Raw genomic sequence first — 66,137 nt, 5'->3', positions numbered from 1 at the left:
CAGCTGGCGTGTCCCAGCTGGTGTCACCAGCCCAGTGCATCCCACTCTGGTGTGTCCTGTTCCAGTGTGTCCCTTCCCACTGTCGCATCCCAGTGTCCCATCCTGCTGTCCCCATCCTGCTGTCCCCATCCCTCTGTCTCATTTCAGTGTCCCCACCCCACTGTCCCCATCCCACTGTCCCATCCCCTGTCCCATCCCTTTGTCCCCATCCCTCTGTCCCCATCCCCTGTCCCATTTAAGTGTCCCCATCCCGCTGTCCCCATCCCTCTGTCCCATTTCAGTGTCCCCATCCCGCTGTCCTATCCCTCTGTCCCCATCCCTCTGTCCCCATCCCCTGTCCCATTTCAGTGTCCCCATCCCTCTGTCCCCTCCCGGTGCCGCCGGGGCCCAGCGCGGTCTGGGATCGCCCTCTGGCGGTCACTGCGGGAACGGCACCGCGGGGACCCACTGGGACCCACTGGGACCCCACTGGGACCTCACTGGGACCCTGCTTTGGGACCTGCCCTGCGGCCCCTCCCAGCCGGGATCCTCTGGGATCCCCTGCCCGGGATGTTTTACTGGGATCCCCATAACTGGGATCTCTGGATACACTCAGTACGATCGGCCCTGACTGGCATCCCCAGTAATTAGCAGCCTGTTAATTGGGGTGGTTGGTGATGGGAGCTGGAAGCTGACTGCAGTTGTGCCAGCTGGAACGTTCCCTAACTGGGATCCCTGCTAATCGGGAATGTTCCCTAACTGGGATCCCTGCTAACTGGGATTGTCACTAACTGGGATGTTCCCTAAGTGGATCCCTGCTAACCAGGTATGTCACTAACTGGGATCCCTGCTAACTGGGATTGTCACTAACTGGGACGTTCCCTAACTGGGATTGTCACTAACTGGGACGTTCCCTAACTGGGATCCCTGCTGACAGGGGTGCCCTGGATCCCTGTGGATCAGAGGTGCTCAGCACTCCAGGTGCCTTTGGGAATTGGACAGATGCTCCAAAAAGGGAATGTTTTGTGGAAGTGGCTCCTTTGGCACTCCAGCATCCAAAGGAGTTTGGGTACGGAGCAGGACCAAAGCAGAGCGGGAAGGGCAGGGCAGGGACCCCAGGGGAACCACAGGTCCAAAAGCCCCAGAACAGAAATAAGGAAGATTATGGAGAAAAAACAAAATCATCATTTTTTCTTCAGGTGTATGGAAAAAGCTTTGAACAATACCTACCCCTGCTGCCCCAATTCCTGAAGGATCCATCCCAGCCCTGGGAAACCCATCCCATTCCTGGGGTGATCAAACCCAGCCCTGGGAAACCCATCCCATTCCTGGGGCGATCAAACCCAGCCCTGGGGGCCCATCCCAGTCCCAAGGGTTCCCTTCCCAGCATCCTGGGACAGCAGGATCCTGTCCTGCTGCAGGACACCCCAGTTTGGGATTTGGGGCACATCCTCTCCCATATCATTCAGCTAGGGATGTCATTATCTGCAGAAATTCCTCTGTTGGAGCTGCCAACTTTAAAAAGCTCCTGTGCAAGGAGTTTCTCGGGTCAGGGAAATCTCACAGGGTTTAATAATTTTTTTTCTTTATTTTTCCTGCATTTTCACCCTCAAACAGCTGGGGTGACCTGTGCACGTCTGAGTCCTGCTTGGGAAAATCTCCCTGGAGCTGGGTCAGGTCTTTGGAGAGAAGAAGTGGAGCTGCATATCTTAGGATGCTTAAGGGAGGGCTTTGCTCTGCATCCCAAATGTGGGTGTGAGACCTTTAATAACTGGAAAGAAGAGAGGATTTTCTTGGGGGCGGATGTGGAATTCCAATAAAATGATCCCACAAAGGACCAGGGTCAGGTCTGGATCCTCCTCAGCCACTTGATGGCAGTGAGTATCCAAACACTTCCCTGTTTCCCAGTAATTTCGGCGGAATTGGTAGAAAATGTCCCTTTTCCCGGCAAACTGGGGGTGTCCCTGGCCACACACGCAGGGCTGGCAGTCGTGGATTTTGTGGGTGAAAGGCTCCAAGAGCCGGGATGGACACACGGACAGACGGACAATGGGCAGAGGGATGCTGCAGGACAGGGCAGGGACACAAAGCCCAGGGGGCTCCGGGGTCACCCTGAGCCTCTCCGGGGATCCTGGAGGCTCCATCCCCCTGCAATCCACACCCTGCCCAGACGGCCTGGCCCAGGCCTAATGAGCAGCTTTGTCATTAATTAGCTCAGGAGCTGGAGCCTTCGGCAATTAATCCTCGAAATTAGGCACGAGCCATCCCTGGATTCACATCCTGCTCCGGGATCCAGACCTGCTGAAAGGAGGCCGGGTCTGTGACCCCAGTTCCAGCTCTCCCTGCTCCTCGTCTGCACCTCCCCAAATTCCTGCCACCTCCCTGCCATCCCTGCAGGACAGGATTCTCCCAGCTGGAAAAGAAAAGGGTTCCAAACAACTACTGGGTACCCCTATCCCCATTTTGCCCCAAATCATTTGGATACCAAAGCACCTCTGGGTCCCAGTATCCCCATTTTGGCCCCGCATCCCCTGGATCCCACCCCCACGGGTGCCACGAGGATCCCACCCAGCTCAGGGATGCTGAGCAGCCCCATCCTGGGACCACCCGGCTGTGTGAGGGCTCCAGGGGTGTTTGCTGAGCTCCGTCAAACAGAGGAGAGGAAAAGGGGAATAAAAAAAGGGAAAGCACCTCCTTTCCAAACACAGCCGAGCCCACCAAGGGCCTCCCGCCTTTTCATCTTTCCAAGGCCGTAATTAAGACCCAATAACACCAAATCTGCCACCCTTTCATCTCTGCCCCCTCCCCAGGGCCTCTGTTTGCCCCCGCCGCAGTGGCAGTGGGAGGGGTCCCCGTGCTGCCCAGGGATGTGGCATCGCCCCTCACGTGCCCACCACGGGATTTTAGGGCTTTTTGGGGGTACAGACCCCCCTGGGGAGCTTTCCCCTGCCGGGGGGTGCCCCAGCACCGCGGATCTGGGGGTTCCCGTGTCCGTGTCCCCCCCGAGGTGCCGGGAGGCCGCAGAGCAGGGGATGCTCCTGCCCAGGCACAGCCCGTGATGACTTTCCCAGCCCGCAGCCCTGCTCGGGCCATTCCCAGCCCGGGGTTCGGGGTCTGTCCCTCGGGAAGCCGAACGAGGGGGCTGCTGCGGCGCAGGTGTGGCCCCGGCCCGGCTCCCCCGAGCCCCATTTCCTCCCCCGTAAAGCCCCGAGCCCCGGGGGAGCCGCTCGGCCGAGGTGTGACTTTTCCCAGCTCATTAGGAAAAGCTGCGGGATTTTTAAGACTCTCAGACCCTAATGACCATCTGAATCCCATCAGCCGAGCTGGGGCTGCAGGAGAGCCCCCCGCCTCTGCCGCTGCCACCAGGGCATCCCTGCGCCTCCCCTCGCTGGCCCGGGGTGTACTGACCCCCCAAAAGGGCCGGGGACAGAGCTCAGAGCGCCAAGGGGGACCCCAAGTCCCTCTCCTGGGAATTTGGTGGCCTTAGAGTGACACTGGGTTCCTGTGTGGTCCCCTGGGCATTCGGATCCTCCTGCCTGAGTAATTCAGGGCCAATGTCACCCTGTGAGACACGGGGGTCTCTGCCCCAGGGGCGGGGGGACATGAGGGGGACATCCAATGAGGGCAGGGGAACACAGACGGACACCCAGTCAAGGGCAGGGGGACATGGGACAACGTCTCAGGTGGGGGCAGGGGGTATGGGGGGTATCTTCCCATCGAGGGTAGGGTGACATGGAGGGGTAAGGTGACAGGGAGGGGTAAGGTGACAGGGAGGGACACCCAGTCAAGGGCAGGGGGGCATGGGGAGTTCCCCACTGAAGGCAGAGGGGCACGGATGGGACACCCAGTCGAGAGCAAGGGGACATGCGGGGGGGACATTGCCATCAAGAGCTGGCGGACATTGCGGTGGGACACCCCTGTTGAGGGCTGGGGGACAGGGAGGGGACACGCCATGGAGAGCAGGGGGCACGGCCAGGGGACATCCCAGGGCGGGCAGAGGCGCAAGGAGGGGACGCGGAGCGGGTGCCGGGCGGGGCAGGGGCGATGCCGCGGTCCCGCCCCGGTGCCCACGGGCCCTATAAAGGGCGGGCGGCGCTGCCCCTCGGCCCCGCGATGCCGCCCCCGGCCCCGGCCCCGGCGCCCCCCGGCCGCTCCTTCACCATCGCGGCGCTGCTGGGCCGCGCCTCGCCCCCGCCGCCGGCCCCGGCCCCGCTCTGGGGCTGCCCCCCGGGCCCGGGCCCGCCGCTGCCGCCGCTCTGCGCCCCCGCCTGCGGGGTCCCCCCCGCCTGGGCCGCCCGGCTCGGGGCTACAGGTACCGAAATCCCGACCCCGGGACCCTCCGCTGCTCCGGGGGCGCCCCGCACCCCCACGGGGGTCCCTTCTCCCTCGGGGACCCGCATCCGCCTCTGCCGGGGGACACCCCGCAATGGGGACCTTCCCCTCCACGGGGGCACTTGTCCATCTCCCAGGGAGACACCCCTAAACGGGGACCCCCTTCCACCACCACTCCAAGGGGGGACCCTCGGCCCCTCTCCAAACAGGGGATCCCATTCATGGGGATCTCTTCCAGAGGGGTCCACAGCCCCTCTCCAGCGGGAATATCCCCCCATGGGGACCCCCCTCCATCTCTTCAAGGGGGTCCCGTGACCGCCTCTCCCAGGGACCCCTCCCAAGGTGGGACGGCCCCCTTCTTCCAGGGACGGCCCTGCCCACTTCTCCCGCGGGAATGTCTCCAAATGGGGGCCTGAATCCGCCTCTCCCATGGGGACACCTGCAGATGGGGATCTCCTTCCACCTCTCCAAGGGGATCTCTTCCTGGCGAGTCCATGCCCATCTCTCTTGGGACACCCCCAAAAGGGACATCTCCAAACGTGGGAGAGCTCCTTCCACCTCTACATGGGAAATTCTCTCTGTGTCACCTCCAGGCTTCCTGATCTCCAAGTGCTGCTTCCCCCTGCTCAAGGCCAAGCCTGGCAAAGCCAAGCGTGTCCGGACCATCTTCAGCAGCGAGCAGCTGGCGCGGCTGGAGCAGGAGTTTGCTCGGCAGCAGTACCTGGTGGGGCAGGAGCGCTGCCTGCTCGCCTCCTCCCTGCGCCTCACCGAGGAGCAGGTGAGCCCCGCCTCCCCCGGCTCCTCCTGCCGCCACCGGCAGCTCCAGGAAGGCTCCCGGGGAGCTGGGAATTGTCCCTCAGCCTGGCACGGGAGCGCCGGGGGTGCTGATTGCAGGGACTCCATGAAAAGGGTGGTGGATCGCAGGTGGGGAAACTGAGGCACGGCGTGGTTATCCCAGAGCCAGGACCCTGTGTCCCCCTAAGGCTGGGCTCCTCCACCACGGGCAGGTCCAGCTCCTGGGAGCAGTTTTCCATCCTGTCAGGGATGGACTGGATGCTGCCTGAGCCCAGGGGCCAGGCTGGACAGCCAAGCTCTGCTCTTTCCCAAGTGGGAGTGCGGGAGGGAACTGGGGGAATCCATCCTTGGAAGTGTCCAAAACCCGTGGGTGTGGCACTTGGGGACAGGTTTAGTGGGGAGTGTGGTGGTGCCAGGTTAATGGCTGGGCTCAGTGACCTTTCCAAACTTGATCATTCCATGATTCCCTGATTCCAAGGTGAAGGTCTGGTTCCAGAACCGGAGGATCAAGTGGAGGAAACAAAGCCTGGAACAGCAGCAAGCCAAACTGGCCAAAATGGGTTTGGGCACCCCGCAGAGGAGCCCAGACTCGCAGAGCCACCACGAGGAGGACAAAGACTCCCCAGCAGAGCCAGGGGACAGCCAGGAGGACACGGCCTCATCCCCTGGCTCAGGGACAGCCCCTGCACAGACTGTGACAAAGAGCAGCTGAGCCTCCATGGGCCCTTTGTGTGTGTGTATTATAGGATGTATAATATGGCAATATCTAATATATACAGGATGTACAGGGCACCCCTGGGGTTTGGGGTGAAATAAATTATTTATGCAACTCTTGGGCTCATCTTTTGCAGGAATAACCCCCATTCCTGCAGGGCTTGCTCCTGGGAATTCACCTGGGGAAGTGGGAGCCACCTGCAGCCTCAGCTCATCCCAGAGGTGTTGGGAACTTTGAAATCTCCCAGCTCAGGACCTTCAGAGGTCCCAGAACCCTGGGGAGGGTTTGTTCACCACAACACCCTGCTCTGCCCACGGCTCATAAATCCCACCCAGTGCTGGCTTCCTCTCCAGGGATTTCAGAGCCAGGACAGGAGGGAAAATGCACCTGAAGGCAGAGCTGGAGGGAGCTCTGTGGCCTGAGCTCTGGGGTGACATCTCAGCCGGGCAAGGATGAGCCAGGCCTTGCTTTTCATTGCTTGGGGGAGGTTTCAAATCCAGCGGGTTTGGGATGGACACTGAGCAGGGGATGATCCAAAGGTGGGATCCACGGGAGGCTGGGGGGCTCCTGAAGGGTGCAGAGTCCCTGGGATGTCCCAGCCAAGAGCAGCAGTGGGGACATTGTGGGGCTCAGCTGGGCAGTGCCAGCCCTGGGACTGGGCTTAGCCCGTGCCTGTCTGGGTTCAGAGCTGGGGAAGGAGAGCCTCAGGCGGAGGATTTATTTGGGCTGATGTGAAACCTGGGCCAAGGACAGGGGGACAGTCCAGGAAAAGGGGGGACAGTGGAGGGGATGGTGCAAGGAGAGGATGCCAGGAGAGACAGGACAATATCAGGAGAAGAGGATGGTGCACGGAGAGGAGGAACAGTGCCCAGAACCGGGGATATGCTGCAGGAGAAGGGGACAATGTAAGAGGGGACAGTGCAAGGAGCAGGGGAGGGTGCGAGGGGTGATACAGGGCACAGGGGACAGTGCGACAGGAGCTGCCCTTTGTCCCGGCTAGTGCGGGGATTAGCCGGCACATCTCAAAGAGCCCAAACTGTGCTAATGTCTTCACATGTCTGCCGGGAGCGGGCTGGGCGCGGGTTTAGCGCGCTAATCTGGCATGCCGATGGCTCATTCCAATCAGCCCCGGGACAAGAGGGCCCGGGGGCCGTTCCGATCCCGCCCGGCCGGGGGCTGAGCTGATTGCGCCCTTTCCTTGTTCTCAGGACACCTTTAATCCCCCGGGAGCTGGCGGGGACCCGAGCCCGCTCCGGGGATGCTCCCGCAGGGTCTGCCCGGCCCGGCCCCCCGCGGGGAATGTCCAACCCGGGAATGGTTTAATTAAAACTGCTGGGCTTGATCAGGTTTGGAAAATGTACTGGTATTTGAGAGGGATGGAATCACATTCCCCTGGCCCTCGGGATTTGACCGGGGGTTTTGTGCCGGGGTGATAACCCGTGAGGGGTGCACGGATGGCTCTGCTCCCTTGGGACAGCCGAGTGTCAGGGAATGCCGGCCCGAGTGTCAGGGAATGCCGGCCCGAGTCTCCCAGGGAATCCCACCCGAGTGTCAGGGAATGCCGGCCCGAGTTTCCCAGGGAATCCCACCCGAGTGTCAGGGAATGCCAGCCCTCCTCTTCCTCCCAGCCAGCGCCTGAGCTGTTCGCAGGTCCCTGAGGGTGGGGAAGGGGCTTGGCAGGACAGAGCAGGGATCGATGCCCCAGGGGGGACAAGAGCCAACCCCCCCGGTCTGCCCGCGATTATGGGATGGAGTTGGTGGCTCCAGACAAGTTGGATTCACCCCGGTCATCTTCTGTCCTGCTGAGCCCCTGCCAGGCTGGCCGGGGTAGGAATGCAGTTCCCTCCCTCTCCAAACCTGCTGTCCGCAGCTCAGCCCAGCTCCTGGCAGCTCAGCTGGGGCACGTGGATTGGGATCAAACCTGGGCATGGTGGAAAATAAGGGAGACAGGGGCTTGTGCCCACTTGGGGCACAGCCCTGGTCTTCTCATCCCCCTGGAAATCTGTGTGCAAAAGAGCAAGAATAAAGAAAGACTAAAAGCTGTCTCCTTTCCCAAATCCCCCCCACATCCCGAAGACCCTGCCAGACTCTTCCTAACCCATGGCTCTCAGAAAGATGCTGGTTTTTCACCTGTCTGCAAAGCCCGAGGTGGCTTTCAGTGACAGATAATTAAAAGGAAGTGCGAATTAAGCAGCTTTATTAAGGGGATAAAGGTTATCTGCCGAAGATGCAGCCCTGAGCCCTTCCCTGCAAATCTCCTCTGGGCTCCAGAGATCAGGGGGAGGCCGGCGGGACGGGCAGGGGGGTGAGCGGCTGCTCGGGGAGGTTTTCCCCGGCGGGGCTGCACAGGGATGGGTGCACGATGGGGATGAACGGGGGCGCTGCTGGAGAGGTGAGAAAGGCGGGCTGGGATGGGGATGGGGAGATCGGAGAGAGGATAACCAGGAGGAGCTGCGCGCCCAGGCCCTGGAGTGCCCTCCCTGCTCTCCTTCCCACCGGGATGGATCCCGCTGCCTGTTCACAGGACCCCTGCACCCCACCCTGTGCCCCGGCTGCTCCCCAGGCACCGGGCCCGTCCCCTCCCCGGGCTGGGAGCCCCGTTCCGAGGGGTCCCTCGATGGGATCAGTGTGCCCCGAGCCGGGCCGGGGGCGGCCGTGCGTGCTGCGGGCTCCATCCCCTCGTGTAATCTTGTTAAATGGTCAGGGAGCGTTTCCCCTGCTTCTCCCTCCCCGCTAATTCCCGATTGAAACATCAAATAAGTTTCCCGAGGCTGCCGGGCGGCTCTGCCCGGTTTCAGTGAGCAGTGGGAGGAAATCCCACGACATCCTGTGTTTTCCACTCAGTCTGGGATGAATTTACCCCGAGCTGCCTTGCTCAAGGAGCAAAGGCGTCACATTTTTACATTAAACTCTCCTGCATACACGAAAATAAGGATGAAATGGAGCGACCTGCCTGGAAATGCAGCAGGGGAACCAGTAAAACTGATGATTCCCCTTCATGGACTGAGAAAAATCTTCGCGTTTAAAAATCCTGGGTTTAAACAAGTTCTGGTGAAATGAGCTGTTATGAAAATGAGGGGGAAAAACAAAAAGAGAAAATTGCACCATCTCCCTCTTTGCAGACGGTTTGTGACAAAAAACAACCCCCTTGTCCCTGTGGCACTGTCATCCCAGCATGGATGAGTCAGGAGCTCCCTGGGGATTTCCAGAGCCCTCAGCCTGGTGTGATCTTATCGTAAAAGCTGATTAAATCAAGTGATCTCTGCTGCTGTGGGATGAATGTGGGGGACCTGGGCATCATCCACCCTTCGCAACTTTGCACGGTGTGATTTTATTGTACAAAGTGATTTAATTATTAAATAAGTGAGTCCTGATGCTGTGGGTGAATACGGGGGGATCCCGAAGGAAGCCGTGGGACTGGCGGGAAGATAAAGCGCTTCCCAACTCTGCTAGAACCTCGTGCTGGGCTTTATTTCGGCGGGAAGCTGCCGTGCCTCAGTTTCCCCGCCGCAGAGCTGGGTGAGCCCGGGCACTCGGGGCTGAGCCCGCTCCCAGCCCGCGCCCCGCCGAGAGCAGAGCCGGGTCCGAGCCTCGGCTCTGCCCCATCCTCCCCCCGCTCCATCTCTATTGATTTAATAAGATGGAGGGGAATTAACGGGGCCCGAGCATTGGAATAATGAAAGATGAACAAAGGGGCAGCGCTAGCAAAGATGCTGCCAGCTTTTAATGATGAGGCCGGGCGGATCCCCCGCCAGTTGTCCCTTTGGAGTGGCGATTAAGAACATACTGTTATTGTTAAGGCCGAGAGATAAATCCCTGCACCGTTTCTGATGCGATCAGCCGGGGCTTCTCCCTACAATTTGTGATCCTATTGTGGACGGTGTTTGCCCTGGGCAAGGAGAGTCTGGGAACCACTTATGAACCATCCTTTGGTCATTAGTCTCCTCATTAGGGGACAACAATGTGGGGGAAAAAAAAGATAATTGAAGGGAGCAGCGGGCTGATGGTGCACTCGGGCCCGGCCCAGCGCTGCCTCAATGCTGAGTTTGTTTATAATTCCCAATTAATTTTAAATGCGCAGGTTTGGGATGCTCTCGACACCTGGAATTGCACCGGGGCTGTGCGTGGCGGGAGGAGCACGGAGCATCCTGAGCATTCATTGATTTGGGGGCTCTCCCGTCAGCTGGACGCAGCCCCATGGAACCATGGAATTCTGCGCTTGGAAAAGACTCCTAAAGGACACCCAGCCCAAACTGAGGCACTCCAGGCACGCGGCGTTCGCAGGGAGCCCGGGCCCGCTCCCGTTCCACATCTGGCTGAGATCCGGGGCCAGATGTGGCACCGAGGGGTGCCAAAGGCAGGAACGAGCCCGCTGGGATGGGGAATATCTCCCCAAGGAAAAGCTGGGGCACAATCCAGCCCTGCCCGCCTGGCTCCGGGGCTGCCCGCGCTCCTGCCTGGACATGCCCGGGGGATGAATCAGCCCCGCCGGGGAGGAGGAGGGGGAAAAGCCCTAATGCCTCAGGATGCTCGATATTATCAAGTGCTAATGAGGCCTGGATGGGGCTGAGGTGCTTTGCGGGCCATTATCCCAAATTAACCTGACAATGCGGCCGGGGCGCGGTGTCTGCAGGGCGGCTCGGGTGTGTATTGCCTGTCTGGGCTGGCACAGGGGCTGCTGCCCTCTGCCTCCCCCGAGCACAAACCGAGGGCCGCGGGGTCTGCAAGGGAATTTTCCATTGCGCGAACACAGAATCGTGGAATGGCTGGGGTGGAAGGGACCCTAAACGCCGCCTCGTTCCACCCTTGCCGACTGTCTGAGGTTCCTCCAAACCCCGTCCAGCCCGGCCTTGGACGTGCTGAGGCGGCTCCTGGGGAGGTTTGAGAGGCAGGAGACAAAATGAGGTGACAGGGATGGAGAGAACAGGCACAGACTCCTCTCCAGGCCAGCGTTTGGGATGTCGTCCTTCTGTGAAAGTGGCATGTCCCCAAATTGTCCTGTCCATCCCACGCTGGAGTGACACCGGGCTCTGGCAGGGTCCTTTGGGGGTGGCCTTGTCCTTGTCACCTGGAACCCGGGCTCCCCTGGCTCCTGCCCTCGCCCAGTTTGGGGCTGTTGGTGGGACCCTGCGAGGTGCTGAGGATCCAGAAGGAGACTTGGATCCTCCTGCAGGAGGAGAGACGGGATTACCAGGAGCAGTCAAGCCCAGCACGGTGCTCTGCAGCTCCCTGCAGCTCCCTGGGGCCTGCTGAGGGTGACAAAGCCGAGGCGGGGTGGCTCCTTGGCACCCAGGAGCTCCCGGTGCACAGAGCACCCACAGCCATTGTTAGCCAGAGGAATTCATGGTTTCTAGGCGTTGTGGTGGAGGAATAGGAACACATCCATTATTCTTTTCAGAGAAAACCTGTGCTGCTTCCCCCTGCAGAGAGGGATCCCCACTCCCCTCTCCCAGAGGATTCAGTGGGGTCCAGTTTGGAAAGGGGCAAATCACCAGCTCAAGGAGCCGTGGGGTTCCAGGACATTCCCAATTGCCCATTGCTGCCCCAGGGATGGTTATTTACTGTCACTTTGCATTAGCACAGGAGAAATGTGCAAAAATCTGTCATAAGGCCAAAACCTGGTGCTCAGAATCCCATTTTCCAGGCAATTTTCATTAAAAGACACGAGGTGAGGATTTCAGCCCCCTCAGGCTGGGCCAGTTATCCCAAGGAGCAGGAGCACCGGGAGCTGGGATCCATCCTCTCCCTGACGGCAGGGATGCTCCCGGTAAAGCGATGTTTCCCTGCTGGCAGGGGACTCACGCCTCGGATTACAGATGCCCCAAATCCCCGTCACGTTTTCGCGTGTGCTTGCTGTGGGTTTGGGGAAGTTCCGCCACCCCTTCGGCCCCGCTGGGATGGGCTTGCGGCCGGGAGAGGGATGGAAATGGAGCCGGGCTCTCCTCACCGAGAGGAGAGGTGTGAAATTTCTCATGGGCAAACAAGTGAGAGCTGCAGGGTGCCCAGGAGAAGGGGGTCAGAAAAGATGAAGCGGGGAGGGGGGGAATGAGGAGGAGGAGGATAGAAAGCAGCAGCCAGGGAGGAACAAAAATCCCTAAAGCTCCAACCTGGATTGAAGAGTGGGGCGTTTTCTATGGGGGGATTGTAAAATGCTCTCTCTCTTTCCCCTTGGCAGGGGGGAACACGGCCCTCCCTCTATCTGATAGTCATTAGCATCAATTAGCCCCGTTTGAAGTAGGCAACATCTTTGTCTCTTTGCAAAAAAAGAAATAAAAAAACCTTTCAGGGAGCCCATAATAACATCTGGAGCAGGAGAGGCTGAACTCGAGTTCCCCACTTTCATCTCTTGTCGAGGGACTTGGAATGTTAATGCAGCCTCATTCTTTAATGGAGTTATCAGGAAATGCTTTTCACCTCCTTCCCTTTGCTCAGGGGGGATGTTTACAAAGGGCTGGGGGCTTTTGGGGGGCTTTTCGGGTTGTTGTTTTGTTGTTGGGATTTTTTTTTTACTCCTTCCCTAAGAAACCCCCCCTAAGAGATTCTCCCCTTCCCCTTTTATTTTCTACACTCTCGAAAAACAAAACAGGAATAAAATATAATTAATAGGATACAGCGAATAAAATAAATAAAATAACCACCAGCAGAAAAGCAAAGAGGATCAGATCCCATCCATTCACGTCCCCTCTCTGCAGGGCCTGGGGTGGTTTTGGAGCTGGTGTGGGCAGGGGACGTGGGGGGTCCCTGCCGGAGCCCCCCGCCCTGCCCGGCGCTGGGTGCTGCATTTCCCGAGCCATTACCCGCGGGTGAAACCTTCCAGCTCTCCCCCAGAACGCGTTAGCTGAGCCCACAGCACCGATGGGAACGGGAGGAGCCGCCAGGCAGGGCCGCGGGCAGGCCGGAGGCCCAAGGGAAAGGTCAGCGGGTCTGGATGGTGGTGGTCCGTCTGTCCATCTCTGCGGCTCCCTGTCCATCCCTGTGGCTCCCTGTCCATCCATCTGTCCATCCCTGCAGCTCCCTGTCCATCCCTGCAGCTCCCTGTCCATCCATCTGTCCATCCCTGCAGCTCCCTGTCCATCCCAGCAGTTCCCTGTCCATCTGTCTGTCCATCCCTGTCCATCTCTGCAGCTCCCTGTCCATCCCTGCAGCTCCCTGTCCATCCCAGCAGTTCCCTGTCCATCCGTCTGTCCATCCCTGTGGCTCCCTGTCCATCCCAGCAGTTCCCTGTCCATCCGTCTGTCCATCCCAGCAGCTCCCTGTCCATCCCAGCAGTTCCCTGTCCATTCCAGAGGCTCCCCATCTGTCTGTCCATCAGTCTGTCCACCCCTCCTGCCAGGGGGATCCATCAGCAGCCCTGCCCTGCCTGCAGCTCACCCATCCCAAAGCCTCACCACAGATCCTTTAACAACTGCAGCAGCTCCAGCATCGCTTTCCCTGGGAATCACAGCACAGCCAGGACTTGCTCTAAAGAGCAAAAATCATTAATTGATTTAATCACCTTTTAATAACCCCAAAGCTGACGACCCCGACCCCATGTTCAATCCCACACACCCTCCGTGCCAGCAAAGCAGGAGCTGTGAATCTCCAAGGATGTTTTTTTTTCCCAAGGTGATTTTTTTTGGGGAGAGGCTTCAGCTTTGAACGTGTGATTCCAATTAAAGCCGTGGTTCCACGGCAGCGGGATCAGAGCTGCCTGTTTGGATAAGGAGCAATAAAGCAGCAGCTGTATTTATTCACTTATTTGGAAGCTGTTGGGGAAGACAGGATGCTAAAAGGAACGAAAAAACGTGTCTTAAAGGCAAACTTCAGGGACTCTTTTGTCTTCTGTGTGCATCCTCCTCCCTGAGGATCCTGGAGCCATCACCAGGGTGCTTCTTCGTGAGCAGGATAATCCTGCCTGTGCATTCCCATCTGCTTTGAAATGCCCCCAAATACAGAGATTTTTATAATTATTTCTATGGATTGTGCAGGGTAAAGAAACTTTAAATGGCATGAATCCCTGTTTAAGGCAGGATTTAGTGGATGTGGCCCGTGAGCCTGTGCCTGCAGGGATGGTTAATGCCGGGTTATTGAACCACAGGGGATTTTTGCTCTGTGTTTATTAACCTGGAGTCTCTGGGATTTCTCTGTGTTTGCACACACCAGAGTGAATTTCCAGTGAGAATTTGGTGGGATTTGAGCAGGAATCCCACCTGGGAGAGGTTTCCATGCCATCCACAGCTCCCCATCAGCCCATGTGGCCGTGCCGGGCTCCAAGGGTGCCACACGGGGATGGTACCAGTGACATTCCAGTGTCACCTCGGATCCCGTGCGGGCTCCTGAGGTGCTTGTCCCGTATCCCAGAGATTGTGACACACTCCGGCACACCCGGACAGGTACAGACACATTCCCCTGGGCACAGAGTGCTGGCACAGCCTGTCCTGGGGGGCTCCTGTGCGGCCTGGGGATGCCAGCAGGAGTTTGGGAATGGGACTCAGGGATACTGTTTGTGTCTGTGGGTGCCCGTGGGGCAGGGATTGGTGCTGGTGTGAGGAGTCCATTGGGAAGGGGCTTAGGTGTTGTTTTGGATGTCTGAAGAAGGAGCAGGTGTTGGTGTAGGGGTCCCTGAGGAAGGAACCATTATCCACGGGGCATCCCTGGGGAAGCAGACAGTGTTGGTGTGGGGGTCCAGGGGCAAAGAGTGCAGGGCATTGGAGGGGAGGATACAGGGCAGGTGACACTGGAGGTGACAGCAGGGAAAGAGGGGTGTCCATAGGGTGCCAGGGTGGAAGGAGCAGTGTCTGTGGGAGTGCTGACATGGAACAGGGGGTGACTGTGGGGCTGTCCACGTGGAACAGAGATCCATGGGGCTCAGTGTGGAACAGGGATCCGTGGGGCTCAGTGTGGAACAGGGGATCCGTGGGGCTCAGTGTGGAACAGGGGATCCGTGGGGCTCAGTGTGGAACAGGGATCTGTGGGGCTGTCAGTGTGGAACAGGGGATCCATGGGGCTGTCAGTGTGGAACAGGGATCCGTGGGGCTCAGTGTGGAACAGGGATCCGTGGGGCTCAGTGTGGAACAGGGGATCCATGGGGCTGTCAGTGTGGAACAGGGATCCGTGGGGCTCAGTGTGGAACAGGGATCCGTGGGGCTCAGTGTGGAACAGGGGATCCATGGGGCTGTCAGTGTGGAACAGGGATCCGTGGGGCTCAGTGTGGAACAGGGATCCGTGGGGCTCAGTGTGGAACAGGGATCCGTGGGGCTGTCAGTGTGGAACAGGGGATCCATGGGGCTGTCAGTGTGGAACAGGGATCCGTGGGGCTCAGTGTGCAAGCAGGGGTCTCCATGGGTGTGCTGGTGTGGAAGGAGGGGTGTCCATGGAGGTGTTTGAGTGTCCAAGGAGGGTTTCCACGGGAGTGTTGGTGGGGAGGAAAAGGTGTCTGTGTGGAAGCCGGGGTGCCCTTGGGGGAGTTGGCAGGGAAGCAGGGATGTCACTGGGGAAGCAGGGGTGTCGGTGGGGTGTCTGTAGGGAGGCAGGGATGTCACTGGGGGAGCAGGGGTGTCGGTGGGGTGTCTGTAGGGAGGCAGGGATGTCACTGGGGGAGCAGGGGTGTCGGTGGGGTGTCTGTAGGGAGGCAGGGATGTCACTGGGGGAGCAGGGGTGTCGGTGGGGTGTTGGAAGGGAAGCAGGGCTATCTGTAGGAAGGCAGGGGTATCACTGGGGGAGCAGGGGTGTCGGTGGGGTGTCTGTAGGGAGGCAGGGATGTCACTGGGGGAGCAGGGGTGTCGGTGGGGTGTTGGAAGGGAAGCAGGGCTATCTGTAGGAAGGCAGGGGTATCACTGGGGGAGCAGGGGTGTTGGTGGGGGTGCTGCTGGCGGCCACCGGGGTGTGCGCAGCCCCGGCCGCTCCCCCGCCGCCGCTTTGCATAGGAGCCGGCTGTCCCCGGCCCCCCGCCCTCCATATAAGCGGTCGGGGCGGCGTTGGCCGCACCGGCCCGGCCATGCTGCAGAGCCCGGCGCGCCCCCGGCCCGGGCCGCCGCCCCACAAGACCCCGTTCCACATCGAAGCGCTGCTGGCCCGGGAGCCGCCGCGCCGCGGCCCCGCCGGCCCCGGGAGCCGCGGGCCGCCCGCCCCGCGCTGGCCCCCGGCGGGAGCCGCGCCCGGCCCGGCCCCGGCGGCGCCGCCGGCAGCGGGGCTGGGGCCGCTGCCCGGGGCCTGGGGCTGGGGCTGGGGCTGGCCCGGTGCAGGTGAGCGGGGGAATGCCGGAGCCGAGCGGGGCCGGGCCGAGCGGGGATGCCGGGGCGGGATGCGGGAGCGGCCGCGGGGGAATGGCGGGGCCGGGGTCACCCCGAGCGCTCCCTCCCCGCTGCCGGGGCGGGTTCACCCCGCAGCCTCCGGAGCGAACCCGCGCTGAAGCGCTGGGCTGCGGGACAGGGACAGGGACAGGGACAGGGACAAGGAAAACTTTCCTTAGAGGGTTTGTTCCGCTCTGTGAGAGATCAATATAGCGAGACCAGAAATTAACGTTTTTGTGGGTTTGTGTTTTGGGTTGTTTTTTGGGTTTGTTTGTTTGTTTTTTAATACCGATAGAGAGTTTCTAACACACCTGATGCCTCCGAACACTTTATGATAAAGAGCCTGTGCTTGATTCCCAAAGATGCGACAGGATTTTACAAATCCATCATTCAGTCCCCAGTCCAGAATATCCCTGGCGCAGAATATCCAAACTCACTGTTTGCATTTGAGATGGAGCCAAAAAACTGGAATAGATTTAATAGTGAAGTGGCAGAGCTAAAAAGAGTATTCCAGTGCCTGGGATAGCGGAAGGTGTCGGACTGGATGATCTTTGAGAAGCTTTCCAACCCAAAGCAGTCTGATTCTGTGAGATTTTACAGGTGACTTTACACACACCGGCATTTATTTCTCCTTTCATATAACAGGAAATCACTGTCAGAGTTTTAATCAAAAACCTGCTGTAATTTCCCAAAGCCTCGCTCCCAAAATTAAATTCTTCACCTCTGCTGCTGTGTGGGTCCCTCTTCTCCTAAATTTGTCCTCATCCCTCTAATTTTGCTCCCCTGTAATTTTTCACTCACAGAAGTGAAACTTTCAAGTGTTTTGCGGCACCTGGCCCTTAAAACTTCATATTTTTCGTGCATTTTTCTAAAGAAAAATGTTTTTGTTGATCTGGGTAAAATTTACACCGTGGTGATGGATGATACTGCCTGATCTGTCAGGCTCTATTTTCACTGGAACTTTATAAGGACAAAGTGATTTTAACAAAATATCTCAATTCAGAGTATTTTTCTTGAAATTAAGTATTCTTTATTAGCATTCAGAGCGTTATCTTGCTGTTGTCCAGGCAAAACCTGCAGCCAGGCCCATATTCCATGTGTATAAGGAGCTCCAGATTTGATCCTGATGCTACAATATCCAGCCACCGAAAGTATTTGCTGATCTTTTATTAAGTACTTAGCACAACTGTTTCATATATTATTTCTTTCACGAGACAGCATCTGCAGAATTGTGTTAATCTTTATATTATATCAAACATCCAGGTATGAAAACACAGTTAAACAATTTGCACAGCGATTTCCACTCAGCATTTCACATTGGAAATTACACTTGCTATTATTCCAGCGTTAAAATAGAAACAAAAAGTGACGGGTGAAAAGAATTTAATGATGAAAATAGTTTTAAGTGCAATTACAGCTGTTAAGCTGTCAGGTCTCCGTCCCACAAATCCTTAAACACACGCAGAACTTACACCCAATTAATGAAAATAAGTAGGTCAAGGTGCAGGTTTGTGCCTGGAGAACGTGACAAGATCAGTCACTAAGGAAGGGCTAAGTAGCAGGTGTGAATGGGGACCATTATGTGCAGTATTTCCATAAAACCTAGAGAAACCTGGCTTGCCACAAGATTTTGGAACAGCAGAGATGGGGACCATTAATGGCCTGATCCTGCCAGTGCATTCGGTGCTTTCCACATGGAAAATCCCACCGGTTGTAATTAGTGGGTTATTTTAAGGTGGATCTGGTGCTCGGAGAGGCCGTGGCTCCGATCAGTGCTGGCCTTCCCTGGCTCCTAAACCCTTTAGGCCGTGCTGTGAGCCCTGGAGGAGCCCTCCAGTGCAGCCCCCTGGGCACGGACTCCCAGCAGGGTTGGGCTGGGAAGGGATTTTCGAGGACCGCTCTGCAATGAGCAGGGACAGCAGCCGGAGCAGGGAGGGTGAGGGATTGAGGGAGACCTGCTCGCAGTCAGGGGCCAGCGGCAGTGCCGGTGTTGGATTGTATGTTAATTTGTGCTAATTACGGCTATCCTCAGGCCACAGCTGGAGAGGAGACGGGTCAGATACACTTGTTAGTCCTGCGAAATCCTCAGCACCCCCTGGGAACCTTATGGGGAACAGAGGAGCAGGATGTGGTCCTGCCTGAGAGCCGGGTCCTGGACACAGGGCCCGTGTGCCAAGAGAAGGGGAAAACCAAGGGCCAGTGTGGGGTAAACTCCCCCAGACTTTGAGCATTTGTGATTCGGGGGTTCTTGAGACAGAGGTGGGAGTTTTGTGTTCTGCAGCTCGTGATGCAATTTATTTTCCTGTTACAAAGGTCCTGTGCAGGCAAAGGTCAAATCCTGCCCACCTCACTGAGTGCTGATTTCTTTGGGTCTGGCTGCATGTCCAGGACTGTCCTTGGTGGACCCTGAGGGTAAAGCCATAGGACAGGCCCTCAAAAGTTCTTCTCCAGCTTTTCATGGGAAAGGGAGCCTAGATAAGATTACCTGGGTAGGGACAGGGCAGGGACATCCCTGCTGGGTTTGGGGCTGCTTTCTCCCAGCTCCTTTAGTGCAGACCCCGTCATTTCTTGCTTCTTTCTGCAGGCCTGGAGTTGTCTCACTGTGTCGGGACCAACTCGCTGGGTCCCGCTGGGCCTTGGAGGTCTGGGGGGCCCTGCAAGATGAAGAGAGTCCGCACGGTCTTCAAACCAGAGCAGCTGGAGCGGCTGGAGCAGGAGTTCCTCAAGCAGCAGTACATGGTGGGCACGGAGAGGGTGGACCTGGCTGCGACTCTGCATCTCACAGAGACCCAGGTAAGGGAGAGGGTGGACCTGGCTGCAACTCTGCATCTCACAGAGACCCAGGTAAGGGAGAGGGTGGACCTGGCTGCAACTCTGCATCTCACAGAGACCCAGGTAAGGACGTGGGAGCTGAGCTGGTGGAGCTGATCCCGGGGCTGCTCTGTGCTGGTGTTCCCACTGCTCTGTGCTGGTGTTCCCACCGGGAAGCGACCTGTGGGACACCCTGCTGCCAGGTAACATTGAAGAGATGTGCCTGGAGTTTGGATGGCTTCTGGATGAGATTTCTAGATCCATGAAGTGGAACAAAAGGCATTCAGGAGCTCAACCCTGCTGTGCTTTAGAGTTCCAGCTGTGTTGGTTGCTGTGTCTGCATTGTTACAGTCCTCTGGAGACCGTTTCAAGTGTCCTTTTATGACACTGGATATAATTATTTCCCTGCTCTGCCATGTGAGTTCCTGCTCCTGCCACAGTAAACCGCTTGTTTAATGTGGAAAGAAGGAGCCAGGTGATCTTCCACAGTGGGATCTAAATTCAGCTGGGAAACAGGGAGAGCAAAACAGGGCCAGTTCTGGGGGGACAAGGGACAATTACTGGGGGCCTTGTCATGCCCTGTGGCAAACTGCAGTCTTGGGGATGGCTTCAGGGGCTCCTTAGGGAGCTGCTTCCTTCACTTCCCTGGCCAGACCCTTCTCAGTGCAGCTTCATCTTCCTCTCCCCTGATCCTTTCCCATCACCACTCTGCCCTCTGTAGTTTTACCTCCTCCTGTTCTCATTCACTGTTCCCTGAGGGAATAGTGCCTGTCCCCATTTTAAAGAACTCTGCTTTTTGGGGATATCCACCTTGGAAGTATGTGTCATTGGAAAGGGGCTCCCAGGGCCCTTGGGTTTAGCTGTTGTGTTCCCATCCAGGTGAAAGTCTGGTTCCAGAACCGGAGGATCAAGTGGAGGAAGCAGAGCATGGAGCAGAAGGCAGCAAAGCTGTCGCAGTTTGGGGTGATCCAGCCTGCGAGCGCCGACTCCACGGACAGCAAGGACCACGAGGAGGACACCGTGGACGTGGAGCTTTGAACAGCCAAGGAGATTCGGCTGGTTTTTGGTGCCTGGGGACATGTCTGTGCTGCTTTGCTCCAAGTGAGACTGATCTGAGAGCTGGAGCTACAGGACTAAACTACAGCTGGCTGGAAGGAACACCCTAAATTTCTTCGGTTGCTGTTTGGTAGCCAAGTACTGTAATTCCTGGGGCTTCATCACTTGATGGCAGGTGATCCCTGTTTGCTCATGAAGCACCAGGACACACAAACAGTTTCCAGCAGAGAGGCTGGGGTGACAATCAGGGTGTCTCTGGTGCTGGGGTGACAATCAGAGAGTGATTCTGATGTTGGGGTGACAATCTGCTGGTTTCTCTGTGGGGGTGACAATCAGGGTGACTCTGAAGCTGGGATGACAATCAGAGGGTGACTTTGATGTTGGGGTGACAATCAAAGAGTCTCTGGTGCTGGGCAGGCAATGGGGTGCTGTCTCTGATGGCTCTGAGCACAAGGGCATTTAAAACCAGGCTCACTTATGTATGCTGTGTGCTCCAAGCAAGAAGGAGCAGAATCTCCCTGATGGCTTTTCCTTCTCCACTTGACTCCCATGTTTGATGTTCAGATCAATCACAACCAAAATACCCCCGGCGGGGAAGCCCTTTGCTCTCACCCAGAGACTCCTGCAGTGCAGTGAGCAGGGGCTGATCCTGCCCTGGAGCAGAAGTGCCTCCTCCTGTCAGTGCCTTGCTGTCTCTGTGCCTTTTTCACGGGTTCTGCATTCAGCCCCGGTGCTCTCTGTCCCCTGGCACTGCTGTCCTTGCCCAGGGTGTGTGTGCTGCTGCTGCAGCTGCAGGGACCGGGGCTGGCCGAGGCGCAGGGCTGGGGCTGCAGTAACAAGCAGCTGCCCACACCCCTGCAGCCTCAGACGGCCCCCTGCCCGCGGCCAGATGTGCTCTGCTCTCTGCTCATTATCCCTGCACTGCCCTGGGACACGCACCTGCAGCGCTCCGAGCACATCTGCAGCAGCCCCATGCAGTTAACAGCTGGATTTGGGGGTAGGGAGGGCTTTGAGGGGCCAGGACTAAGACTCAGGCTGTCACCTTGCCCTCCTACGGCTGCCCAGGGCAGCAGCCACCACGGCCCATCAGCTCAGGATAATTTATTCAATCTCTTTCTGACCTACAACACTGTATATCACTTTACTCTTATATGGTTATTTATAGAAATAACTTTTTTTTTGTCTTAATACATGTCACTTATTTATTTGCTTTGTCTGTTGATAAAAATCGAGTTAGTTTTAAAAAGGGAGATTGAATGAGTGTAAAAAGAAAAACCAAATGGAAAATTTTCAAAGTACTCACTTTAATTTTCAAGTGAAATTAGTAACAAAAAAAAATTAAACAAAATGTATTTTCATTCTTCTAAGAGTTTGAGAATTTTTTTCTTAATAAACTGTTGGACAAAATATATACTAAAGATCTTTTTTTCAATTGATTGATGACCCCATATCAAAGTAAATGAAGGGAGTTACTATCTCGGAGCTGGTTCTTGCAGAGATAAAACTACATTTTCAGTAAAAGCAGTTATGCCTGGTGAGTATGGGGTGTGGAGGCTCCTAGAGGACAAGAATCTGTGTCTGCAGGTGGCAAAATCTTCTCACAGCTCCTGCTCTGCCAGCCTGAGAGGTTGTAGCGTGTCCAGGGAAGGGAAGGGAGCTGGGAAGGGGCTGGAGAATTCCTGAGGGAGCTGGGAAGGGGCTGGAGAATTCCTGAGGGAGCTGGGGAGGCTCTGGAGAATTCCTGAGGGAGCTGGGAAGGGGCTGGAGAATTCCTGAGGGAGCTGGGAAGGGGCTGAGCCTGGAGAAAAGGAGGCTCAGGGGGACCTTGAGGCTCTGCACAAGTCCCTGCCAGGAGCGGGCAGCCGGCAGTGGGGGATTTGGGCTCTGCTCCCAGGAACAGGGACACGAGGAGCAGAATCTCAGGATCACTGAGGCTGGAAAACCCTCCAAGGTCGCAGAGTCCCAGTTGTGCCTGATTCCCCCCTTGTCCCCAGCCCAGAGCACTGAGTGTCACCTCCAGACCCTCCCTGGACACCTCCAGGGACGGGCACTCCGAGCCTCCCTGGGCAGCCCCTGCCAGAGCCCATCCACCCCTTCCCATGGAGAAATCCCTGAGGAAATGGCCTCCGGTTGTGACAGGGGAGGTTTATATCGGATGTGGGGGAAAACTCATTCACAGGAAGGGCTGTCCAGCCCTGGCACAGGGCAGTGGTGGAAACCCCATCTCTGGAGCGATTTAAAAGCCGGCTGGATGTGGCACTTGGGGACGTGGCTCAGCTGTGGCCTTGGCAGGGCCAGGAAACATTGGACTCATTAATTACTCTTTGAAGGCTTTTCCCACATAAATATTCCACGAATCGCCGAGGATGTCATGGCAGCAGGAGTCATGGCAGCAGTGTCCCACCTGTGCCTTGTCCTTGCAGTCCCTGCCACGGGCACGGTGCTGGAGCACAGCCCGCGCTGGCTGCCACAGCCCAGGCCGGGATGGTGGCAGCCCTGGCGCCCGTCTGTCCCTCGTCCCCCGCCCGGGTGGCCGGAGCACTGCCAGCCCTGCGGCTCCAGTCCTGCGGCCACTCCAGCTGCTGCCCGGGCACGGCGGCGGCAGCTCCAGCCTTGTCACCCGGTGTCGCGTCCCCGCCACGAGCCGACAGTGACATCTAGTGACACCAAAGCGCTCCCCGGGCCCCGAGCACGGGCTCGTCCCGAGCTCCCAGCCCTGCTCCCGCCGCCTGGCCAGCCGCAGCGCTGTGAATCAGTAAACACAACCAAACACGCATTTCTGTGCACTTCACGGCTTTGCAGAGCCCCAAGCAGGAGGCAGCGAGGGCAGAGCGGCCACAGCAGCGTGTTTTGAAGGCGTTTTTGGGGGATCTCGGGCCGCTTTTGGGTGCGCGGGGCAGTGGCCGATGCCTCCTCTCTCCGCGAGCAGAGACCTGAAGCGAGGGGGAACTTGTGTTCCCGCCTGAAGGGCTGTGACGGCTATTCCTCTACCATTAAATAATAATAATAATAATAGTCTGGGGAGAGACATAAGACTCTTGTAGGATTGGGGGCGGCAGCGGGAGCTCGCCGGCCCCGTTTCGGTGTGTTTTGGCGGTGTTTTGGCGGTGTTTTGGGCTGTTTTGGGCTGTTTTGGCGGACGCTGGCAGGGGGGCTGTGGAAGGGGGGCCAAGATGGCCGCCGGCCCCCGCGCGCCCCGCGGCTGAGGGGGGCGATGGCGAGCGCGGGGCCCTGAGGGGCGCAGGGGCGGAGGAGGAGGAGGAGGAGGAAGAGCAGGAGGAGGAGGAAGAGGAAGAGGCGCTGCCCGGAGGGTCAGGGCGGGGAAGTCGCCGCCCGAAGATGGCGGCCGCGGCGGGGCCACACGCCGGGGCTGCGGCGGAGGCGCGGTTCATCAGCAGCGCCAAGGTGAGCAGCCCGCGGTCTCCCCGCAGTGAGGGTCCCTCCCTTCCCGCCCAGCCTGGGGGGCAGAGGGGGTAGAAGCCCGCAGGGTCCCCTCGGGATGGAGCGATTCCCTCAGCTCCCGGGTATGACTCGGCTTCGGGCGCGTCCCTGACCCGCGGTTGTCCCTCGGCAGGGAAAGGGCTTGTTCGCCACCAAAAACATCCGCAAAGGGGAAACAGTCTTCGTGGAGAGGCCGGTGGTGGCATCCCAGTTCCTGTGGAATGCCCTGTACAACTACCGAGGTGAGCGGCTGGCGCTGGTGGCATGTCCCCATCCCTGTCACCTGTCCCGGTGGGGTGACCGCGGGACCCCAGAGGAGCTGCCCGGTACCAAGGCAGGGGTTTGGATTAGTCTTTGCACCTCTAGAAAGGTGCTCCTGCTGCCTTTTCTGCCTCTGCACTAAACTGTTGACAAGTTCAGGTGTCAGCTGAGGGATGGTGACTTCATCCGCTCTGGAGGAATGTGCCAGGTGCCACCGTAGGATCTTGGAATGGGTTGGGTTGGAAAGGGCCTTAAAGATCATATTCCACTCCTGCCATGGGCAAGGACACCTTGCCCGAGTCCACATTCCTCCAATCCCCATTGCCTTGTTCCTCTGTGGTGTTGGTACCAGTTGTGTTGCCTTGCCCTGCGTGCTGGCCCCTTTTCATTCCCAAAGGATTTCCTGTGGCATCAATCCCTCCATCCATCCATCCCTCCATCCATCCATCCATCCATCCATTCATCCCTCCATCCCTCCATCCATCCATCCATCCATCCATCCATCCCTCCACCCATCCATCCATCCATCCCTCCACCCATCCCTCACGACCCCCCGCTCTCTCCTGTGTCCCACAGCCTGTGACCACTGCCTGCGGGCGCTGGAGACGGCGGAGGAGAACGCCCAGCGCCTGCTGGGGCAGAGCTCCCTGGTGCTGCCTCACCCGGAGCAGTGCAGCATCCGCAAAGACCTGCACCAGCAGTGTCCCCGCTGCCAGGTATGGCCCTGCCAGGAGGGACCCTGCTCTTCTTGGGATCCTTGAGTCCTTTCCATCCAGCCAGGCTCTTGTGCTGGGTGCCTTTCCATGCCATGGGGCAAAGAGCCAGGGCTCTGCTGGTCAGGGAGGGGGCACAGCTGGCTCAGCTGGATCTAGGAACCCTTTTCCTGCTGCCACAGCCCGTGCCAACGCTGTCCCCTTGCTCTAGGTGACATACTGCAGTGCAGAATGCAGGCAGGCAGCTCTGGAGCAGTACCACCAGGTCCTCTGCCTCGGCCCGTCCCGGGACGACCCCACGCACCCCCTCAACAAGCTGCAGGAGGCATGGAGGTAGGGCCTCACCTGCCTGCTGCTCCACGGGCAAGGGAGGTGGCTCTCCTGGGCTGGCTCCTTGCTTTGCATCCCTGCACAGGGTGGCTGGAAGGTGGGGATGGCCATGGGACGCTGCCCAGCTCTTTCTCCTGGTTGGGTGTTGTGATGTTGGCAGCCCAAAGGTTTGGACACACAGCTGAGCACTCCTTATTTTCTCCCACTAAAGAGCTACAAAGTGCTGAGCTGCACATCCCTCACTCCTGTAGTTTTATGGTGCTCCTGCAGACCTCCAGCCCCTGGGAGATCCTCCTTGTAGCATCCCATGGGTCCATTTCAGTCCCTGCTTTCAGAAAACATGGTCCTGGAGGGGATAAGCAACATGCCTGCCCCAAATCTTGTCCCAGCAGAGTGAGCAGGACAGAAGGGGATTGTATGGTTGGAGCAGGAAGGTGGGTGCAGGTTCTCTCCACTGGGCCCCCACACAGCAATGCTGCACTGACCACTTTGGAGTTATGGATCAGTGCAGGGCTGACCACATCTATGGCAGCTGCCTCTACCTCCCTCCAGCTTTCCACTCCCATGCCAGCCCTGATCTGCTCATCTCTCCCCCATTTGAACCCCACAGAAACATGCATTACCCTCCGGAGACCTCCAGCATCATGCTGATGGCCAGGATGGTCGCCACCATCAAACAGGTACAGTGGGTGGTTTTGTTATCCTGTTGTGGATGTTCTTCCCAAGGCTCTGTTTCCTTGGCCTGGCTTTCTCAGCATTTTTTCTGACAGTCCTCCCTCCCTCTGGGCTGGGGAGGAAAGTGGTGTTGGTGCGATGCCTCTGCTTGATTGTTTTGTCAGGCTAAAGACAAGGAGTGGTGGATCAAGGCCTTCTCCCAGTTCTGCAGCAAGACAGCAAATGAAGAAGAGGAGATTGTGCACAAGCTGCTGGGGGACAAATTTAAGGTAAGACCCAGCAGCTCTTGAATCCTCGAGCCTTCCTTCTCGTGCCTGTGTCTGTGAGCCCAGAGGCAAAAGCCTCATTACAGTGGGGATAGGAGACACTGGAAGCTCTGGGCCTAAAGGGAGGGCCCTGACAGTGGTGACTGGGAGGGTTTTGGCCTGTGGTGCTTTCATGGGATGTGCTGCTCCTTCCTGTGGAGGAGATGTTCCTGCAGTGGGCTGGGACAGCGTGATATTTAGCTGCTGAGTAGGTGGATTTGCTGCTAAAATGGGTGGATTTCGTGGCTGTGAGGGCAGTAGGCTCCAGCTGTGCAGGGCAGGCTGGGGAGCCCGAGTCCTGCTGGAGCCTCTGGCCTGTGCTGGGCTCAGCCCCGGCCCGGGGCTGACACCCACAGCACCTCTCACCTGACTGTGCTGCTGTGTCCTGCCAGGGCCAGCTGGAGCTGCTGCGCCTGCTCTTCACCGAAGCCCTGTATGACGAATATCTCAGCAGGGTGAGTGGATCTGTTCCCAGACTGCCCAGGAGCATTGGCCAGGGCTGCCCCTGGGGCTCTGCTCCTTCCTTGCTTCCCCAAAGCTCCCTGTGCATGTGAAGCATTGCAGAGCGAGGTGCTCCTGCAGGTTGGCCTGGACTCAGTTCCTCTGTCCTCTCCCTTCTGCAGTGGTTCACTCCAGAGGGCTTTCGATCCCTCTTCGCCCTGGTGGGGACCAATGGCCAAGGCATAGGAACCAGGTAATGGGGCTTTGTGTGTGCTCCTTGCAGGGCAGTGGAGATGAGGAATGTCAGTGGCTGGGTTGGAGAGATGGGGAGAGAGAGGCAGACTTAAAAACTTCAGCCTGGCTCTGTCCAACCCTTTCACATCCTCTGCCAGACCTTGGCTGCTCAGAGCCACCTTGGATCCCCTCTGCGAGGTCCCACCATGTGCTGACAGCACTGTGGGACTGTAAAAGTGTCCTGCTGTTTCTGACAGCACTGTGGGCCTGTGACAGTGTCCCACTGCTCCCTGACAGCACTGTGGGACTGTGACAGTCCCTGACAGCACTGTGGGCCTGTGACAGTGTCCCACTGCTCCCTGACAGCACTGTGGGACTGTGACAGTCCCTGACAGCACTGTGGGACTATGACAGTGTCCCACTGCTCCTGGACAGCACTGTGGGCCTGTGACAGTGTCCCACTGCTCCCTGCAGCACTGTGGGCCTGTGACAGTGTCCCCTGTTTCCCCCCAGCTCCCTGAGCCAGTGGGTGCACGCGTGTGATGCGCTGGATCTGCCCATGCTGGAGCGGGAGGAGCTGGACGCCTTCATCGACCAGCTCTACAAGGACATTGAGAAGGGTGAGGCTCTGTGGGACTGCAGGGACAGGACAGGTGCCTCAGGACATGATCTTTGTCCTCCATCCCCTCCCCGGGGGAGGGAAAGGCTCTTGGGAAATCACCCTGCAGCACTCTGCCCCAGAGCGGTGCTGGCTGTGGGTGTTCGTGTTGATGGACATTCCTTGGTGCTCTGTGTGGAAGAGCTGGAATGGACCATGCAAAGCTCTGACCCCTCTCTCTGTGCTGCAGAGTCGGGAGAGTTCCTCAACTGCGAGGGATCAGGGCTCTATGTGCTGCAGAGCTGCTGTAAGTAATAAAAGGACTGGGAGGAAAACCAGGAGTGAGAAGGGAAATGTCCTGTGCTAGGCTGGGTCACATCTTCCTCTGGAGAAAGGGGTTTGTGCTCGCCATCTGTGGGATGGGGTGGAGTGGATGTGATGGGTACTGCCCTCTCAGTGTTCCCTGGCACCGTGCCCAGCTGTGGAATGGCCAGTCCTGCCTTGGATGCACTCAGATGTGATGTGGTTCCAGGAGCCACTTAGGCATGTAGCAAAGAGATTGTATTGCCCGTAGGTAACCACAGCTGCATCCCCAATGCTGAGACATCCTTCCCAGAAAACAACTTCCTCCTGCATCTCACTGCTCTGGAGGACATCGAAGCAGGAGAGGTGAGACAGCAGGGCCTGGGTGCACCTGAGGTGACATCACAGCTTGGCATCATCCCTGTGTCCCCTACATCCTCCATGGACCCAGCCCCAAAACCTCCCATGTCCTGCATCATCTGGGCAGAGGAATTCAATCCCCATCCCATACAGGGGCTGCCAGACCCCATGTTTCTGCCTGATTGTGAGAGGGGCTGGGACAAATCCTGCTGCTTTGGGATTGTGGGGAGCGATTCTGAGCCCAACCCGTTTGTGTTTGCTCACAGGAAATCTGCATCAGTTACTTGGATTGCTGTCAGAGGGAGCGGAGCAGACACAGCCGCAACAAGATACTCAGGTAGGGGCTGCCTGCAGGTACCTGGGGGGAGCTCACAGCCCCTGAGAGCCCAAACAGTCCCTCAGGGCAGTGTCCCCATGCCAGGCTGTGTGCCTGGGGTGTGGCTGTGCAAGGGCTGCTCTGGACTTCAGTGGGCTCATGGCAGGGGGTGTGTGCAGCACGTGGTGCTTCTGGTGCTTCGAGCTCCTTGTGATGTCTTGTAGCCGTCGGGACCAAGGATTTGGGTTCCCCCCTCTCTCTGCAGGCTTACACCTGTAGACCCTTCCTGTTCCTTCTCTGTCCCTCAGGGGTAGAGGTTCCTGCTGGGGGTCACTGGCCCCAGTCCCATCGCCCCTGTGGGGCTGAAAATCCCCCTCTCTACCTGGGGTACCTTTAATCTGCCCAAGCCAGCAGGATGGGACCCCCAAACTCCTCTGGGTGTGACACCTTCAGCCCCTTCCTGGCTGTTCTCTCGCTGAGCCCCTGCCCAGCAGCAGGGCGGGGCTGTAGCAGTCTCAGCACATCCCTGTCTCCTGCCTGCCCCCTGCCAGGGAGAACTACTTGTTTACCTGCTCGTGTCCCAAGTGCCTCGCACAAGCCGACGACGCCGACGTGACGTCGGACGAGGAGGAGGAGGGCGAAGGAGAGACGGACGATGCAGAGCTGGAGGATGAGATGACTGATGTGTGATCCTGGCCCCGGGCGAGAGGAGAGGGAAGGGATGTGATGGGACGGGAAGGGAAGGGCCTGGAGGTTCCTCCAAGAGGCAGCAGCTTTAATACTGGAACAGGGTTGTGTTGTGGGGTTGGGTGGGCGCCGTGTGCCGGAGGTGCTGGAGCAGGACAGCCGGGAGCCGGAGGCAGGCCCTGCTCCCGCCCATCCGTGTTGTCCCTGTGTGTGTGTGTGTGTCAGGCTGTCCCTGTCCTCCCTGGGAGGACAAGCTGTGAGCCAGTGGCCCTCCACCACATCCCAGTTCCCGGCGGGGCTGGCTGGTGCTTGCAGGGGAGGCTGGAGGGGAGTGGGATCCAGGCAGCCCCTGGGCCACCATGCTGGTCACCTGTGAGGTGGCTCTGCAGGTGTGGATGCGGAGGAGCTTGTCCTTCCCACCCTGCAGGGACAAGGGCATGTGTGTGTGTGTCTGTGTGTCTGTGCACGAGGGTACTATTTAATGTCTATATTAGCACCATCTACACACTGTGGAGCTGGGGCCCTTCTGTATCCTCCATTCCATGCCTTGGCCAGCAGTGACGGGCAGGAGGGTCTGGCAGGGGATGCCTTGGAGGGTGGCCCAGAGCTGGAGTCCAGCAGGGAGAGCAGAGCTGACCCTGCAGACACCTCTGCCCATGCTGCCCGTGACACAGAGCCCCAAGCAGCGACTGCAGGACCGTTTGGGGGTGGAGAATGGCCAGGAGCTGACATGGGCTGTGGTGGCATCCCAAACCCAGAGACACTTTGGGTTTTGCAGGGAGGGAGTTGTCCTTCCCTCCAGCTGGAGGATGCCTGTGTGGGAGTGGCTGTGCCTGGGGATGCAGCATGTGCTGGGTGCTTCCCTGCACCCAGTGCTCCCACATGGAGATGTGCCAGTGCAGAGTGGCCTCACTGGGTGTCCCCTTGTCACCCATCCCATGCTGCCACCCTCAAGGCCACACCACACGGCAGTGTCCCTGTGTGCAGACCACGTGGCTGGAGGGACAGCATGGCTCCAAGTGACGGACGGGCAGCAGGTCAGGGATGCAGCCAGGGTTATTTCCTTCCTCTGTGGATTTTGGGGAGCTGTTCTGCTGCCGCTGTGTCCGTGGCAGCTGGACTGTGGGACGGAGGGTGGCACACCTGTGACACTGCCATCACTGCCAGCCCTGCCCCCTGCTGCTTGTCCCCAGCCATCCCGGGGCCGCATCCCCTTCAGTGTTCGTAATAAACCAAGACTGGTGACAGCTGGGGACCTGTGCTTTGTCTTGCTGGGTGCCGAGAGCAGAGAGAGCTGTGACCCAAGGGCTGGTCCCGTGCGGACAGGGGTGTGAGGTGAGGGAACAGACACCTGTGCAAGTGTGGGCTCTAGATTTGTGACCAGCCCACCCCTGGGGACAGGTGCTGGAGGCTGTGCTGTCCCATGAGGCTCTGACTGAGCCCTGACCCAGCTGCAGCAGGTACTTGGAGAATTTTACTAGGAAAAAATGGGGGATGAGATTTATCCCTTCATCTGCTGCCTGCTGGAAATTAAAGAGAAACTTCCCTTTCTCTAAAACTTAATTAGACTTCATTAGCTCAGACAAAAATATACAGACATTGGGTGAGCCCTGCCGGTACAGACCAAGCCTGTATTGCTCTCCCCCCATCCCTGCCAGTCTCGCATCCCTCCAAACCAGCAGCACAAGGTCAAATGTTTCCTGGGGAGTGCTGGCCTGCTCTGGGCCCTCCCCTCCCTCCCACACAGTCACAGCCCAGTGCCAGGCTCAAGGTTCCCCCTGGCATTGGTGTTTGCCCTTGGCCGCACACCGGTGCCAGCAGAAAGATCTCCCTGTCGCCGAACCCAGCGGGATCTCTGGAGCACGCTGGGATCCTTTCCTCAAGCCTGGTCCTTAGGGCAGGATCCTGGGATCCATCAGGAAGTCCTCAATCTGCCACAGCCTTTGGCTGCTACCAGAAGGTCCAGGGGGGCTGCATCATCTCGTAGGTGGGAATGCTGGTGACGTTGACAGGGATGGAGATGATGGCCCAGGGGAGCCCGTGCTGCTCCAGGGAGCGCCTGATCATGTACCTGCAGGGAGGAGGAGTACAGGTGTTCCCAGGCTGCCAGGGCGGGGAGAGCGGAGCCACACCGAGCACAAACCACAACCCAGCTCTAACTCTGCCCATTCACCCGGCCCGAATCCATGCAAAACGTGGCTCCCACAGCCTGGCAGGGCCATGCTGACACTGGCACCTCCCTGCTGCGAGGGACGAGGCTGTCCCTCGGCTGTTCCTGGAGCTGTCGCAGCCCCGGGAGGCAGCCTGGGCACGTACCCGTCCCTGCCCAGCAGGAAGAGCGCGGGGATGTCGGCCGTGCGCCGGGAGCTGTCCTGGATCATCTCAATGTAGAAGCTGTCGTTGTCGTAGGCGTTGTCGGCGATGATCACGGCCCGCCCGCCGTGCTCCTGGATCACGCGTGTCTTGGACAGGAACGAGCAGCCCCTGTGACACAGGGACCACACCGTCACCAGCCTGTGGTGGCCACATGTAGCTCCAAAGGCTGCACCTGCCAGAGCTTGCCTGGAGACACCCAGACTAGGGACTGCCTCCCTCATTCCTACCTCCTCCAAACCCTGCTCCTCTGAGTCTGTATTTTAGGCACAAGCCACCCACACTCCTAAAAAGATATGAAATAAAATCTTGGAATGGTTTGGGTTGGAAGAGACCTTAAAGCTCATCCAGTTCCACCCTCTGTCACGGCAGGGACACCTTCCACTATCCCAGGATGTTCCAATTCCCAATGTCCAAGCTGGCCTTGGACACCTCCAGGGATATGAGGCATCCAGAATTTCTTTGGGCAGCCTGTGCCAGGGCCTCACCACTCTCATAGAGAAGAGTTCTTTCCCACTGTCTAATCTAAACCCACTCTCTTTCAATCTGAACCCAGACAGCATTTTTCCAGAGGCTAAAAAATACAAGATACAATTCTCCAGGGCAGGAACACCCTCACGTTTTCCTGGTTTATCTATGTGGGGAAAGCCACAGGAAGAATCTGGAGGTGATGGGGAGATGTGGCCAGGGCTCCCCTCCTGCCCAGCAGGGTCCCCCAGCAGCCCCCGTGATGCCAGACCTACCCCCTCTCCACCAAGGCGATCTGGTCCTGGATGAAGACCCCATTGTTCAGCTCTCCGCAGGCCTCCGGAGGATCCGCCGGGACCAGGTGGATCTGCTCGTACCTTGTGTTCTCCGAGGAGACAGGCAGGGGTGAGCCGGGGGGCCTGGGGCTGCTCCCCCTGCCCAGCCCTGCCCGGCTGCCCCGCACCCTGCCCACCCCTGTGGGGGCTGGGCTGGGGCACATCTGGGGCTCCCAGGTACAAGGACGCTCAGAGCCAGCCCTGGAGCCAATCCCTGCCTCTGGAATCCTGCTGAGGCCAAGGATGCTCGTGGAAGAATTCAGTTTTTAATACTTACAAACACACCACCGAAATCCTTGGCTGGGGTGGCAGTGAAGATGTAGCGGATGTCTCCGGGGCTCAGCACTTGGAAGTACAAATATTCATGGATGCGTAAACCTAGGGGTGAAAGGACAGAGCTGAGAGGCAAGGGAAGGTAAAGGCAAAACTCCCTTAAAAAGGGGAAAAGTCTCAGTTATCACTCCTGAACCACGGGGGACAGAACACACCCTTCAGCAATGCCAAATCCTGGCTGGGCCCAGGACCCAAAATGCCCCCAGGGTTTTGGGGTGTTCCAAGGGCAGATGTGGCACTTCCCAGGGCTGAGAGGGGATGGGGGCGGGAAAAGCACCCGCATTGGGGTGCTCAAGGGGAAAATGCTGCTGGGCCACAGAGGGGAGAGGGGTGACAGGCACCCAGGCTGGGGGAAACACACCAGGAGCACACGGCACCGAGGGAAACGCGCTTGGGTTAGAATGCAGCAGGAAATGCAATGGAGCTGAGCCGCAGGGATGGGAAATGCACCTGGATCACAGGGCCCAGAGGGGAAATCCCAGGGGCTCAGTCTGCAGTGCTGCAGGATTGCGGTGCTGGGTGGGGAAATGCATCTAGGTCGAGGTGCACCGAGCGAATTGCACCAGCACTGGGGTGCAGGAGGGGAAATGCACCCACGTTGGGATGCAGCAAAGGAAATGCATCCGGATTGGGGTGCCAGAGGAGAAATGCACCCGGATCGGGACGTAGGAGGAGAAACGCAATTATGTGGGGGAGCACCGAGGGGAAATGCCCCCGTACCCCGATACGGGTACAGGAGGGGAACCGCAACGGGGCCGGGGTGCCGGGAGGGGAAATACACCGGGATCACGGTGCGCCAAGCGGCCGGCCCGGGGTGCTGGGGGTGTGTGCGGGGTCCGGGTGCGCGGTCCGGGTGGTTGCGGCGCGGTCCCGGCCGCTGTCCCCGCTCCGTCCCTCCCTCCGCCCCTCACTCACCGTGGCCCGGGCAGCAGCAGACGCAGAGCCAGAGCCAGAGCAGCATGGCTGCGCCACGCCCCGCCCACCGGCCCGGCCCACGCCTCTCATTGGCGGGTATTCATACCGCCCTCCATCCTATTGGTCTGCGCCGCCATCAATCACGCGCGAGCCGGCGCGGGCAGCTCGCTGTCACCGCGGCGTCCGCTGCCAAATAATGCTCCACTGCATTTCCCGGCGCTGCGCGCCCTCTTCCCTCCCTGCCAGATAGTGCGCCCCGCCCCGGCCCGCCCCCGGGAAGGTTCTGGGCGTGCGCGGTGCATTGTGGGGGGCCGGGAGCAGCAGCCGCCGCGATGATGGTGAGTGACCGCGGCCCCGCCGCTTCATCCGCCGCCATCCGCCGCTGTGCCCGCGTCCCGCCGCCCGGCACGGGCCGCGGGGCCCCGCCGAACCGCGGGGACCGGGCGCGGCGGAGTCGCGGCGGGCCGGGCCGCGCGGATGGAGCCGCCCCGTTGCGCAGGCCCGGCGGTACCCGCGCTGTGGCGGGCGCGCCCCGCCGGAGGCAGGCTGCGCTGGCCGGGAGGGACGGGAGCGGGCAGCCCGGAGCTCCATCCCGCGGCCTCCGCCCCGGCCCGGCCCCCGCAGCCCCACGGCCTCGGCCCCGGGGCCCCTCCGGTCGCGGCGCTCCCCGGCTCCGAGCCCCGCGGAGATGCGGGAGGTGGATGTGCCTCCACCCTGGTTTCCTCGGGGATAAACGGCTCCTTTTGCCTTGAGATTCCGGCTCTGTGGGTGTGGAGGAAAACCGCTCGTGTTCTTCCACAAAATGCTTCCAGGGATCACAGGATAGGCAGGGCTGGAGATCACTCAGTTCCACCCCCTGCCCAGGCAGGGCCACCTGGAGCAGGGGTCCTGGAACGTGGCCGGTGGGTTTGGGATGTCCCCAGGCAGGGACACTCCAGGCCCTCCCTGTGCAGCTGTCCAGGGCTCTGTCAGCCTTCATGGAAAGAAGTTCTTCCTCATGTTGAGGTGGAGTTTCCTGTGTTTTAATTTATGTGCTGTTGCTGGGCACCACCAAAAAGAGTCTGGCACCAACCTCTTGACACCTCTTGTATGACCTGATGGGATCCCCTCTCAGCCTTCCCTTCTCCAGCCTAACTAGGCCCAGTCCCCAGCATCTCCTCATATGAGAGATGCTCCAGACCCCAAGGATGTTCTTTGAACCCTCTCCAGCAGCTCCTTTTCTGTACTTGTGACCCCTCAGTGCAACAAGCACGGCCTGATTCTGCTCTGTGCCTGCTGGCAGCTGTTCTAACCAGTGCACCCCAAATTTTGGCTGTGGTGGGGCTTTGCCTGAGCTCTGCCTGTGAGATGGTTGCAGCACTTGTGGAATGGTTTGGGTGGGAAGGGACCTTAGAACCCACCCAGTGCCACCCCTGCCATGGCAGGGACACCTCCCAGGTTTCCCCGAGCCCTATCTAGCCTGGCCTCAGATGCTTCCAGGGATGGGACAGCCACAGCAGATCTGGTGCTACCTCCACCCAGATTGGTTTGGCTGCTCACTGTCTGTAATTCCTGCATGTTGTGTCCCTCCAGGCCAGCATCAGAATCAGAACCTCAGTGGGCAGTGCTGCCCCAAAGAGCCCCCGTTATTTTTGGGACAGTTGCTGTGTGGTCCCTGAGCCTGTGGTGGGAGCAGCCAGGCCGTGTGGGGCACAGGAATCACTGTGGGTCTGTGCTTTGGGCCCTGTGCTCACCCGGCCGGGCTGTGTGGGGCAGAGGAATCACTGTGGGTCTGTGCTTTGGGCCCTGTGCTCACCCGGCCGGGCTGTGTGGGGCACAGGAATCACTGTGGGTCTGTGCTTTGGGCCCTGTGCTCACCCAGCCGGGCCGTGTGGGGCAGAGGAATCACTGTGGGTCTGTGCTTTGGGCCCTGTGCTTGCCCAGCCGTGTCCTTTGGGCCGTGAGGAGCTCGCTGCGGGTCCGTGGGTGGGGATGACGGGTCCGTGGGTGGGGATGACGGCCCTGCTGTGCTTCCCTGCAGCCCACTCCGGTTATCCTGCTCAAGGAGGGCACGGACACGTCGCAGGGCGTCCCGCAGCTGGTCAGCAACATCAACGCGTGCCAGGTGATCGCCGAGGCCGTGCGCACCACGCTGGGCCCGCGCGGCATGGACAAGCTCATCGTGGACGACCAGGGTAATCCAGGAGGGGCCAGGAAATACAGTCCAGACAGCTCCTGAGCTTCAGTACATTCCTTAGCTCGCGGGAATATTGTTCCTCATCCTTTCTCACCATGACTTAGCTGTCGTGTTTTTCGTGTGCTGCCCTGACAAAGTGGGTAGTAAAAATTGGAAACAAAGGTTGGAACAGCAAGGACAAAGTAGATACATCTTGTTTTCTAGCAGTATACGGTTCCTTACATAAAAATATAAAATAATAATAAACCCTGTGGATTAATTTCACACGGTGACTCGGATATCTTCTTGGACTTGAGACATATTTTTCAAAGATAAAAATGTAAAAATAAATATAACAATAAATGGTTATTAACAAAATAACATTATATGAATATTACATATTAATATGATATCAGAATATAATAATATAAATATAAGTACAGATATGAATATAATAACCCAGGATCTGCATGTGTGCGTTTCAGCAGGCTCAGCCTGTGCTGGGCGTGGCTCTCCCAGCAGAGGTTCGGTTCTGTCTCGGTGTCAGCTGAACCTTGGTGTCCCCTGTAGAATAAGGGACAGTTGCCAGTCCAGCCTCAGGATTCCCTCTTTGCTCCCCTGGGCACCTGGGCACATGCAGACTCGGTGGGGTTGGGTGTATCCACGGTAAATCTGTGCCAGACACGAGAAACAGAGAGTGGAACCTGTCTTCAGGTATTTTTGGCCATCTCTGGTTTTAAATGAGGCTCCTGATACCTGTGGAGGTACTCAGCAGTTGTGGCTGAGTGGGAGGTCAGTGGATGTTCCTGGGCTCATTTTTAATCTTTTCTCTTGAGTGTGATTTAGAGCTTTGCCCTCACTTGTATGAAGTCACCAAACTAATTATTTATTATCTTTGTTACTGAAGGGTGGAGTGAAAAGGCCTAGTGTTGTCTTTTAAACAGTTTTTACAAATAAGAATTGTTATAAATCCCTGTTCAAAAGGATGATAGGTTTTAAGTTTATCTAATAACTAGTATGATTTCTAGGCTCTTTCTTCTCCAGAGTCTCAGACTAGAATATGGTTTTATGTGTCCAGGGAGGGTGTTGAGAAGAGGAAAATGAATTCCAAACGTTTGTTGGTGTGGAAAGTTTTTCTGCTCTCAGATGGACTTCACTGAAGCTGCTCCACAAATGAATGGGCTGAGAGGACTCAGTTCTGGTGGAGCAGAGGAACCTGCTGGGATCTCCTGGGAGCCCCCAGAGACTGGGCTTTACCCTGGTAGTGTAAAGCTGCCTTTAACTCTCTGTTCTTCATCAACCCCAGGCAAAGCCACCATCTCCAACGACGGGGCCACCATCCTGAAGCTGCTGGACGTGGTCCACCCTGCCGCCAAGACCCTGGTGGACATCGCCAAATCCCAGGATGCAGAGGTGGGAGGGGAGCCTGGGGGTGACACGGAGCAGCCTGGGTGGCACTGCTGCCCAATTAACTGCTGGGAATTGCTCATGGGCTGCTGGGATTTGCTCTGCCTTCTCTGGAGCCGGGCTGGGAGAGCTGGGAATGTTCCCCTGGAGAAGGGAAGGCTCCAGGGAGAGCTGCCAGCCCCTGGCAGGGCCTGCAGGGGCTCCAGGAGAGCTGCAGAGGGGCTGGGGACAAGGGATGGAGGGACAGGACACAGGGAATGGCTCCCACTGGGAAAGGGGAGATTGGGCTGGGATCTTGTGCAGGAATTGCTGCCTGGGAGGGTGGGGAGGGGCTGGGCTGGAATTCCCAGCTTTGCTGTGGCTGCCCCTGGATCCCTGGCAGTGCCCAAGGCCAGGTTGGACACTGGGGCTGGGAGCACTCTGGGATGGGGAAAGGTGTCCCTGCCCATGGCAGAGGGTGGCACTGGATGGGCTGAGGTCCCTTCCCACACAGACCGCTCTGAACCACTGAGGAATTCAGCCACAAACGTGTGAGCAGAGAAAATCCTGGGCTCTGGTTTCCCTGAAGCTCTGGAGTGGTTTTGCAGTTGCCCTCAGGTGGTCTCTGCGGCGTGGGGGTGGCACAGCATGGGGTGACACAGCATGGGGGTGACACAGAGTCCCCTGTCCCTGCAGGTGGGTGATGGCACCACATCTGTGACCCTGCTGGCAGCTGAGTTCCTGAAGCAGGTGAAGCCCTACGTGGAGGAGGGGCTGCATCCCCAGATCATCATCCGCGCCTTCCGCACGGCCACGCAGCTGGTGAGGCTGGGGACAGCTCTGGGACAGCCACGCTGCCACGGGGGCACTGCCAGGGAAAAGCCCCCCGGGAATGGGCGTGGGGAGTGCCAGCAGCCATCTCCTGCTGCCACTGCCTGCTGCTTCCAGTCCGTGTCTCTGTGCTGTCGCTTCCTTTGGGTTTTTTTCCAAGGAAGAAGGAATAAATGGAAAAGTCACTTTCTATTCTCCTGTTCTCTGCTACCCCTTAGTAAACCGTGTGTCTCCTGCAGCCTGTTGGTCCCATTGAGCTGATTTTTGGGGGTTCACTCCTCAATAGCCCTTTGGTTCCCAGGATCTCTGCTGAAACAGAAACAGCAGAGCAGCTCTGAGCCTCCTCCCACTCCTCATTATTGCGTATTCCTTGGAATTACTGCACTGGCAGGGGTGGAATAACTTAAACACTTGAAACTTCAGTGACGTTGAAGCAGAGAACAAAAGCTAAAATACAAAGAGAGAGGTTGGAGATCTCACCAGCTCGGGAGCATAAATCATTAATCCAGCTGTTGCCTCTTTGCCAGGCTGTGAACAAGATCAAAGACATCGCAGTCTCCGTGAAGAAGGAGGACAAGGAGTAAGTTTTCCCTTGGAGGTGACCTGGTTGTGTTCTGGGCTCCAGCTAACTGCTCTGAGGGTGCTCCTGAGTTTTGGCTCTGGCTGAGGTCTCCAGGTGGGACCTGGAGCTGCAGCCCCATGCTGGGGTTATTCCCAATTTCCCTGGAGTTCCTGAGTTCCTGCTGCTCCAGGCAGTGCCGTGCTCTCCCTTGGCTGCAGGGGGTGATGTAGGGCAGTGTCTCCCAGTGCTCGTGGGGAAGCTGGGCACCAAAATAAGTGCCCTGATTTCTTTTTTGCAACAATGGAGTCTTGGAGCTCCTGATGCAATCACTGGCAGTGTGAAATCTCAGCACTTCCCTGAGGATCAGATCCCTTTTTGCTGTCACACACCAAGGTAGATAGCTCATAGCAGTGATCCCTTCAGCTGAGGTGAGAATAGCAGAGTTCCTTTTCTCCCTGGATTTTAAGCTCTTGTCTGCTTCACCTTGCTGATACTTGCGGTTGATTTGAAGTATGTCAAGTGCCTAAGCATCTTGAATAAACCAAAATGGATTCTGCAAACCAAGTGCTAAAAAAATGCTGGAGAAAAACCCAAACGTGGTCCTGTGATGGGAAATGGAGTGGTTCCCATGGGGGATCCTGGCAGCTCCCTCACATCTCCCTGGTGTCTCTGTGTCACCCACTCTGCTGCACAGACATTGCCTGAGTCAGTCCTTCAGGAAATGTGCTGCCTTTAGAGGGTTTCAGAAACATCTTCGTGCCTTGGGATGAAGGGAAGCACCTGCTCCTTTCTGATTTTAGGTGCAGAAAAGCCGATCAGCCTTGTCAGTGCTGGGCTGCTGCTCGAGCTCTAAAAAGGAGAGTGGGATTTGTCAGTCTGGGATTTGTGCCTTGTGCTCCCCAGTGACAGGAGGGAGCTGATCTTTGCCTCTGCCAGAGAGGATTTTGGGCCTCTCATGACAAGACAGACCCTGAGGGGCTGGAGCATGTCCAGTGAAGGGAAGGGAGCTGGGAAGGGGCTGGAGAATTCCTGAGGGAGCTGGGAAGGGGCTGGAGAATTCCTGAGGGAGCTGGGAAGGGGCTGGAGAATTCCTGAGGGAGCTGGGAAGGGGCTGGAGAATTCCTGAGGGAGCTGGGAAGGGGCTGGAGAATTCCTGAGGGAGCTGGGAAGGGGCTGGAGAATTCCTGAGGGAGCTGCTCCCAGGGACAGGGACAGGAGGAGAGGGAATGGTCTCAGGCTGGGCCCAGGGTGGATATTGGGAAATTCCTGCACTGCCCAGGGCAGGGCTGGAGTCCCCATCCCTGGAGGGATTTCAGAACCCTGTGGATGTGGCTCTGGGGGACATGGGGCAGCAGTGGCCTTGGCACTGCTGGACTTGGTGATCTTAAAGGTGTTTTCCAGCCTAAACCAGTGGTTAACAAAGCCACATATGGTGTTTGGAGCTTGTGAATAGATCCGGCAGGTGACCAAACCTTTGTCTTTCCTCTCCTGCAGTGAGCAGAGGAGTCTGCTGGAAAAGTGTGCAGCCACAGCCCTGAGCTCCAAGCTCATCTCCCAGAGCAAGGAGTTCTTCTCTAAAATGGTCGTAGATGCTGTGATGATGTTGGATGACTTGTTGCAGCTCAAGATGATTGGAATAAAGAAGGTGCAAGGAGGAGCTTTGGAAGTAAGTGCTGAGCTTTCCTGAAGGGATGGGAGACAGGGATCCCTGCTCTGGTGGTGGCTTGGCTCTAGCAAAGTGCAGCCTGGCTTGACAGTGCCTGTGGGGAATTCCCAGAGTGGAACAAAGCTGTTGGTGTGAGGAGGAAGCTTGGCAGGTAGGGCTGGGTTTCTTTTCCATAGGCAGTTTCTGGGTTTTGAGCTAAATAGACGCTCCACCTCACTGCAGCAAAAGATGTCACTGATGAAATTCCATTTATCTCTCTGGAATTTTTTTTTTTTTGCGGGATGTCTTTGTTACTTCTGGATCCAAAAGTCCTGGTTGTGTGTAGGATTCCTGGGCTGGGAAAGATGCAAGGAAATCCTCCAGAAGCTGATTTAGTGGTGGGAAGGGCAGGTGGGATGTGTGGTTTATGCCACAGTGCTGGAAAACCTGTTGTGTCTGGGACCTGGATCTGTGGCAGGGGATTGTTCCAGGCTGTGGGACTGCCCCTGTGGAGAGGGAGATTCAGATCCTGATTCCTTCACCCCGGAAATCAAGGAGCTCACGCCAGGAATGGTGTTGGACAGGGCTGGTTTGCTGCAGAAGGTCCAGGAGGTGGTGATGGAACTTGGAAGAACAAACCAGAGCAAAACCCAGCCCCCAGTAGGGCTGTGAATGAGAAATACTCAAAAATTCAAAGGGAAGGAATGGGAAAGAGATCAGGGAGAGAACTGATTGCTCCTCTCCTTGATCTTCAGGTTGTGTGAGGAGTTTGTGGCTGTGGTGTTTTGAGGGGTAGAGAGGAACTGCTTTTGTGAGCTGAAAGAAATCCTTGCTGCTTATTTCCTCTAGAAGTGGGTTAATCAGAGGAGACAGTGCTGGGAAGGAAGGCTTTGTAAATGAGGCTTCTGGAAGCAGGGAGTGTCCTGTGGGAGCTGTTGTTAACCCTGTGCAGAAAACCTTGGGGGCTGAGCGTGAGCAAATCCCTGTGTTCCAGGACTCACAGCTGGTGGCTGGAGTTGCCTTTAAGAAAACCTTTTCCTACGCTGGGTTTGAGATGCAGCCCAAGAAGTACCAGTCCCCCAAAATCGCCCTGCTCAACGTGGAGCTGGAGCTCAAAGCTGAGAAGGACAACGCCGAGGTCAGGGTCAACACGGTGGAGGTAAGAGCCACAGGGGAGCCTGGCCTGCTTCCTGAGCCCTGGGACACCTGGGGCTGCTCATCCCCGGGAAAGGATGAGATGGGAGGGCTGGAGCCAGCCTGGGAGAGCTGGGAATGTTCCCCTGGAGAAGGGAAGGCTCCAGGGAGAGCTGCCAGCCCTTGGCAGGGCCTGCAGGGGCTCCAGGAGAGCTGCAGAGGGACTGGGGACAAGGGATGGAGAGACAGGACACAGGGAATGGCTCCCACTGGGAAAGGGGAGATTGGGCTGGGATCTTGTGCAGGAATTGCTGCCTGGGAGGGTGGGGAGGGGCTGGGCTGGAATTCCCAGCTTTGCTGTGGCTGCCACATCACTTGGAGTCTCCAGGTGAGGTTGGATGGGGCTTGGAACAACCTGGGGTAGTGGAAGGTGTCCCTGCCATGGCAGGGGTGGCACTGGATGACTTTTAAAAGGTCCTTTCCCCCCTCAAACCATCCCATGATCAATGAGTTTGCCTTCTGCCCATCCTTCACCTTTGGGAACACCTGGTGGGTCGTGGTGCCCTGTGGGAATGAGGGTACAGCAGCCTGGGAGTCCAGCAGGTTCAGGACAAGTCTGTGGGCTGCCGTCAGCCCTGTGGTGGTTGCCTCAGGCCTAACGGGTGGCCTTGCAGGGACAGCTTGTCCAGCAGTGCTGGCAGTGCTGCAGGAGGTGCCAGGCAGCCTTTGGGCAGTGCCACAGAGCAGGGGCTCTCCTGAGTGCCTGGGAGCAGCTCTGTGCCAGGGCACAGCCGTGCCTCTCTCCTGGCAGGATTACCAGGCCATCGTGGACGCAGAGTGGAACATCCTCTACGACAAGCTGGACAAGATCCACAAGTCAGGAGCCAAGGTGGTGCTGTCCAAGCTGCCCATCGGGGACGTGGCCACGCAGTACTTCGCAGACAGGGACATGTTCTGTGCCGGCCGCGTCCCGGAGGAGGATCTCAAGAGGACCATGATGGTGAGCGAGCTCCCTGAGCTCCCCTGAGCCTTGCACTCAGTGCTGACAGCCCAGGCTGGCTTCCCCAACAGCTGCTCCCTGATCTCACTGCTCCCTGCAGGGATTGGAAAGGACAGGGCTGTTCCTTGGTGGGATGAGCAGTCACACACTGACAGCGTGGTGTTACATCTAAAGATCTGATCAGTGCATCAGGAGAGGTTTATTGTCCTGAGTTCTTCCCTGTTCCATCAGGAGTAGTTTTTTTTCCTGGGCTTTCTTTGTGTATCTCCTGGAGCCTGTGAGTCAGCACCTTGAAGCTGCATAATCTCATTTTGCTGTTGAGGGTTGGCCTGAGTCCACGAGAGGGGAGGGAAGGAGAAGGATTTTCCTGAACCTGCAGGATGTGTTTGCACCAGCTCAGCAGCTGGGCTGTCCCTGAGGAGTGGCGCTGGGAGGTTGGTGTGGGTTGTCAGCTCTGGTGATTCCATGTTTGCCTCGTTCCCTGCAGGCCTGTGGGGGATCCATCCAGACCAGTGTCAATGCCCTGACAGATGATGTGCTGGGCCGCTGTGAGCTCTTTGAGGAGACCCAGATTGGAGGAGAGAGGTAAAAGCACCAGCTGCAAACCTGTAGTGCTGGGCAAGCCCTGTCATAGCAGGTGGAAAAGTTGGGGTCAAAGCACTGGCAGGGTCAACACCTCTCAAGCTGTTGAGATGAAAACAAGGTTGTTACAAAATGTATATTTTTTAGCCCCTAGAAGCTGCTTTTTGAGGCTGAGGGAGGGGCAGGAGCAAGATTTCATTGAGATCCTACCTCTTGTAAAGGCTTTTAAAAACCTATGTTTGTTCTGCAGTGCCTTGTAAAAAGCACAGTGGTGCTGTTGCATTTGTAAGGGAAAACCACCACATTTTGCGGTTGATGGTGGCACCTCTGTGATGTTCCAGCTTGACACTTCCCTGTCAGTGCAGGTGGAGTTGGGGACAGTACTCTGGGTCCTTCCAGGTGCTGGAGGAGCCATCCTTTTTGGGGCTGGCTGCTGCCCTCTGTGAACTGGGAGCACCAGTTCAGTGAATCCCTGGCAGCAGGGAGAGAAGGGATTTTCCTGCCTCAGCTGGAAAGTCATTTCTGTGTTCCTGGCTCTGCTGCTCCTCGGCCCAGGATCTGTTAGGCTGTGAGGGGGGCACGGCGGCAGGGCTGGCTCTGTTCCCACCCTGCCCGAGCAGCAGCAGCCTCTGCATCCCCACGGCCTCCCCTGGCAGGTACAACTTCTTCACGGGCTGCCCCAAGGCCAAGACGTGCACCATCATCCTGCGCGGGGGCGCCGAGCAGTTCATGGAGGAGACGGAGCGCTCGCTGCACGACGCCATCATGATCGTCAGGAGAGCCATCAAGGTGAGCTTCTACCTGTGGCTTCTGCCTTCCTGCTGCCAGGGCTGGGTTAAATGCTCCAGAGATGGATTTTGTGTTTGACTCGGATGTTTGTTAATAATTGTCTGTGTTACAGTCTCACAAACCGTGAGCACTTGGAGCTGACAAAGTGAAAAATGGCTCCTAGCTCTTTCCAAGGGCTTTTAAGCACAAACTGTCCAATTAAGAAATGACACCTAAATTATTTTTACTTTTAACCCAATAACCAAACACCCTTGGCCCGCAATGCAGACTTTTCTATCCAATTACAAAAAACCACCCAGAGCTGTGAAGGAGAAGGTGAAAAAGCAGGACTGGCCTCTGCCCTAAAATCTCCATCTTGCTTTATGTATACATTACTGTGTTCTAAACCCTTAAACTCTGAGTTTCCCACCCTGTGCTATCACACACTTCTATCCAAACTTCACCCCCACAATCCCAGCGCTGTCACTCAATTTTGGGAGCCTTCTCCAAGCCCTCAGGTCAGTGCAGGGTTTGCCTGGGGGTCAGTGCCTGGCAGCACAGAAAGCCTGGAATTCTCAGTGCCCGGGGTTCCAACACCAGAGCTCCCCTGCACTGCCAGGGCACTGCACTGGCACAGCCAGAGCTGCTGGGAGCTCCTCACACTCCAGGCCTTGGCAGAGGGAGCACAGCTCGTGCATTCACTCCAGTGCAGTTCCTTGGCTGGCTCAGCGTGGCTTTGGCTGCGTTTCCAGCTGCTTTCCAGGCATGCCTGGGTTCTGTCTGCACTTCTGTACAGCTGTACCTCGTGCTTGCTCCATCCTCCACCCCAAAGGGAACAATCTCCTGGCCGTGCTGGGTGGATCTGCAGGAGGTGGAGCAGCAGAGTGATGGCACATGCATTTCCATGCTCATAAAGCCGCTTGACCCCTCTCTGGGTGCCCAGTCTGAGGGCATGGCAGTCCCCTGGCTCTGAGGGCAGGCTGGGGCCACCAAGAGAAGTCCAGGGCCTCTCTGGATGTGTGTTTGGTCCTGGGTGACGCTGCCAAGCTCTGGGTGTTTTTGGGTTACACAAAAATGTGTCACTGTAGGAATGGTTAAATGCAGCTCTGAGGTTGCATGTCCTGAGGGGCTGGGGAGAAGCATGTCAGGATTTTTGGAGCTGTTGCCTTTAGAAAAAAGGTCCTGCTCTCTCTCCTGAAGAAACAGCAGAACTGAGCTGCAGGGTGCTGCTGCCAATATCTTTGGAGGCTTTATGGAAGTGAGGGAAGTGTCCCTGGCCCGAGTGGGCTGTGTGGGCTGCCATCCCTCCCTGTGGGTGGGTGTAGTGTCCCCAAACCCCCCTGTATGCTGTGCACAGCTGGGCTGAGCTGCTGGAGCTGCTGTTGGAGGTTCTCGGCATGTCCCTGGCGCTGCCAGCGGTGCTGTCAGTCCGTGCAGGGCCAGCAGCAGCCCTGACACAGCCCTGGTGCCTGCAGAACGACTCGGTGGTGGCGGGCGGCGGCGCCATCGAGATGGAGCTCTCCAAGTACCTGCGGGACTATTCCCGCACCATCCCGGGCAAGCAGCAGCTGCTGATCGGCGCCTACGCCAAGGCCCTGGAGATCATCCCCCGGCAGCTCTGCGACAACGCCGGCTTCGACGCCACCAACATCCTCAACAAGCTGCGGGCCAAGCACGCACAGGTACGGCCCGGGGTCCCAGGGCACGGCCGGGGGTGATTCCTGTCTCCTGGAGTGTCCTCCTGGAGCCTCCCAGAGCCAGGGGTGATTCCTGTCTCCTGGAGTGTCCTCCTGGAGCCTCCCAGAGCCAGGGGGTGATTCCTGTCTCCTGGAGTGTCCTCCTGGAGCCTCCCAGAGCCAGGGGGTGATTCCTGTCTCCTGGAGAGTCCTCCTGGAGCCTCCCAGAGCCAGGGGTGATTCCTGTCTCCTGGAGTGTCCCCCTGGAGCCTCCCAGAGCCAGGGGTGATTTCCTCTCTCCTGGAGAGTCCTCCTAGAGGCTCTCAGAGCCAGGGGGTGATTCCTGTCTCCTGGAGTGTCCTCCTGGAGCCTCCCAGAGCCAGGGGTGATTCCTGTCTCCTGGAGTGTCCCCCTGGAGCCTCCCAGAGCCAGGGGTGATTCCTCTCTCCTGGAGAGTCCTCCTAGAGGCTCTCAGAGCCAGGGGGTGATTCCTGTCTCCTGGAGTATCCTCCTGGAGCTGTCAGAGCAAGGGTGTCCTGGTTTAGGACAAATTTGGGAGGAAACCTTTGGGGTCCCTCCAGAAAGCAAATTCAAGCAGCCCCTCCCCAACTGGTCCAGGAAAAATTTCCTTAGAGAATAGTGGCAGAAACTGTTTATTCAGCAAGCAAACTGCCCACAAGCACAAAAAGAATGAACAATATCAAACAACAACCTCTTCATTCTGACGAGAGAGGGCAAAATTGAGAGTCCTTGCTGTGGGTGCAGCTCAGCTCGCCCAGTCTCTCTTATCAGTCCCTCTGGCCTGGAAATGCCACCCTGGGCCACAGTGTGAGCTCCAGGTGTTTCTGGGTTTTCAGTCCAGAATGGGTTTAAACAGTTCCAATAATAAGAGAAAACAGTCCAGGGAACTTCTCTGCCTCAGCTAGCTAAAAACTACTCAAAGCAAAGGAGAGTTCTGTCTCACTGTCTGTCTGCAGACAGCACAGCCCAGGAGCAGAATGAGGAGTGAGTGCAGTCCTGCAAACAAACCCCTCACTGCTTCTGCCCCCCCTTTGCTCTCAGAACTAGGCTTAAAGGTGTAGAACTTCATATCCAGCAAAACCAGAACACAGCTGGGGGTACAAGCATCACAGAGTCCCCCAGGACACGGTGTCACTCAGCTGAGCCGTGCTGGCGCTGTGTCCCCTTGGATTAAACACCCTGCTTGTTCCACATCAGGTGTGGGCCTGGCACAGGCTGCTATAAATGGAATGGAGCTGTTTTCCCTTTGATCCCAGCTGTCAGGTGACTCCTGAGCTGGGAGTTCTGATTTGCTTCTTGAGCACACATCATTTGTCAGGAAGGAGCTGCTGTGTTAAACATGAAAGGAAGCAGAGTGCAGGAGTTGGCTGAGCCGAGCGTTTTACTCAGGAGCTGCAGGCTGAAAGTCCTGCCTGCTGATCTTATGGAGATCCCAACTCCATGCTTGGAGGTTTCCCCTTGGGTTCTGTCTCCCAGCCCGGTTCACCCTGCTGCTGGTGGTGGGGCTTGGGGGAGTGCCCTGAAATGAGGGTGTGAAACCCAGGGGGAGTCAGTCCTGTGAGGCTGCTGTGGCTTCATGGCAGGGGCTGCCCAGGGAGCTTTGGAGTGCCCATCCCTGGAGGTGGCACTCAGTGCCCTGGGCTGGGGACAAGGTGGGCATTGGGCACAGCCGGCACTGGATGGGCTGGGAGAGCTTTTCCAACCTCGGGGACTCGGTGGTGTTAAACTGGAAAGCGCCTCCCCTTTCTGAGGCATCGCTGGCACTGGTGGCTGAAAGCAGAGACTCCTCAGGTTGGGGTTTTCCTCAAACACTTCCCTCACAGCAGAGGAAGCTCCAGCCTCTCCCTTCACCTTTGCCTGGCCTTTCCTTCCAGGCTTTCCCCAAGTCCCACCCAGCCCTGTGACTGATCCCTGTCCCCTTTGTCCCCTCTGTGCTCACAGACAGGGTGGGATGGGGCACTCATCCCTGTCCCCAGGGCGGACTGTGGCACTGATCCCTGTCCCTGTGTCCCCAGGGCAGGATGTGGCACTGATCCCTGTCCCTGTGTGTCTGGTGCAGGCTCTGGCACTGATCCTTATCCCCAGGGCGGACTGTGGCACTGATCCCTGTCCCTGTGTCCCCAGGGCGGGATGTGGCATTGGTCCCTGTCCCCAGGGCAGGATGTGGCATTGGTCCCTGTCCCCAGGGCGGACTGTGGCACTGATCCCTGTCCCCCCTCTGTCCCCAGGGCGGGATGTGGTACGGCGTGGACGTGACCAACGAGGACATTGCGGACAATTTCTCGGCGTGCGTGTGGGAGCCGGCCGTGGTGCGCATCAACGCGCTGACGGCGGCCTCGGAGGCCGCGTGCCTGGTGGTGTCCGTGGACGAGACCATCCGCAACCCGCGCTCCACCGTGGACGCCGCCCCGGCCCGCGGCCGCGGCCGCGCCCGGCCCCACAACCACTGAGGGTCACTCGTTAACCCTGCCTGTCAGCGGCTGCTCCTCACACCCAAACCCTGCCTCGGCCCAAGCCCTGCCTCGGCAGCGGCTGCTCCACACAGCCCCAGGCCAGGTTCACTCGGGGGCAGCTCCCGCAGCCACAGCCCCTGAGCTGCCCCGCCCTGCCCAGCGCTCCCCGCCCAGCGCGGCTCCCTGAGCTGGCCTGGGCACTCCCTCCCCTGGGGGCATTCCCTCATTGCCTTCTGGAGGATATTCCCTTCCCTGGGGGCATTCCCTCATTCCCTTGGGGGAGGATATTCCCTTCCCTGGGGGCATTCCCTCATTCCCTTTGGGGAGGATATTCCCTCCCCTGGGGGCATTCCCTCATTCCCTTGGGGGAGGATATTCCCTCCCCTGGGGGCATTCCCTCATTCCCTTGGGGGAGGATATTCCCTCCCCTGGGGGCATTCCCTCCTCCAGACTGGAGCCAGTGCAGGGAGGGGCTTGGGGCCTATTTATACTGGTTTGGTTTTTGTCCTGCTGGGCACTTGGAACCCAGGCTCCAGCACAATAAACGAGTTTGTGTCGGGGGCAGCTCGGGCTTTCCTGTGTTCTCTGCATTGTGCTTGGTGAGACCTCTGGGCTGGAACAAGAATGAACCTTTCTGGTTTTTTGCCAGAAAGGCTGGATTTTGCCCCTTTTCAAAGCAGGTGCTGTGCTGGAGGGCAGGGCATGTTCTGGGCACATCCCAGGAGTGCTTCTAGGATGGAGCACCTCTGGGTGTGCTCGGAGCTCTTGGATATTGCTCAGTGGAGTTTTAATTGGCTTTTGCTCAGTGGGGCATTTTCATTTTCCATTTTGCTTATGGAAGGAGGTTCAGGGCAGCAGCCACAGGGCTCCAAGGGTGGATCCAGGCATTTGGGGGGACTCAGACAGGAAAATGCTGCTGGGAGAACTTCGGGAGACTTGGGTCTGGTGGGTTACAAGTGTTAAGGGAGGACAGTGAAAGAAATGCAGAACTGTGGGATGGTTTGGGTTAGAAGGGACCATAAGGATCATCCAGGGACACCTCCCACTGCCCCAGGCTGCTCCAAATCCCAGTGTCCAGCCTGGCCTTGGACTCCTCAGGGACCCAGGGGCAGCCACGGCTCCTCTGGCACTCTGTGCCAGGGCCTGCCCACCCTCAGGGCTCCCCCCATGCTGCCCCTGGGTCCCACTTGGTCCCTGTGTCCCGCTCTGTTCCAGTGCCCCGTGATGCCAGACCAGTGGAGGGGTCAGGGGGACACTTCAGTAGGCCCCAAGGAGCAACTGGTCTCACTGGTGTGGGTGCAGTGTGAGCCCCGGGAGAGTGAAAAGCCAGCTCGATCTCCAGAGTCTTTATTCAACACTGAATCATAAAATAGCTCTTTACACACTTCGCTGGGGGTTGTTTCTCTGTAATTCTTTAAATACACATTGTTTACACTTGCCAAAGTTTCAAAGCAACAACATCAAAGTGCGTCTACAGGTGAGAGTTCCAACCAAAGTGCTAAAAACACGGACTCCTGGCCGGGCTGGGCCTGCTCCCACCAAAGCCCCGCATCCTCCCAGGACATCTCCGGCAGATCTCGCACCAAGGGCCCGGCTTAGCATCAAGGGACCAGGGGGTGGGGGAAAAAGGGATGTTTGGTTCTCCAGACACTGGCACATCGCTGCGGAAAGACTAAAATAGACCTAAATTTATAGAGAGTTAAAAAAATAACTTGGGAGGCCACAGGAGCCTCTGGGGAGGGGAGGGGGGGTCGCTGTACAGGGCCCCTCAGGCTCCGCTGCCGGAGCCACCGCTGCCCTCCAGGGCTGTAGGGAACGATTCCAATTCCTGGATTTATATATCTCTGTTCTCTGCACTGATTATCTCCTCTGATTATCTCGAAGCAACTGTGCATCACCCTGGCTTCCCAAAAACTGCCCCTCACCATTGCACCCACTTGTCCCCGGCCCCAACCTGCCTCGCTCCCCTCCACGGGGCTCAATCCCGAGGCTGCATTAGAAAATCCCTTTATTTTCCTTGCTTTGGGGCAGTTTTCCCTCCTTGCTGCTGCAGCAGCTTTTCCTCAGTGCTCTCCCACCCTCCCCAGGGATTATTTTGCCTCCCGCTGATGGGGAAGGTCCATCACCCCCTCTCAACACCCTGCAATGCTTCAGTCACAAACCATCTCTGCTTCCCAAAATCTCCCTGCTCCCTGGGATTTTTTTCCCTTTTAAAGCACTTTCTCATTTGGCACCAGTTCCCAAATGCTTTTGCTCCACTCCAACCTGCTGTTTCTCACCCCAAAATGAGGCTGAAGCCACGCTCCAGCTCCTGGGCTGGGGCCTCCCCTAAAAGCAAACATTTGTTAACCACTTTAGGAGCCACTGCAAGACTTCTCTTGGTCTTTTGTTCTGTTTTCCCTAAATCCAGGCTCTTCTGGAGGATCCAGACAAGCCCCTCCATGGCTGTGCCCGTGGTGGCAGCAGGGACCAGGACACAAGAGGGACAAAGAGGTTTAAAAACCTTGGGCAGAGCCATCCTGGGGGCTCCTGTTTCCCTCAGTCTCCGAGGCCCTGGAGCCGGAGGGATAAGGCAGGAGGAGGCAGCTGATCCCAGAGCATTCCTGGCTCCTGGGGCTTGGGGTGATGAGTGAAATCCAACACGAGGGAGACACAAAAACGGGGCTTTGGGAGAGCTTTGGCCCCCGAGCTGGCTTTGGTGATGTTGTTCCTCTTGAAATCCCTGACCAGCACCCAAACTCAGGTGAAGGGGAAAGCTGGGAATGTCGGCCACGGGGAAACTTTGGGAAAACTCGTTAGAAAAGGAATAATTCTCCCCAAAACCGGTCCTGCAGGAGCCAGGCTCGGAACCACCGTCCATCCAGCCCCTGCCAGCTCTGGCCACCACTGTGACCCCAATCCGTGGGTTTTACCGGGGATTGTCATCGCAGAGCCCCTCTGGCACCTCTCAGAAGGGGCTGAGCTGAACGGGCTGTGGGATTCAAAGGCTTTCCCAGGAAATTCCATATTTCTCTGTTTCCATCACTTCCAGAGGAAATGGGGACCGAGGCGGTGAATCCACGGCCGGGCTGCTTGGCCGGAGCCTCACACTCTGCAGAGAAAGCAGCAGGGGCAGATCCACCTGACATTTCAGAGCTGTTAATGAGCTCGTTAACAAGCTGGGCAATTAGGAGCCACCAGGAGGGCCCTCATTCCCACCTCTCCTGTCACTGCGCCAGCCGCCTTCATCCCCAGCTGAGGAGGAGGAGGATGAGGAAGGATCCATTCAAGCCCAGGCAGAACAGGGAGCAACCCCCACTTTCCATCTTCTAATCCTTGAATGTGCTCAAAGCCTTGTGCCATCAGCAGATCTCTGTAAAAAGGTGGCTTTGTCGAGCTGGATTTTTGGGAAGGCCCCAGGGAGAGCTGATGGTTTGATCTGGTCTTGGGGAGGCACCAAAGCACCGAATCCAGGTGAGGGTCCTGCCGTGGCCTCCAAAGCCTGGTGGGGATGTCACAGAGTCACCCACACTCCAGTGCCACCACACACAGCCACTGCCCCCACTGGCACAGAAGGCTTCTCTGAGTCCTCCCCACCTCCCCTCCTTCCAGCACCCTCCCTACGGCCCCGAGGAGCCGGGAGAGGCTCCAGGCACCGGCAGACCCGGAGCAGGCACCTCCAGGCTGGGGCCACGACTCTGGGCCACGAGAGTCTGTAAGCATAGAGTGTATAAACATGCCGAGTATATAATTTTCCTTTAAAATCTTTTTTTTCCTTCTTCTCTTTATAGAAATAAATACGTACTTTGTTTTTGTTTTTTGTTTCCAAGGGAATTTCGCAAGTCCCTGCACCGTGGTGGTGACATCTCCACCGGGCCATGCTCCTGGACGGGGCCGGGTGGTCCCCGGGGGCTGGAGCTTTGCTGGGTGGTTTTTTGCTGGTCGGGGCATCCCTTGCTCCTCTCGCCCCTGATGAGGAGTGTCCCAGCTCCCCGGGGTGGAGGTAAACCCACGGTGGGCATGGCAGGGAGCTGGTCCCGGTGCCAGGGAGCTCCTCCGTGGGCACGTGCTGGGGTGCAGGAGTTCCTCGCAGGCGGTTTTGGGCTCCCACGTTTTGTGCATTCAGGGCCAGCCCTCTCCTGGAAAGCTGCATGGGACGGGGAGCAGAGGTGCTTCCCATGGGGGCTGTGGCCACAAAACCCTGGCCCTGTTCCAGAGCAGACAGCGCAGGGGGGATGAAGGGCGGGTGAAGGGTCCTGAGGTGGGGTTGCAGATGCAGGAGCTGCCTCCAGAGCCCCCCAGCCTCAGCGGTCTGGGGGTGATTTTCCTTCCTCTGGGGATCCCCAGGGGCTGTGTGGCAGCCCCAGCTGAGGTCAGCAGCTCCTGTGCCATAGGTGAGGGACGTGGTGCTGGATCTGCAGCCTGGTCCCTCCTGGGGGACACTCCAGGAGAGCCCATGGCTCCGGGAGGGCTGGGGAGGGGACAGCTCTGCAGGTGTCCCCTCACAGCCACGCCGGTCAGCAGGCACCAAAACCTCCAGCGCTGGTCCAGAGCAGAGGGAAAAGCCCCAAATCCCCTTTCCCAGTCGCTTCCTCTCTGCTCAGCCCGTCAGGTCCGAGGGCACGGGGCGGGGCCGTGGGTAAGGCCGGGGTGTCCCCACTGCTGGCAGTGCTCTGATGGGTGTCCCCAGCTCCAGGGGCACCTCCTGGTACCTTCTCCCCAGGGTGGAGGATGGAGATGCCTGACCCTGCTGGATGCCTTTCCAAAGCCTTCTCCTATGGAAAAAAGGATATTTTGGGGATGATGACGTCCTTGCAGGCAGAGGGCACTCAGAAGAAAAATCAGACTTAGAAAATGGTGTCTGTGGCTAAGGTCAGCCAGGGCTGTTGGTTGGTGCTTTTCCCAGGATCATTTCAGGATAATCTGGCCAGGGTTTCTCCTTCAGGCTGCTCAGGAAGGCAATGGGATGGCAAACGTGGGTGTCCCATGACAGTGTCTCTATCCATGTGGGACAACTGGCCCTGGATGGTGGGGACAGGAGCGTGACCTGTGTCTCCTGGTGGATGAGGATTTTGGAGACGGTTTATTGCCTTGGCAGGAGGGATTTGGTGGAGAGGAGGTGAGGCTGGAGACCTCTGGAAGAGCGCTCATCTCTCCTGGTGTCCTCTGGCTCCCAAAGCCCCCGAGGTGCAGCTCTGCTCCCGGGCTTGTGCTGTGCTGGCTGCTGGTTTCTGCGAGTGTTTCCCCAGGATTGGGTGCCCTCTGGCAAATCCGAGACGAAAAGGAGTAGAATCCCTGCGGGAATGCTGGGCCCTGGGGAGGAACAGCCCCTTCCCACCCCACCTCCCTCACCCCACGGAGACGCTGGGGCTGAGCCCAGCACTCTGCCAGGAGCCCCTGGAATCGGCCGGGCCATCCTCAAACGCTCAGAATCCCCCAGACAGAGTTCGACGGAGAAGCCACCCCCAAACGCGGATCCTTGGCGAGGAGCAGCCGCAGGGGTTCACAGCCATCTTCCCTCCCGGGAAGGGCACGGCCCTGGCTCTGGGACAGCCAGAAAATGTCCTTGAGTAGCACCTTCTCGCCCGCGAGCGGCCCGGGCGGCCCCCGAGGGCTGCAGGGTGGGGGTTCCTTGTGCACGAGCTGGGGATCCCTGCTCCCGCCCGGGAGGAGCAGCCCACGCCGGGTTTGGTCTCAGGGGCCTCGGGCTCCGCCGGGCAGAGCAGGGAATGTGCTTTGGGTTCCCTGAAGGGCTAACAGCCTCCTTCCACCTTGATGTGTAGGATCTTGGAGAAGCCGGGTCTTTTCCTCAGGGCCTGGAAGAGGAGCAGGCAGTGGGGAAACCCAGCAGTGCCATGGGAGAGGGAAGGGAAGGGGGGACACCCCAAATCCCTGCCAGGGGAAGGAACAGGGGAATCCCTGCCACAGGAAGGACACAGGGCAAGGGAGGGAGGGGGGAACACCTCAGATCCCTGCCTTGGGAAGGGCGTGGGGTGAGGGAGGGAGAAGGGGATCTCTGCCACTGGAAGGACACAGTGGGAAGGACACTGCAAGGGAAGGACTTGGAGGGAGGAGATCTCCAATCTCTGCCTCAGGGATGACACGGGGCGAGGAAGGGAGGGGGGAACATCACCTCAAATCCCTGCTACAGGAAGGAGAGAGGCAGGAGAGGGAGAGGGGGAACATTTCTGATCCCTGCCATGGGAAGGACACAGGGCTGGGGACACTCGTGTTAGCTGGGACTGGGGCCCTTTACCTGGAGTTTGTTCACCATTTCTTCAAACATCTTCCTGGCTTCAGGGCTGTGGGGCTCCTTGAAGTAGTCCACAATCCCCACCTGCACCACGATGGACTTCAGGTTGCGGCACACACCTGGGGGCACAGACACCGCCTGCACCTCCACACCTGGCACACGCAGCCTCCCACGGCCAGCAGGGACCCCACATCCCACCCTGTGCTCCTCAAGGCCTTCTGTGTGTGGGGAATCCTCACCCTGAAGGTGGAGGAGACCTGGCCAAGGTCTCTGCAGGGAGGACCACAGGCTGTGGGATGGCCCCTGGCTGCCCTGTCCCAAACTGGTGTCCCCCCGTTTCCTCGGGAATCCCCGGCTCTGCCATCCAGAGGGGTGGGCTCCCAGCATGCCCAACCACAGTCACCTGAGCTGGGACCACCAGGACAGACCCTCCTGAGGCTGTGAACCTCCTGCCCTGGCCAGTGGCCCCAGCAAACGGCGTGACCCAAGCTCAGGTTTGTCACAAACCTCGGGTGTGTCACAAACATTGAGACCTTGATCACCCATGGGGGACCATGGAGGAAGCGTCCCCATCCTCCCCATGGCCCGAGGCAAGGTCAGCTCTCCTCGGCCCATCCTCGGTGGGGGTGTTGGATCCCCTCTTTGGCACCCTCCCAGCACCCTGCAGTGCCAGCAGCTCCCTGGAAGAGCGTTCTTCCCCAGGGATCTGGGCAGCAGCAATGGCTGAGGCCCTGGCAGCGCCACTCACTGTTGAAGTGCAGCAGGGCCTTGGGGGTCACGGGCGTGGAGGTCAGCACCAGCATCTCCAGCCCCTTCAGCCCCTCCCGGCACACCTCGGCAGCCACCTCCTGGTTGATCTCGGCCACGTGGTCCAGCTCCAGCACCTGCAGCCTCATGCAGTTCCGGGCTGCAGGGACAGAGTGTGACAGCACCCCGGGAGGGGACAGGGACACACGGGGGAAAGGGGCTGGCAGGGATGGGCGGCACTGGGAGGGGCAGGGAGCACCCATGGGTGGGGGGCAGCATCTCCCTGCCTACTGCATCTCCTGGTCCCACCGGAGAACAAGGAAGGGGCTGCCCGGGGAGGGTTGGAGGTGCCCAGGGAATGCCTGGAGGTGGCACTCAGTGCTCTGGGCTGGTGACAAGGCGGGCATTTGGCACAGGGTGGACTCAGGGTTCCCAGGGACCCCTCCCAAGCCCAGTGACCGTTCTGTGACCCTGTGATTCCGAGTGCTGGGCTGTGACAAGGTGGACATTTGGCACAGGGTGGAGTGGGTGCTCCCAGGGACCCTTCCCAAGCCCTGTGACCATTCTGTGACCCTGTGATTCCAAGCGCTGGGCTGTGACAAGGTGGGCATTGGGCACAGGGTGGACTCAGTGCTCCCAGTGACCATTCTGTGACTCCATGATTCCGAGTTCTGGGCTGGGGACAAGGTGGGCATTGGGCACAGGGTGGAGTGGGTGGCCCAGGGACCCCTCCCAAGCCCCGTGACCATTTTGTGACCCCGTGATTCTGAGTTCTGGGCTGGGGACAAGGCGGGCATTGGGCACAGGGTGGAGTGGGTGGCCCCAGGGACCCCTCCCAGCCCGGTGGCTCTGTGGGCCCCAGCAGTGCCTACCTAGGGAGGCCAGGCCCTGCACGCCGCAGCCGGCCCCTCCGACGCCCAGCGCCCGCAGGTGGGGCCAGCAGCGCCCGATCATCTGCAGGCAGCGGTTGCTGAAGCGCGTCGGCTGCTGGCTGGGGACAGGAGGGACAAGAGCTGGGGTGGCACGGCCGCCCAGCCCCCAGGCACTCCTGGGAGGGCGTGGGACTGGAGCTCTGCCACCCCACCAGCCTGGGGGTCACCCTGCGGGTGTCCCCACGTGAGCAGCACCCGGGGCTGTGCTGCCACTGGGACAGGGCAGCTCCGAGTGCCCAGGGCCCCAAAGCTTGTCCAGAGCAGCTGTGGATCCCTGCCAGTGTCCAGAACTTTGGGGCTTGGAGCACTCTGGGACAGTGGGAGGTGTCCCTGCCCCTGGCAAGGGTGGCACTGGGTGGTGTTGAAGGTTTCTGCCAACCCAAACCATTCCAGGATCCTGTGATTCCAAACTTGGAGACCCAAATCAGGCCCTGAACTCTGTTGCTTGCACAGATCAAAGCAGCAGCAGGGCCTGGAGCTCTGGCTCAGGTGGAGGAGCCAGGTGCCATGTGCTGCTCCCCCAGGGCAGACAGGAGCTACCAGGGCCTGACACCAGCCTGTGCTGCTGGGTGACATCCCTGGGCACTGACACCAGTGACACCAGCCTGTCCTGCTGGGTGACATCCCCTGGGCACTGACACCAGCCTGTCCTGCTGGGTGACATCCCTGGGCACTGACACCGGCCTGTCCTGGGTGACATCCCTGGGCACTGACACCAGCCTGTCCTGCTGGGTGACATCCCTGGGCACTGACACCGGTCTGTGCTGGGTGACATCCCCTGGGCACTGACACCAGCCTGTCCTGCTGGGTGACATCCCTGGGCACTGACACCGGTCTGTGCTGGGTGACATCCCTGGGCACTGACACCGGCCTGTGCTGGTGACATCCCTGGGCACTGACACTGCCATGAGCAATGCCCAGGGGACTGTGCTGAGGCCCAGAGCTGTGTCCTGCTGTGTGAGCCATCAGCTCCTGAGCACCCAGACATTGTGGGGTGAGAGGAGACTGCACCAGCAGCTCCCCCAAAACGCTTTCCCAAAATGAGAGCAGCTGCAGTGGCCCCCAAGCAGTGACGCCCCTTCAGCAGCCTCCAGGCCCTCCAGAGCTGCTGCTGCTGAGCAGAGAGAGCTCAGCCAGGCCTTTGATGTTCAGTGCCACCTCCCAGACCCATCACAGATCCCTTTCATGTCGGTGTCAGCAGCTCCTCCCTGGAGCGTTCCCGGCTCAGCAGGGAGGTGCAGACACCCAGCAGCTCCCAGTTTCCACAGGGAGGGATGGGGCTGAGCTCCTGTCCCATGGACTGGGCTCCAGGGTTTCTCCTCATCCCACGAAGACCCTCCCTAAGCAAATCAGGTCTTGGCACCCAATTCCATTCCAGCTCAGTGGTGCCCCTCATTCTCAGTGTGGTCTCCTCCTAACCCAGTTCCCTCCCTGGCAGTGTCCCAGGCCAGGCTGGACACTGGGGCAGTGGGAGGTGTCCCTGCCATGGCAGGGGTGGCCCTGGCTGGGCTCTGGGGTCCCTTCCCACCCGCCCCATTCTGTGCCTTACCAGGGATGCAGAGGGGCGACCTGGAGGGAGATGATGTCCCTGCAGCCTGCTCCAAGGGCCCAGATGACTTCATGGCCCACGGGGTCCGTGGAGCTCCTGGAACAACACAGGGGACACGGGATGGCCCCTCCAGCAGCGGTGCCGCCCCTGGGCTGGGTCTGCATCCCCAGGGAGCTCCCTGGAGCAGCCAGGGGTACCAGTGTGGTCATTATTTCCAGCCCAGCCCCGGCCCCTGGAGCAGCCAGGCCCAGCAGCAGGCTGTGAGGGAGGCTGGGGCGTTCCCATCTGGAATGCTGCCTATGGATGTGCACTGGCAGCAGTGGCAGAAGCTGAGGCTGCAGGGGAAGAGGGGGAGGCAGGGCTGGAGGGGAGGTTGAAGGTGGAAGGTGAGCTGGAGGTGCATCTTCCACATGCAGAGGTGACAAGTGACAGAGACTGCCTGGCCGTGTGTCCCTGCAGGGCAAACAGACCCTGTCCCTGCAGGTCACTCTGGGCTGGTGTCCCCCTCCTGGCCTGGGTGGGGACAGTGCCAGGGGTGGGAAGGACACCCCAGCCAGGGGCAGGGGCTGCTCTGTGGCCTCTGTGGCTGCCCTGTGGTTGTGCCACTGTGTCTGCAGGTGGCTCTTGGCCAAATGTCACAGGGGTTGCTGTGGCTGCTCCTCGGTGTCTGGAGGTACCAGGAGAGGCCCCCGGGATGCTGCTGGACCCGGGCAGGGCCTGGGGCAGGCGTGGGTTCATCGTGAGCCGGGTGGAGCCCAGCTCCAAGGAGAGGTGCCACAGATGCCACCAGCCCAAACAGCCCCCTGGCTGTCCCACCACACCAGGAGCCTTCCAGAGAGCGAGGCCGAGCTTCCCGAGTCTAAATGTCCCACTTCAGAACTTCAGGCAAGCCTAAAAATAAGGCTGGGTGTTATCCCGAGGGCTTCACACATCTGTGCTGGAGCTGGGTGCCAAGAACAGCAGGTTAATCAGAGCGTGAGTCACAGGCACAGCTTGTGTGCTGGAGCTCCTGGGCTTGCTCTGCTGCCCTTGGAACAGCCAATGGAGCAGCCTTGGAGTTAAACCTGGCAGCTCTGGGCTGTCTCCTGTCTCATGGTGTGGGTCAGAGCCGCGTCTGAGCTCCTGGGGCTCACACCAGGGGAGTGGCTGGATGTGCTTTCCCACCTGGAGGATTCTCTGCCCTGGCTGGATGAGCACCAGGTGGAAGGGACACTGTGGTTGTCTGCAGGCGCAGCAGAGCAAGGATCATCCTCCTGGAGGGTGGAGGGAAGGTCAATCCTGTCTCCATAGGTGGCCAAAACTGAGGAGTGGCCAGTGATGCCCTCCAGGACCTGGGATTTGCTCCAGGATCAGCATGAGCCTTGTGTCCCTGACCTCAGGCAAGGTCTCCAAGCTGAATCCTGGCTCTCCCATGGCAGAGCTGTTCCTCCCTCCCAGCAGAGAGGGACCCTGAGCCTCTTCTCTCCAGTGAATCCTCCATCAGGGGTGACAGCCAGGTGGGACCTCCCCGGGCACCTCCTCCTCACCCTTCTCCACCACAAAGGGGTCTCCTTGCCCAGCCCCCGGTGATGGCTCCAGCCAGGACGAGATCGGTAACGGGAGGATGGGAACGGAGCTGGAAGTGAGAGACCTGCACGGGAACAGCCTGGGAGGGGCCGGGAGCTGCAGGGACAGCTGGCACTGGGGACACTGGGCTGGGGACACTGGGCTGGGGCCGGGGCCAGGCGGGTCCTTTGCACTGGGGCAGGCAGGCTGTGCCCCACCAGGGAAGGGCGTCCCAGCCCCGTGGCAGTGCCCGGCGGCGCTGGTGGCCGTCCTTACCGGTAGGTGACGGCCTGCAGGGCGCGGCAGTAGCAGCTGGCCAGCCAGAGCGAGCGGTCGGTGAGCACGTTGGGGCAGTGCGAGATGCGCAGGATCAGCAGGTTGCTGCCCGTGGCCTTCAGCAGCGACTCCAGCCCCGCCTCCAGGCAGCCCCTGCCCGCACGGAGCCAGCATCAGGCGCTGGAGCCCCTGCTCGCCCTCCCTGTCACCACCCCAGCAGGGTGACACGTCCCGTGGGCGTCCCTGGCTCCAGGACACCCAAACCCCCCAGCAGGAGCCGGTGTGCCCTGGGGTCCGCCATGGGAACGGGTGCTGGGGCTCAGGGAGCAGCTCTGGCTGCGGGAGGGGGGACACGGGGACAGAGGGACACGGGCACTCACCGTGTGCTCTTCATGTAATCCTCCTTGCTCTCCTTCTTGCCCCGCTGGCGCGGCTTCAGGTTTTGGAGGGTGAGGGAATGCATCTGGGTGCACCACTGGGACAGCATGGCCAGGAACTGGGGCACAGGGCTGACAGTCACCGACAGGGACACCCCAGCACGTCCCACACCCCCCACCCCTGGCTGTGCACGCGTGGCAGGAATGTGTGAAGATGCACACACGAGGCCGTGGCAGAGCATGTGCCACAAAATCATGGGTGTGACCACAAAACCATGCGTGTGACCAAAAAATCATGGGCGTGACCACAAAACCATGGGCGTGGCACAGAAGCACATGAAAACCTGTGCAGGTGTGAGCTCCTGTCCCCGAGCATTCACCTGGGCACCTGCAACCCCTCCAGCCCGCCTGTGTCCCCAGGGCCGCAATGGCACAACCGTCCCGCCCGCCAGGGAGGTGCTGACACCTTTACCCTTCTGGAGGAGAGGCCGTGCCCCAGGCGGTGCCAGCCCCTCGCGGTACCTTGGAGGAGACCCTGGCGTTCTCCAGCAGCACCCGTGTCCACACGGCCGGGTGCCGCGCCACGAACTTCCAGTCCTTGCACACCTCGGCGGCGCGCAGCAGGGTCTTGGTGTCCAGGTAGGTGAAGATGCAGAAGAGCGCCGCGCGCATCTTGAGGATCTCGGGGCTGATCACCTCGCTGGAGTGGCCCGGGCTGCCCCGCTCCAGCCGGCACACCTTGCCCCCGGCCCCCTCGGGCCTGGCCACGGGACACCCGGCGTCGGTGGCCACTGGTGCACGGGGACAGCAGCGGGTGAGGGAAGCTCCATCCCCGTCCCACAGCCTCCGGCTCACACCGCTCACCTCCCGCCCCTCCCGCCCCCAGCCCCGGCGCGCTCTCACCCGTCAGGCGGCAGCTGCCGGCGGGCCGGGACGCGGCGGATCCCGGCGCCTCCGGCTCCCAGCCCTCGGCCTCCGACTCGGTGGTGCGGGAGCCCACGTCGGACACGTCGCCCTCCTCGCCCTCGGTGCTGTTGCGGTAGGGGCGGCGGTGCCAGTTCTGGATGGCCTGGCGGCGCAGCCCCGAGCCCCGCGCCGCGTACGGGGGTCCGTCGGCCGCGTCGTCCGTGGGACACGGCTCCGCGCTGTCGCTGTCGTAGCAGCCCGAGCTCTGTGACACGGCCTTGGCCCGGCTCGAGGCCCTGCGGACAGGGAGGTGCTCAGGGCTCGCCGGGAGTGCCTCCCCTCGCCGTTCTCGCCCCGTTAAACCCCGCGGAGGCGGCAGGGACGGGCACTCACCCGGTGCTGGAGGAGGAGCGCTGGTTGGCCGCGCCGTAGGGACCGTGCACGGCCACCCCTGGGCCCGGGTGCCGCTCTCTCTGCGGGGACAGGGGACAAGAGGAGCCAACGTGGCACAACCCGGCGTGTGCACGGTGCAGCCGAGGGAGGGGACCCCGCTAACCCACCGGTGCCAGCGGCGTTTTGGGGGGACACCCTCCCCCAGCGGGATGCAGGACAGCATCCCCAGCATCGAAGCACCGACCCACAGGGAAACAACTCCTCCCTGGGATCCCCCACCCAGGACCACCCATTTCCCACGGGAAGGAGAGGGGTCCCTGCACCGCCCGCTCGGCCCCCGGCAGAGGAGAGCCAGGGGCGCATTCCTGAAGCCAGGCTTGCATTCCCGAAGCTCTGGGGGCATTCCCGAAGCCGAGGGTGAACCCCCAAAGCCCCGGGTGCGTTCCCGAAGCCGAGGGTGAGCTCCCGGAGCCGTGCCCGTGCCTGTGCCCGCAGAGGTACCGCCCGGGCGATGGCCTTGGTGGCCGGGGTGCCGCAGCGTCCCAGGCTCCCGTTGGGGGTGGTGCCGCAGCTGCTGCTGATGATCTGGAGCTGCTTCTCGGCGCGGTCGGCGCGGTCCAGCAGCTCCTCGATGAAGTGCTGCAGCCGCACCTTGGCGTTGGCCTCCCGCGCCGCCGTCTCCTTCAGGAACTGGTCGATCTGCAGCACCTCCCTGGCAGAGGGACCGCGGTGACACCCAGGGCCTCCCCACGCACCCCCTCAGCCCCTCCGCCGCCGTGTCCCGGCCGGGAGCGGGCACAGCCGGACTGTCCCACCCTCAGCCTGGTCTGGGTCTGTGCCAGCCCAGGTGGCCCCGGGGCAGGACAGGGATGAAGGGATGCTCCCAGCACCGGGGGGGATGTTGCCACCTTGTTTCAGGGGTGAGGTGACATCCCCAGCACCCCCAGGACTGGAATCGGGCTCCTGAGCACGACGGAGCAGAGGGAAGAGGATGATGACGGTGTGACAGACTGGGGGAGGAGGATGGCAGTGATGCCCTTAAACCCTGCTCAGCCCGGTGGTTGCAGGGCCCCGGCTCCCTCATTAACACATTAATTAGAAGGTGCTCGGAGCTCTGAGCTTGCGGGAGGGCTGTTTCCCGCAAAATGTGACCAGACCGGGGGTGCCGTGTGACAGCAGCTCGAGCTGGCCCCGCCCCAGCACAGACACCCGCTGTCCTCATCCGCCCCTCGGGAACCAGGGAAGCACTGGGTACACACAAACACACACAGACACAGACATGGAATGGGTACACACACACACAAACACACACAGACACACACAGAGCCCTGCACACGGGTACACACAAACACACACAGACATGGACATAGACACACACACACACAGAGCCCTGCACACGGGTACACACACACACACACACACACAGAGCCCTGCACACGGGTACACACACACACACACACACACAGAGCCCTGCACACGGGTACACACACACACACACACACACAGAGCCCTGCACACGGGTACACACACACACACACACACACACACACAGAGCCCTGCACACGGGTACACACACACACACACACAGAGCCCTGCACACGGGTACACACACACACACACACACACACACACAGAGCCCTGCACACGGGTACACACACACACACACACACACACACAGAGCCCTGCACACGGGTACACACACACACACACACACACACACACAGAGCCCTGCACACGGGTACACACACACACACACACACACACACAGAGCCCTGCACACGGGTACACACACACACACACACACACACACACAGAGCCCTGCACACGGGTACACACACACACACACACACACACACACAGAGCCCTGCACACGGGTACACACACACACACACACACACACACACAGAGCCCTGCACATGGCTGTGCCCCATGGACACCAGGTACACACACACACAGAGCCCTGTCCTGCACGTCTGAGTGCCCCACACACCGCCAGGAGAACACAAATACAGCACACGCAGAACTGGGCACACACACAGCTGAGCACACACAGCCAGGCACAACGAGCACACACAACCAGCCAGGCACAACAGGCACACACAGCCGGGCACACACAGCCAGGCAGCATCCGAGGGTGGGCAGGCCCTGGCACAGGGTGCCCAGAGCAGCTGTGGCTGCCCCTGGATCCCTGGCAGTGCCCAAGGCCAGGTTGGACACTGGGGCTTGGAGCAGCCTGGGACAGTGGGAGGTGTCCTTGCCATGGTGGCATTGGGTGGGTTTTAGGGTCCCTTCCCACCCAACAATTCCATGGCTCCCCAAGCACCCACCTGAACACAGGCACAGCTGCTCACACCTGCACCGCTGGTGGCACACACACACACACAGAGACACGGACATAGACACACACACACAGAGCCCTGCACATGGGTACACACACACACAAACACACACACACACACACAGAGATACGGACATAGACACACACACAGAGCTGCTCACACTCCCCTCAGCACCCAGGAACCCCTGCAGATGCACAAACACAGCTTGGCACGTCTGTCTGGGGCACAGCTGGCCTCGGACACCGGCCCACACACACCTAGACACACACACCTAGCTGACCACTGAAACCCAAGCACACACACCTGACCCTGGACACCTGGACACAATGATCTGCTCAGGAGCACGAAGGAAAAGGAGGGGGCAGCCCTTAGTGACATAATTCCCACTGCTGGATATCAATTACCAATTAATTACCAATTAATTATCAATTAATTTATCCCCAAGCTGCCCCTTGCAGGCTGAGCCTGGGAGCTCTGGGGATGCTCTGGGAAGGCTTCTGGAAGGGGCCTCAGGGGATTTGGAAGGCAAATGTGGAGCTGGGCAGGTTCTGTAAGGTGATGCTGATGGTTATCGCCTGCGTCTCTCTCATTCCCATGGACTGGGTGGAAAAACACTCCTGGCAAAGCTAACGGAGCCCAGGAGCCAGAGGTCTCCCAGGAGGACATCGGCCTCGTGCTGTCTTGGAGCTGGCAGGGCTGGGAAATGTCCCCACAATGTTTTCAGGGAAGGCTTTGCTGATTAAAAGGATTCCTGATGACTTTCCCAAGTGCAGGGGAAAACCTCCTCTCACACCAGCCCTTCCCATGCTCTCCCTGCAACCTCACAAGGGATTTTGTCCCTTGAGGTCGAGGAGTTTGGGGACTGGCAGGGACAGTTGAGGGGCAGGAGGGTTTCTCTGAGGAATGGGAGATCCAGGATGTCGTTTTGGGGCATAAACCCAGGGTTTCAGGTGGTAACATTGTCCAGGTTTCACCAAGAGACATTCAACCCTCAATTTACCCTGTCTAGCTGTCTCCAGGCCCTGCTTCAGACTCTTCCATGCTGGAGTCCTTAATTCCCTCACCACACATCCCCAGGGTGCCCCTGGACAACACCCACACACCCCAAACCCCTCACTGCCTGTCCCACAGGGGTGCCCCCAAACCTGGAGGTGTCCTTGTGGAGCCCCAGGGTCACCCCGCTCCTCAGCCAGGGATCCCCCATCCTGGGATCCCTGTTCCTGAGCCAGGCCATTCTTGTGGAGTCAAAGTCATTCACAAATGTGCAGATGACAATGGGAACCACAACAATTCCTTCAGGGATCCCAGCAGCGCTCCCAGCCCGGCACAGCCGTGCCTGTCCCCCACGAACGCCTCGCTGACCTGCTGGGCCCCCCCAGATTTGCTCAAGCTCCTGAGGAGCGAGGTCTGGTTTGCCTGGACAGCACCAATGGGCAGAACTGGCCCGGAGGGAATCCCAGGAGCAGCGCTGGGGTGGGCAGGGGATGTTGAGCAGGGAATATGGGAGGGACAGGAGGATGGCAGTGTCACATAACAGCAAATGGAGGTGGCACTGCCTGGGCTGCCCCCCCCTCCCTCTGGGAGAAAAACCTGCAGTGTGGCATGGGGGAGGCAACGAGGTGGGATTTAAGGTTCCTTCAACCCAAACCAGGCTGTGGCTCGGTGCTCCCCAGCCTGGCCATGTCCTGGGACCACTGGTGGCTCTGGGACAAGGTCTGGCTTGTCCTGACCCAGGGGCCAGGTCTGCGTGGACACTGAGTGGGTGGGAGAAGAGGAGAACCTGGTAAGGGATGATGCTGGTGGGCATCACCAAGGGGCTGTGCCCGAGCCCTGGCCCTGAGGGTGTGGTGGTGGTACTGGGCTCCTCTGGACTTATGGAATTGTTTGGATTGGAAGAGACCCCAAAGCTCATCTCAATCCACCCCCTACCATGGGCAGAGACTCCTTGCACTGTTCCCCAGTGCTCCAAACCCTGTCCAACCCGGCCTCAAACCCCTGCAGGGATGGGGCAGCCACAGGACCCACTGCCAGGCACCCCACAGCTGGGACAGGGACAGAGCACTCACTGCTGCTTCCGGGTGAGCTCCTGCTCCTTCTGCACCAGGTCCTGCTTGAGGGACGCCAGCATCTCCACGCTGACGTCCACCTGGCGGGACAGCTCCGACGCCCGGTCCTCCAGCTCCTGCTTCTCCCGGCTCAGCCGCAGGCTCTCCTGCTTGGCCTTCTCCAGCTCCGAGCTCTTGCGGTCCAGCTCCACCTGGAGCCGGCCCACCTGCGAGGCGATCTTCTGCTCCACCTCCTCGGTCAGCTTCTCCAGCCTCTTGTCCACCTCCAGCTTCTCGAAGGCGCGGATCTTGAGGCGGGCCAGGCCCTCCTCGTAGGCCGCGTCCATGGCGGCGGGCGGGGCGGGCGCGGGCGCCACGGCCTTGCCGCGGGTGAAGATCTCGCTCAGCGGGATCTCGATCTCGTGGACATAGCGGGGCGAGGGCGACGAGGACGGGGCGGGCTCCAGCTCCTCGGCGGGCACCAGGTCGCAGGAGAAGCGCTGGTCCTTGCCCTGGAAGGAGGTGCTCTCAAAGTAGTCCCTGCGGGCGGCCGGGCTCAGCAGGGCCGCGTCGGCGGCCAGCGGGAAGACGGCGGCGTCGCAGATGCTGTTGGTCTTGGAGAGCACGTAGAGGGTCTCGTAGGTGTGGTTGTACTCCAGGTGCGCCCGCAGCGAGGACAGGCTGCGGAAGCGCTTGTGCTCGCCGCAGCGCGGGCAGCGGTAGGGCAGGTCCAGCGAGGCCATGGCTGGGCTCTGCTCCGAGGGGCGCGGGGCCCGCTCATGGCGCGGCGCGCGGCCCCCGGGGACCCGCGGGGGCGGCCGGGGGGCCCCCGGCACGGGGCTGGCGGCTCCGCTGGGGCATGGCGGGGGCACGGAACGGGGGGGATCCGGCAATCCCGGGGGGTGTCAGCATCGAGCGGTGCCGGGCACTGGAAGAGATGGGGGTCAGTGATACAGGGGTGGGGGGAGTCCCCAAAAATCCCTCCTTGGTTCTTCTTCTGGGGCCCCTCTGTGCCTCCATGCCACCCTCCCGTGTTTCCCCCACCCACGCACATCCCTTGGGAGGGCACATGGTGCCAAAGACGGTGCAGAGCCCTGGGAATGTGCAGAGCCCTGGGAATGTGCAGACCCTTGGGAATGTGCAGAGCCCTGGGAATGTGCAGAGCCCCTGGGACTGTGCAGACCCTTGGGAATGTGCAGAGCCCTGGGAATGTGCAGACCCTTGGGAATGTGCAGAGCCCTGGAAAGCTCCAGAACCGTTGGGAAGTTCCACACCCCTTGTGAAGACCCACAGGTTTTGGGAAGCTCCACAGCCCTTGGGAAGTTCCACAGCCCTTGGGAAGTTCCACAGCTCCTGGACTCGATGGTCTTAGAGGTCTTTTCCAACCTGAGTGATTCTGTGGTTCTACAAACCCTTGGGAATGTTTGCCAGCCCCCGGAAAGGTTCTCAACCATCTGGGGGAACACAGCCGTCAGGAAGGTGCACAGCCCATGGGAATCTCGCTCCGTCCACCCCGAGCTGGTCACAGGAGGGGCA

At 59.1% G+C, this 66,137-nt stretch overlaps 6 protein-coding genes across 6 annotated transcripts; 4 read left to right on the top strand and 2 right to left on the bottom strand.

Annotated features, from left to right (window-relative positions):
* The first annotated feature begins 4,092 nt into the window (after positions 1–4,092).
* Positions 4,093–5,818, top strand: LOC134552964 (homeobox protein not2-like). The gene is made up of 3 exons (XM_063402196.1): positions 4,093–4,291; positions 4,905–5,089; positions 5,585–5,818. Exons 1-3 carry the CDS (start codon positions 4,093–4,095, stop codon positions 5,816–5,818), a joined length of 618 nt encoding a protein of 205 aa, XP_063258266.1.
* Positions 5,819–15,797: 9,979 nt separating this feature from the next.
* Positions 15,798–20,215, top strand: LOC134552963 (homeobox protein not2-like). Its single transcript, XM_063402194.1, has 3 exons — positions 15,798–15,903; positions 18,677–18,885; positions 19,783–20,215. The coding sequence occupies exons 1-3, from the start codon at positions 15,798–15,800 to the stop codon at positions 19,939–19,941; spliced, it is 474 nt and encodes a 157-aa protein (XP_063258264.1). The 3' UTR covers positions 19,942–20,215.
* Positions 20,216–23,199: 2,984 nt separating this feature from the next.
* Positions 23,200–28,666, top strand: SMYD5 (SMYD family member 5). Its single transcript, XM_063401238.1, has 13 exons — positions 23,200–23,364; positions 23,534–23,642; positions 24,238–24,377; positions 24,586–24,707; positions 25,315–25,384; positions 25,544–25,648; positions 26,077–26,139; positions 26,308–26,378; positions 26,873–26,979; positions 27,208–27,264; positions 27,532–27,626; positions 27,887–27,957; positions 28,488–28,666. Exons 1-13 carry the CDS (start codon positions 23,299–23,301, stop codon positions 28,624–28,626), a joined length of 1,215 nt encoding a protein of 404 aa, XP_063257308.1. The 5' UTR covers positions 23,200–23,298; the 3' UTR covers positions 28,627–28,666.
* A 951-nt stretch (positions 28,667–29,617) lies between these two features.
* On the bottom strand, positions 29,618–33,199 carry PRADC1 (protease associated domain containing 1). Its single transcript, XM_063401237.1, has 5 exons — positions 33,048–33,199; positions 32,077–32,177; positions 31,740–31,849; positions 30,940–31,107; positions 29,618–30,694 (listed from the first exon to the last, which is right to left on the bottom strand). The coding sequence occupies exons 1-5, from the start codon at positions 33,091–33,093 to the stop codon at positions 30,574–30,576; spliced, it is 546 nt and encodes a 181-aa protein (XP_063257307.1). The 5' UTR covers positions 33,094–33,199; the 3' UTR covers positions 29,618–30,573.
* Positions 33,200–33,240: 41 nt separating this feature from the next.
* On the top strand, positions 33,241–47,825 carry CCT7 (chaperonin containing TCP1 subunit 7). The gene is made up of 12 exons (XM_063401236.1): positions 33,241–33,385; positions 35,068–35,221; positions 36,509–36,615; positions 37,285–37,410; positions 37,947–37,999; positions 39,476–39,647; positions 40,621–40,785; positions 41,572–41,760; positions 42,248–42,345; positions 42,999–43,131; positions 44,586–44,792; positions 47,036–47,825. Exons 1-12 carry the CDS (start codon positions 33,380–33,382, stop codon positions 47,255–47,257), a joined length of 1,632 nt encoding a protein of 543 aa, XP_063257306.1. The 5' UTR covers positions 33,241–33,379; the 3' UTR covers positions 47,258–47,825.
* A 4,868-nt stretch (positions 47,826–52,693) lies between these two features.
* On the bottom strand, positions 52,694–65,521 carry FBXO41 (F-box protein 41). The gene is made up of 12 exons (XM_063401161.1): positions 64,623–65,521; positions 60,719–60,929; positions 60,218–60,297; positions 59,822–60,120; positions 59,441–59,709; positions 58,922–59,037; positions 58,542–58,694; positions 56,721–56,816; positions 55,112–55,230; positions 54,241–54,399; positions 53,496–53,611; positions 52,694–53,055 (listed from the first exon to the last, which is right to left on the bottom strand). Exons 1-12 carry the CDS (start codon positions 65,342–65,344, stop codon positions 52,993–52,995), a joined length of 2,403 nt encoding a protein of 800 aa, XP_063257231.1. The 5' UTR covers positions 65,345–65,521; the 3' UTR covers positions 52,694–52,992.
* Between the last annotated feature and the right edge of the window lie 616 nt (positions 65,522–66,137).

The sequence above is a fragment of the Prinia subflava genome, chromosome 7 (genome assembly GCF_021018805.1).
Source record: "Prinia subflava isolate CZ2003 ecotype Zambia chromosome 7, Cam_Psub_1.2, whole genome shotgun sequence".
NCBI lineage: Eukaryota > Metazoa > Chordata > Aves > Passeriformes > Cisticolidae > Prinia > Prinia subflava.
Note: the sequence above shows the minus strand (reverse complement) of the source record. Positions and strands in the feature narration are given on the sequence as shown.

Bases quoted from the DNA above. Each gene is read 5' to 3' on its own strand.
- SMYD5 (XM_063401238.1), top strand. From the start codon at position 23,299: ATGGCGGCCGCGGCGGGGCCACACGCCGGGGCTGCGGCGGAGGCGCGG. The intron at 25,649-26,076 runs GTAAGACCCAGC...GTGTCCTGCCAG, and splicing joins TGCTGGGGGACAAATTTAAG to GGCCAGCTGGAGCTGCTGCG. The intron at 27,958-28,487 runs GTAGGGGCTGCC...GCCCCCTGCCAG, and splicing joins AGCCGCAACAAGATACTCAG to GGAGAACTACTTGTTTACCT.
- LOC134552963 (XM_063402194.1), top strand. From the start codon at position 15,798: ATGCTGCAGAGCCCGGCGCGCCCCCGGCCCGGGCCGCCGCCCCACAAG. The intron at 15,904-18,676 runs GCCCCGGGAGCC...TTCTTTCTGCAG, and splicing joins GCCGCGCCGCGGCCCCGCCG to GCCTGGAGTTGTCTCACTGT. The intron at 18,886-19,782 runs GTAAGGGAGAGG...GTTCCCATCCAG, and splicing joins TGCATCTCACAGAGACCCAG to GTGAAAGTCTGGTTCCAGAA.
- PRADC1 (XM_063401237.1), bottom strand. From the start codon at position 33,093: ATGCTGCTCTGGCTCTGGCTCTGCGTCTGCTGCTGCCCGGGCCACG. The intron at 31,108-31,739 runs GTAGGTCTGGCA...CCTGTGTCACAG, and splicing joins ATCGCCTTGGTGGAGAGGGG to GGGCTGCTCGTTCCTGTCCA. The intron at 30,695-30,939 runs GTACGTGCCCAG...TCCTCCCTGCAG, and splicing joins TTCCTGCTGGGCAGGGACGG to GTACATGATCAGGCGCTCCC.
- LOC134552964 (XM_063402196.1), top strand. From the start codon at position 4,093: ATGCCGCCCCCGGCCCCGGCCCCGGCGCCCCCCGGCCGCTCCTTCACC. The intron at 4,292-4,904 runs GTACCGAAATCC...TGTCACCTCCAG, and splicing joins CGCCCGGCTCGGGGCTACAG to GCTTCCTGATCTCCAAGTGC. The intron at 5,090-5,584 runs GTGAGCCCCGCC...CCTGATTCCAAG, and splicing joins TGCGCCTCACCGAGGAGCAG to GTGAAGGTCTGGTTCCAGAA.
- CCT7 (XM_063401236.1), top strand. The intron at 35,222-36,508 runs GTAATCCAGGAG...CATCAACCCCAG, and splicing joins GCTCATCGTGGACGACCAGG to GCAAAGCCACCATCTCCAAC. The intron at 41,761-42,247 runs GTGAGCGAGCTC...CGTTCCCTGCAG, and splicing joins ATCTCAAGAGGACCATGATG to GCCTGTGGGGGATCCATCCA.
- FBXO41 (XM_063401161.1), bottom strand. From the start codon at position 65,344: ATGGCCTCGCTGGACCTGCCCTACCGCTGCCCGCGCTGCGGCGAGCAC. The intron at 60,298-60,718 runs GTACCTCTGCGG...CTGTCCCCGCAG, and splicing joins CCAAGGCCATCGCCCGGGCG to AGAGAGCGGCACCCGGGCCC. The intron at 60,121-60,217 runs GTGAGTGCCCGT...CCCTGTCCGCAG, and splicing joins CGCTCCTCCTCCAGCACCGG to GGCCTCGAGCCGGGCCAAGG.